General features: G+C 36.5%; 1 protein-coding gene across 1 annotated transcript; it reads right to left on the reverse strand.

The window, feature by feature from the left end:
* Positions 1-4,362: 4,362 nt before the first annotated feature.
* On the reverse strand, positions 4,363-48,001 carry LOC131049410 (heat shock factor-binding protein). Its single transcript, XM_057983461.2, has 5 exons — positions 47,693-48,001; positions 47,527-47,598; positions 31,758-31,781; positions 31,404-31,446; positions 4,363-4,872 (listed from the first exon to the last, which is right to left on the reverse strand). Exons 1-5 carry the CDS (start codon positions 47,693-47,695, stop codon positions 4,748-4,750), a joined length of 267 nt encoding a protein of 88 aa, XP_057839444.2. The 5' UTR covers positions 47,696-48,001; the 3' UTR covers positions 4,363-4,747.
* Between the last annotated feature and the right edge of the window lie 24,088 nt (positions 48,002-72,089).

The raw sequence follows: 72,089 nt of genomic DNA on the forward strand, positions 1-72,089 counted from the left end.
GAGAAAAATATTTACTCAAGAGGAAGAATGGGGTTATGATGAACGGTTTACGGGCTCAATACTTTCTTAGATTAATCAATCATTGTCAACTTCCTTGACCTACTCTAAACATAAATAAAGGATTTAAAATGGATGGAAGTTTATAGAAAAAAAGGCAGTTTCAAATAAGTAAGCTATGGTATGAATGAATCATAAATTTCATTAAGGGTTTAGCTTGAACTTTTTTTGGGTTGGTAGTTGGTGTTATGTTCTTAATGTAGAATTTGACTTATGTTGTTTGGGTTGGGTTCCAATTTATAGCCCTCCATTATTTTACCAAAACAAAATTAATCATTTATTTTGAAACATGTAAGGCTCAATGATGCTCTAAATTCCTTTTCCAAACAATCTATGAAGATTTATGAGATCCCTGATAGGATAATAAAAGCCTTTTTAATAACTGTCAAATGTACCAAGAGACAATGGAAGGATTTATATTGAATTGAAGTCATGGATTCAATATTGTAACTAGCCAAAGAACAAAACTAAAGCATGCAACAAAGTTATTGCAGTGATCTTTGGGTTTGAAATGAGTGACTTTTAGGATGATCATGTACCAAATAGCCTGAGATTGAATTTATTTTGTCTTTTCTTTGTGGTGTTATCTCATTTCCTTTAAGTTCATTGTTAATTTTTTTTGCTTAAAAAGTGTTGTTCATTAAATTCTTCATTCACATTTACATGATTACTAGTTTAAAGAATAGCTTTCTCTAAATTACAAATTAACTGTCAATGAAGTATAATGTTTGTTAGATTATATTTGTATTGTCCAAAAGACCACCATTAGCTAATAGGTTTTTTTTCGTTGATTGAATCCTATATAAAGGAACTCCAAAATGTTGTTTTATTTGGGTTACTATTATGATCTAACAATCCATCATAGAAGATTTATTCTTTATGTATTTTAACTTTTTAACATAAAAAAAAATCCACAACCATTAAATTTTTTGTTCGCATAATTTGTATCATGTGGTATCCTAGGACATAGGTTAATCAAAAAAGACAGAAGAATAAAATGGTTGTAAAAGCATGGGAACTATTGTATAATAATAAAAAAAAAATTAGAACATTTTAATAATGCAATTTATTTATTTTCGAAAATACTTTTATCTTAAGTTATCTAAGGTTGGAGGTCTTGGCCAACAAAAAAAAAATGAGTAAAATTTAAGTCAATACTCATTAAAAGTACTAATAATGGTGCATTAACACATTAACAAAAAATGAAGAGAAATTGAATACATCATGTTAACAACCCTTTTTCAACTACTTCCTTTCTTTCCTCCTGCAATTGTTTGTTAGCTCCATTAGCTAAATTAGATATTCTCCATTCCTTCCATTTTTTCTTCTTTTGATATCTTCCAATGGAAAATCTAAAATGTCTATACACAAAATTCATTCATACTTATAACAAACCACAATTTATATCATGAAAGAAGAAATAGAAAGAGTAACATGAATAACAAGTTTCATGATTACACAGATTAAAAAATTATTAAATAATTAATTAGGATTTTAACATCCTTGTACATTTTTGTGACTAACATGACATAAGCCAACTAAATTGATCATATTGAAAATGCATATGTGAAAAAGCATAACATATTTTTTAAATCTTGCGTTTCTTTCTTGAGCATTGGCTGCTATTTGCCATTTCACTTAGATAGTAAGAGCTCGACTTAGATCTTGGCAAGAGGGAAAAATGAGTAGCCTAGACAAGTAGTGAATGTTAGGATGGTTCAAGAAGATTTTCATTGAATTTACTGAGCAACATTGTTGACAAATGCCAAACACAAGTATGAAAAATTGTTTGTAGGGTTTCCTATGCAATTGTATGAGTTGTTGAATGCTGATGTAGATGCAAAGGGATATTGATTTTAATGACCTATGGAGTGCAATAAATTGATCATAAAACTAGCTGTAGCAAATGAGGTATAGACGAAGAACCATAGTTTTTCAAAGGAGCATTCAATGGATACATCAAGTAGTTTGCAATGCCAACATAACCTTGTCTTAAAGAAGTGGAGGCATGGACCCTATATGGCAGAAAAGGACAATTCATTGAACAAATTTCATTCTAGACCAACGAGCTAATGGCTGATGAAGGGATGGAGATAATAGTGATGGCAAATTCAAGAGATTGTGGCATGGGATATCTCACAAAAGAAAGAGTTAGGCAGATTGATGAGCAAAGAAAAGTTGGTCATCGAAGTAAAAGAATGGAAAGAATACAAATTGGTAAGCAATGGACATGTGAGATAGTGAGATTGAGAAATTTAATTAGGCGTGTACATTGGCAAAGGGAGATATCCTGACTGGGCAAGAACAAGAGTTGTAGACCGGAGATTGCAAGCCAACCCCTTGCCAGTAGCGTTGCCTAACATGCATTCGTTTGAAAAGAGATTTTGTGTTTGGGGAAGCGATACAATCTGAAGACATGAATTTCAGAGGAAGAAGCATCTTGACAGAATCCAAAAGTAAAATAAGTCAACAAAGGAATTTCAACAAGGATGACTGGACAAAATATGGAACAAATTGTGAACCAAAAACCAACATCCACAATGATGGCATCCGTGATACCAAGAACTGCTCACAGTTGGGCAAGGCCACAGCTATCGGACTTTATGACTTCATATCCTGAAGTAATTTAAAATTTTCTAAAAATTTTTATATCAATAATAGTTTTTTCCGTGATCCTCCCTTACATTCCTTCTTGGACTAATAACCATGTGACTAATACTTTAAATATATATATATCAAACATATGTACAACCTGTTGTATTTGGGGACTGTATACCTTACCATGTGTACCAGCAAACATGGCACGAAATGCAATCATATAATCTCACATCATTTGTTCTCAACCTCTAGTCTCAATTGCCCCAAAAATTTATATTTATCATCATAATATTACACCTGGTAGTATTCTTCTTCAATGGCATCTACATATTTTTCCCATGTTCTCACCAAGGCATCCTTATAATACATCCTTATTCATCAAGTCTCTTTTCTTTTTTCGTAGTTGTTTTATTGCATTTGGATATTGAATTGAATATTTTATGAATTATACTTTAGTTCAATCTATAAAATTATACTACAATCTATAGATGGGACAACTCAGCTTTACAGATCAAGTTAGTCCCACGAACATGTCTAGTTCTATGTCTACTTTCATTTCAGTGGTATCTTCCATATTTTTAGGTTTCTAATAATATTCTCTTCTTGATTCTTGCACCCCGGAGCTCATTCAATTTAAAGTTTGAAGTGATTTATTTGACTTTTGTTGGTTTATAGTTGCAAACCCTAACTCTGCAACTATTTTTATTTTTCAACTAAATACAGTAAACCTGGATGCTGGATCCTATGCTTGGTCCCTTTAAAACAGTGAACATATGGTATTTGTGGGACTGGGGCATAAAATACCATCGATGTTATTACAACATTCTTCACGATTGCCATGCAACATAAAGAATACCACCAACCAGGCCTGAAAATTGACAGTCTATGACCTGTTTTAAAGGTTTTATATAGCCCTAAATTTTACAACTAAAATATAAAGTGGACCATAAATTTTAATAGTGTGTACCTCAATTTTTCAAAATATTTTATCTCATTCATTTGTCAAACCTTAAATTTCAAGATCAAAGTTGATTGATGATCTTGTATGTAGAGAAGTTGGACAACATTCAGACACATGCAGTTTTGGGCAAGACAGTCAATGTGTATCTTAATTAGTACATTGAACTGATATCTAAACAAGTTAAAATTTAAATATATATCTTCAGTCAAGTGGCCTTTTGCCATTTCGTGGCTCAAAAAAAACCCACTGGAGATCAAGTCTTGCTGAATGCAAAGGCCCAATGCTCTATATGGATGAGGCTGGGATCCTGCACCAGAAAATTTTTGCAGAATATATTATATATACCCTTCAGTCATTGTCACTAAGCCAGAGGTTGATTATTCGTGTACCTAGAGCATCCAAATCTTTTTGCAGCTCATTGGCATTGAGGGCACAACATATATATATCTTCTTCAATAAGTTAAAATATCTTATTTTATCTTCAAAGTATTTCTTCTCAAAAAATAATTCCCTTATGCAATAATTTGAAATCTTCAAATATGTGTCAATAAAATTTCTTAAACCATATTTATACATTCATATGAATGTAATGCAATGCCTTCGTTTCATATAAAATTTGACACTAACGACTAACGATTTTCCTAGGACAAATTAAAAGCTCAAATAGAAAACAAACTGTCATAAATTTCACACTGACATGCAAGGGTGGCCATTAAGTTCCAGACCTGTCCCTAAAGAAGAGGAGCTTGCATATAAATTCAGATTCAATCCATATTCAAATTCAGTAGATATCTGTTTGTAGAGAATAATACAATACCATGATTTAATAAAGGTGACTACGTAAAAGAAACTTTAGCCACCTGGAAAGTAAACACCATCGCTACATTATTCATTAATACAATCAAATGAAAAATATAAATATCATGAAATAACCAGAATCCTGTGTAAGAGTTCCACGCCTGCTCAGGCAAGGCTTTACAATCCAGAAATACTATTTCAAGTTAACAGTGCTTTTACATAAATGTGGAAACACTATCCAAGTTACCAGAATTAATTTCAAAACTAGAAGAACTGCAAAAATCATTTGGTATCCTTTACATTGGACTCCCATTAACTGCATCAGCCAGTGTCTCAGCTAGTGTCTTTCTGATCAGAAGGTGACAAAGAATCAGAAGGTGGAACCACCTCTGCTGTTTCCTTTGTAAGATCTTCAATACTCTTTTCCAAATCATCAATTCGAGTTCCCATCTCATCAAGTAAAAAATGTCAAGATAAACATGCAAGAAAATCTTTATACTTGAAAACTATTAAAAGTGAAAGGAAAAAAGATAATAATTATTAATAACAGACGATTTGAAGATTCTATCTTGGAACGTGAGGGGCTTAAATAGCCCTGTGAAACAACACATGCCGAAATGTATGCTGCTGGATCAAAAAATGGATATTCTCCTGATACAGGAAACAAAGATGAGATCTGAAAGATGTTTGGTTGAAAGACAAAGCCATCTCTGATATGAACCAATTCAATTCAGTTAAAAAGATCTTAATTCAGTGCTGTGGCACCTTTGTACATGGCTACCTCTCGTGGCGGTGGGATCAGGTTAAATGGAGAAACCTTATGGATCATGTGTCGAATAACAATAATATCTCAGATGCTAACATAAGCCAAATGGTGGAAGAGGCCTAATCTTTAGTCTCCACCCTGGAAGAGGATATGGGTGAAAGGCCTCATTCCAAAAATCAACTGTTTTTGGTGGGTTACTGTTTATGGTAAAATCTTGACTATAAATCTGGCTCTGCCTTTACTGATCAAAAAAAAAAAAAAAACCTTGACTATTGACTATCTAAATAAAAGAGGCTTCTCAATCGTCAACAGGTGTATCCTATGTTGCTGGGATCTTGAGAGTATTGATCATTTGTTTCTACATTGCCAATTTGCAAGGGAGGTTTGGGATGAGCCGCTTGTTGATCTTACGATTATGTGGACCTTCCCGAGGAGATTGAAAGACCTCATGGAGCAATGGAGTCATAGTCCTTTCACACACCCAATTTTTCAGAAATCTTTGGCTCCAAATTCCTGCTTTTATTGCATGGAATATTTGGAAGGAATGTAACAATAGGATATTCAGAGAGGAAGCTTGTAACAGTAAAGTTTTGTTCCACATCATTAAACAGCAGATTAAAGAGAATATAAATGTTGCTTCCTTCAGGACTTCTAAGGTTATGACGAGCTTGCTAGATTTAAGGATAAAACAACAATGGGGAATCACCCATAATTTTCTTAACTTGAACTGGCATAAACTGATCTTAAGAAATGATTGCCTTTGGTCCCCTCCGGATGATGGTTAGCTCAAATGCAACTTTAATGGCTGTTCTAAAGGAAACCCTGGCTTATTTGGAGCGGAAGGCATCATCAGAAACTGAAAGGGTCATTTGGTAGAAGGCTACCGTGTGAATTTGGGAAGAGGATCTAATAAAAGGCAATTGCTGCCTGGCAAGGGCTCAGGCGCCTCTGTAATTTAAACTGTCAAAATGTCATCCTGGAAGGTGACTCCAAACTAATTGTGGATTGTTTGAATGGAAAGATAAACACCCCCTGGGAAATTAAAAATGTTGTGGAAGAAAGTAAAAGGCTGATGGGCCTATTTCACAAAGTTAAGGTCCAACATATTTTTAGGGAACAGAAGAGTGCTCGGGCTAAAAAATATCTTGGCGAAGCTATAATTTAAACTGTCAAAATGTCATCCTGGAAGGTGACTCCAAACTAATTGTGGATTGTTTGAATGGAAAGATAAACACCCCCTGGGAAATTAAAAATGTTGTGGAAGAAAGTAAAAGGCTGATGGGCCTATTTCACAAAGTTAAGGTCCAACATATTTTTAGAGAACAGAACAGTGCTCGGGCTAAAAAATATCTTGGCGAAGGAAAGGACTAAGTCATACTTGAATGACTTTGTCTCTGTAGTTAACTGTTTTATGTGGTTGCTTTTTTTCTTTCCTTTGTCGTTTTAAAAATGGGTGCCAACCTTTTTCAAATTCAAATTAGGGGGATGACTTGGATGATGACCAAGATACTGACTTGGTGGTTATTGTGGGGGTTGTGCTGGACGCCTACTAGGATATATGATGGCACGAAAGATATTAATTCCTTTTTTGAGGTCAGTAGTACAGAGCCTTTTCTCCACCACTTGGCCTTAATTACTAAGGGTGGGGAAATTATTCAATGGAAAGGCGGCAGTTGTATATCACATATTGGCAAGATTTCCCACGATGCGAGATGTCCTTTCACCTGTGGGGACAGCGGTGAAGATCATTTTAAAGATAGCCTTTTTGGTAAGTGTTTTTCATCTAGTGGGGTTAGAATTTCGAGCGGTAGCTTTTCTCTGTGTCACTTTCAGACATCTTGCCAAACTACTGTGCTTCAGTTTCTTGAAATGGGAGGCCCTTTGAAGAGGACGGAGCCAAAAAGTTGGAAGGAGCTTCAAAAAAACGAAGAGATGTGGGACCTTTTCCACAAAGCGGGGATGACGCCCCTTTTCTTATCTATGAAGGGCTATAACAGAGCACTTTCATCGAGGTTCTGCAACTCATGGCAGAATGGTGAAGTCTCAGTTGGCCACATCTCCTTTGTCGTCTCGCCGGAGCTTATTGTGGAGGTGACTGGGTTGAGGAACGAGGGCAAGAAAGTTAAGAAAAGAAGCTCCGCTAATTACAAGCACTACATGAAGAAATTTTTTGAGAAGGGATAGAAACTGATGGTGGTGCAGAATGGGTATGGTCGTTTTGTCCTCCCTAAACCCTATGCTATTGTGAGTTATTTTGTTATGAAGTACTTTACCTTAGAAGGCTACTACACTACTGTGCATGGCTACCATTTTCCTATCCTGAACCATATTAGGCATGGCAATAGTATTAATTTGCCTTATTTTCTCTTTACTTTGCTATCTACTAGTATTTCTAATGGTGCTAACCTGTCGCTCCACCAAGGGCTTATCTATATTATGTACAAGTATGTGTTTGACCATAGTTGAACTACTCACCAAAACCAAAAACTCGCTAAGCCTTGAAAAGAAAACTCAGGAAAAACTCAACCAATACTTGGCAAAAAACTCGGGAACTTAAAAAATTGCTTAAATTTAATTAGAAATGCATTTTTTTTTTGCAAAATTCAATGAGAAGACGCATCCCATGAGTCAATAAATGAGAACACAAAAGAAACAAGCTGAGTCTAGATAAATTTAAACGCAAAGTGGGTACAAAATTGCATCCTCATGAGGAATGTTGATGGCTGGAAGCAAAATAGTAAATAGTTTTTGCAGAACTAAAAGTAAATAAATCAATACAATTACATCTTCCTCTTCCCAACTCTAGTAAAAACTAGGGTGGAGGTAGAACTAGAGGGTCTAGTCCTAGAAGTCTGTTGTGGGCGTGATTGTGCCTCCTCACTCGATATGAATGGCTCAAGTTGTGGCTCATCCTCCATCCTAGATGTAGCTCTGCCTCTAGCTGCACCTGGCACTGGCAATGACTCATCCTCCTCATCCTCCTCAATGTCATCCAGTGTGAAACCAAATCCACCCCCCTCCTTCGTAGCCTGCCTCTCCAAATCATTGATGTCATCCTCTATAAACAATGGAGGCTGCTCCTGCGATGTCCAATCACTGTAAGGATCTATATCATCCAAATCAATTGGACCAACTGATGCTTCCTCTACCTTATGCGCAACCAAAGATTATATTGCACAAAGACAAGGTCATTGAGGCATTTTTGAGTTAACTTGCTCCTCTTCTTCGTGTGGATGGCCTCAAACAATCTCCAATTGCGCTCACAACTAGATGAACTACAAGGTTAGCATAAGATTCTGAGGACAAATTTTTTGAGATTTGGGGTATTTCCACCCCAACTTTGCCACCAAGCATCTGCAAAATAAAACTAGGTTGAGGGTAGCACCCCTCGCCGGGGTCTGAGGGTGAGAAAGAGAGGGGTAGAGAGATAGGTCTAGATCTTGGGGGAGAGAGGAGAGAGTGAGCTGGAGAGTGGTAGAGAGGGCGATAGAGGAAGAGTGATAGGGAGATAGATAGGTCTAAAATTCGGGGCAAATAAAGTGAGTGAGATCGAGAGAGCGAGAGAATGTTGATAGGAGCATACTGATTATTGAAATTTGACTATCTGAAAATTTAAAAGATCTAAAACCTAGAATTTGCATTATAACTCCTAGAGATCGAAAACCACTCTCAAACATCCTGCCAATATATACATGAAATATAACTGAAAGTATAAGTCACATTTCAATACTTAAATGTTATATTTCATCTATATATTTTGATGAAGAGAATGAGACTGACTTGAAAAAAAAAATAGATAATTTTTTGACATGTTTGGACCTCTTTTTTTAATGCAGCCAAGCTTTTTTATAAAAAACTTGCCGAGTTTCGCCAAGAACTCAACGAGTTTTTCCCAAGAACTTGGTGCATTTTTATGGCAAGTAAAAGTCATAAAAACTCGCCCTGAAGAAAAACTCGCAAGTTTTTAACTACTCGCCGAGTTTTCAGCGAGTAGTCCAACTATGCGTTTGACCATTCCCCCCATCGTAGCCGTTTGCTTACCCTTCCTAGGAATTCTAAGCAAAAAAATGAGGCCCAATGCTCTTCTATCATAATCGAGCTTATTGAAACTAACACCCTGCCTTCGAATGAGAACACCCCTATTGCAAAATCTAAAGGCAAAAAACCCTGTCGAGCTAGAACCCAAAGCCCTAGAAGTGGCCCTGCTCAAAACCAACCTTGATAAAAGAAAGTCAAAATCCCCTAAAAACAGACCTGCTAAAGCTAGAAAGTTAGAAAAGGATTCTAGCAAAAAAAACATCACAATTGAGCTTGATTTACATGATTCTGAGGAGCAAGAGGATGACCCACATGAAAAGGAGGAGGGTAGCTCTGGTGAACATAGGTTGACTCGCCTCCTAGCTAAAGATAAGAGAGTCAAAATTGGAACCAAAGATGCCTCCCCTGAACCAGCTGAGTTCACCCCAAATGATGATGATGACTCCTCTAATGAGGATACAGAGGATGAGGAATTTCAAGTGGAAGAGAAGGAACAAGAGGAGAATTGTAAGGAGGATTTGTATGGATTGAGCAATTCTAGAGGATTCGGATGGATTGAGCAATTCTTTGGAGGACAAGGAGGACTCAGAACAAAATTCCCTGCCTCCAAATTTTCTTGAGGATGTGGAAATGGTGCCTTGCTCTCAGGACACTCCTATTGATAAGGAGAATTACAGTGCCAAAAAACAGCAAAATCAGATACTTGATCTGCAAGTTAAGGTCATGAACCTTGAAGCGAAAGTGGAGGAATATAGGCAAGGATATCAGCTAATGGGAAAGACCCTAAATTCCCTATGTGCTATTACTGATGGTATTATGTGGAAAGCGGCCAGGGGGGTTGTCTTGAGACAAAGCAGGATAAAGAAAAAAGCTAAAAAGCTAGGCAAGGATGGCAACCTGTAGGAGGAGGAGCACAAAGAGGACTCAATGTACCCTGAGATATGGGATGAACAGATGTAGCGGCTGGAGCAGGACTAGAATCTCATCAAGGATGACTAGGATGCAGCTATACTGGTGTCCTTTTCAGTCTATGTTTATCTTGGAAGCAGTCCATCTTAGTTTTTCTATAAACTTTTATATGAATAGGCTTGCATGCCGTATGTTAGGGGTTTCTATTAGAATTAAGTTTTCTGATATGATCATGGACTCTTTATACTTATTTGCTAGTACCCATGTTATGGATAGAAGGTGGCTGGACAGGATTATTATGTTTAGTTATGTTGGTATGCTTGTTTTTTATTACTTTTGAGAGCTGTTTTTTGAACTTTCTGGATGTCTAGCTGTCTGAAGTCAGTGGTTGTGTTGTTGCTCTCTAATCTTGTTGTTTTGTGAGGATTCAAGGCCCCCTCCCTACAAAAGTAATCAAAAACAAACGATTTGAAGATGGATATATTTTATATAAAATTTGAGAGGATTGAAATGAACAACAAGGGCGCAAAGGAGCGAAGAAGTGCACAGGAGCAAAGATGAGTGAAATGGCATGAAGAAATGAAATAGAGGGATGCATGGCAGAAAGGTAGATCTGAAGGAGACGGTATCAGAGGAATCAGTAAGGTGGCAACTGGGGCCACGCTATCCCTTTGACCAAATCTAGACTTCCATACCGATTCTCACAAGATATATCCCAAGACTTTTGATATTAGCATCAACTAGTTGCATACGATCGTTGATGATAAAATCCAACCCCCTCAATCCACTAGTCTCAATGCTAACTTCTTCAATTTATGGCTTGCATATGGCACACTAACAGATTGCATTTTGTCAAATTCGGGTGCAGCAATTAATTTCAATTTTCTTTTCTTGCCAAAAGGATTTTTCACCTTATTTTACCCTAACGCAAAAGTCAAGTAAACACTTCTTAATAGAGGCCCATAGCCAAATTGGCAGTCATCCCAGAAAATTGTAGTTTGATGAGAACTTCTTATGGATCCATCTTTATAATTTACCAGCTAAATATTGGGATATTTTGATGTTATCTAAATAAACTCACTGGGTGAGTTCCAAATGGTGGATGATAATGCCTTGAAAAGCAATGCATTAATCCATGCTATGCTCTATCTCAAAATTGACATTTCAAATCCTCTCCCAACTTATATTGTTTTAGAATCTGCCTCTGGACCTTGGTAGCAAAAAACTCAAATTGAAAGCTCTCCCAGATATTTCCATTGACATAAAAATGTCATGCCAAGATATTCTGTCCGCATTTTAGAAAAATGAAATGGTTTTGGCAAAAGAAATAGCCCACAAACAAAGCACCGTCTTCAATGCCAAGAGGTGCTTCTGATCTGAATAATGTTTTTACTTTTACCCTCAACTTGGAAAATGATATCCTAGAGGCAGCAGATATGGAGATATTGCATTTGGATGAAGATATGCAAGGAGAAGACAACAAATTAGCCAACGTAGAATTGATTACTCACCATCTCTCAAAGTGAATCATCACTGACAAAAGCCAACTATGGATTGAAGGGAAAGAGAGGAAATATGTAAAAGAAAAAAATAATGCAAAAATAATTTTGGGGTTCAACAATAATTGAAATTCAAATTAAGATTGAAGAGTACAAAATCCCCTCCTCAAAATCAATGAAGATCCTATTTTGGAATATTAGCTGTGCTTAAACACCTTTAACAAACAATGCTTGGTGAGGTGTCAATTGAAAGACCAAAAGGCAGACTTGATTCTACTTCAAGAAACAAAGCTGAAATGAAATCAAGCTGCCCCTCTAATCAAGACTTAAAAAAGGTGGCAGGGACTTTAAGTGGATACTAATGGAGCCTCTAGCGGCATGGGAATTTTGTGGTCTCCATTGTCAGTTAAAGTGGAAATGTGTAAGATGCCCCTTGCTAGCCATTTTTTATTTGTCTTTCCCACTCTCTGTAATTTTGTCAAACAGTTTGCCTGCAAGCTGATGACTAAGTTTTCTGATTTGGTTTTGTTCTGAACTTGCAATGGTTGTGAATGGATATTGAGTTGATTCAACACAAAATTATTTGTAATACAACTTATTAAATTAACAGCAGCAGTATAAAGAAACCAAATCCAAATATATATTCTCAGTTTCTAAGGACATAAATCTGAAATACATCAACAGCAGATTTCTACTAAGTTTCCCTAGTTAATGATGTCATTACAATGTGATTGCATACCAAAAACGCTGTTCCAGTCACTGTGCCAACCATTAAATGTAAGAACAGCAGTGGTATGGCACTCTCCCAGGTTTGTATGGCATTCTTCAAGTGGTTTCAGACTGATACCGTCCCTTTCCAATGCTTTTCAGACTTGAATGATGTCACCTTGTTTTTTCTCAACCCTGTATGACACCTTCAGCTGACTCGCAGACATTGAGACCCACTTCCAGCTAGTTTCCGGCTTGTACGAAACCCTTGGGTTCAGTTTCAGATCCGTATGTTGCTGCTGAAGTCAATTCTGGGCTGAACAGCACACCTGTAGCAGATTTTGGGAATGTGCAGCCCCCCTAGTTGGATTTCAGACTTGTTTGATCCCTTCCCAAATAGGCTCAGAACTGTACGGTAGACATATGCTTCCAAAAATTGATGGTTTTGTGCAATAAGAAAGGGCAGTGCAGCTAGCAGCAATTTAGTCTCAGTCACAGCCCTTTAAAATGACTTTCAATCTGATCTGGAAATGCTTCAAATATACCAAACTCGACAAAAAATGGCAACTAGAGATACTTACAATCTCAGTTCAATGTGTTCCCTGAAGTAGAAACACCACTAATTCCTCTGACCGTATCTTGCAACAGCAAGAAGAATGTCATTCATGAGGGATTCCGTCCTCACAAACCCTTGAAGATGAGTTCTCCAGTCAATTCACAAATTATCATATCAGCCGAGCATGCCTGAACGTCCCAGCTGAAGGCAAATAAATATCCTCTCTTGGAGGTCGATTTCTCAGCATATGCAATGTGGGATTAAACAATAACAATATTTTATTAATTTTCCCTAAAGTGATTTGAGGCCCATGTATTCACATGAATCGTCCAGCCTAGGAAAGAACACTTTTCAAAACAACTTAAAAATAATAAAGTGACTTTATAATTAACATGTACTTTTAATTTAATAGTCACTTTATAACTAAGTTGCCGGTTCGAGTTTGGGTTCGGGCACCGGTTCGGGTTCGAAGAATCGGTACGCCGGTACGGCAAAATTTTGAAAGGGGTTTGGGTTCGTTTGGGTTCGTTAGTACAAAAACATGTAAATTATATATATATATATATATGCAGCCTATAAAGCATGAATTAAGATTAGCATGTCACATAGCATCATATAAACAACAAAACCAACATAAACTTGTAATCATAGTATCATGATCATACCATAACATCATATACATCAAGTTTAATATCAAAATGATAAAATATTCAAGTATCATTGTTTCAACTTTCAACAATTTGAAGTTTGATCATCAAATGGATTCTCCAATTCATCATCCTCATTCTCCTCCTCATCATTGACATTCACATTAGATGAATCAATGCCAATGCCAATGCCACTTACACTTGCACTTGCACTTTAAGTTTGCTCGCTATCTAAGTCATCAAATTCAACAAGCTGAGAAGTGAAAGCATCCAAATCAGTATGCTCTGGCTCTATATCCCACATCTTCGTTTCCCCTTTGCTTGTAGTCATGTTGCTTGTGTGAAATGAGCCAAGTTAATGTTTTAAAACTCACTTTTAGGGTTATATTTTAATTTTTTATCTGGTGGAATTCAAAAAATATTAAATTTTGCAAAAAAAAAACCATTTTTGGGCTGTCAGACCCTTGGGTTCGACCTGGTCCTAACCAGGCCTGTGAATCACGGACCCCGTCCGGACCATAGGAGGACCGGACTAGTACCAGGGTTCTAGGGGGCCGAACCCAGTAACCTAGCTTTATAAATACAACATCAACTTCGGGCATTAAAATAAAATATCAATCAGTCTCAAAAAGCCCTGTGCAATAGCTCAATGGAAAGATCTCAGCAAATCGCTCCAAATCCAAAACTGAAAAATACAGAATCACTACCTATAGCTGACTTACTATAAATAGTTTGTCCTTCACAAACCCCTTCAAATGAACTCGGTTTGGCCTCAAAATGAAATTGCCTACACCAAAATACCCCTAGATCCCTTATGTCCTAGTTAGCCCTTGGGACCATGGAAAAACGGGCTAACGACATATCTTTAGATGACTGTCTAGAAAGGGGACATTACAAAATGATGGTTACTACACATATTAGTCGTTTTACAAAACTCACAGCTTTTCTTCAAGCCTTGTTTTTTAATTTTCTGCATATATGGGCCAATTGAGTGTCTGGCCGAAAAAGGGGTTTGGGATCAAGTGTCGGCAATTTTTTACTCAATACCAAAAGACGTTTTTCTTTTAGGCGGGGACTTAAAACACTTTTCTTTGCTCTACCAAAAAAGAAGTGGTTTACCCATACCCTTAAATCACAGCTGGATTTTTTGCATTTGAGGATATGGGGAAATTGGTAGACATTAAACCTAAATCTACCTCTTTCACATGGTCAAATTGAAGAAAAGAATTTTGTCAAATAAATAAAGACTACACAGATTACCCCTCTTACATTCCTAGCTCAATCAAGTTTGGTTGAAAGTGTGATCCATACTGTTACATAGTTGAACCATCTCCCCATTTCTCTAGAACAAACTCCCATATTCTCACCTTTCAAATTTGAAATTATGTGGCTCAAAATACCAAATATTCTTCCTCTGATGAAATCCTAGTGGCAGTCATCCTCAAAGATAAACAATATTGTTGTGAGGTATTCACACATCGCCCCATTGCAAATGGGGACCCCCACTTTTTTCTGCTTTCAAGGATAGCGTTAGAATCCTTAGCTATTAGCCTTTACATTGAAGAGGTATAGATGGTCAAGAAGCCAGAGTCCCATACTGTTACACAATTGAACCATCTCCCCATTTCTCTAGAACAAACTCTGATATTCTCACCTTTCAAATTTGAAATTATGTGGCTCAAAATACCAAATATTCTTCCTCTGATGAAATCCTAGTGGTAGTCATCCTCAAAGATAAACGGTATTGTTGTGAGGTATTCACACATCACCCCATTACAAATGGGGACCCCCACTTTTTTCTGCTTTCTAGGATAGCATTAGAATCCTTAGTTATTAGCCTTTGCATTGAAGAGGTATAGATGGTCAAGAAGCCAAGAGTCAGGTGGATATCCTTGTGTGAGGTGTGAAATGAGTGAGTTTGTTAGCCTTCAGTAACGTCTAGATCACATGAGTAAAGCCCATCATGAGTTCAAACGAAGAGTGAAGAGGAATTGCTAGTAAGGGTTACTTCAAGTGCTCCTCTTCTGGAGCAAAATTCTCTCAGAGCGAATTTCACTTCTAGTTCCCTAGGTTGAAGGCGAAGTCACATTCAAGGTGCGTTTTAAAGACTTTTGACATATATAGGCATAAACTAAGGCATTCAACCCAAAGTGTGTTTTCAAGCTACTTCAAGTGCTCCTCTTGAGGAGCGAAATTTACTTCAAGTGCCCTTAGTTGAGAGCGAAATTGTTCCTAGAATGCACCTTGAGCCTAGTTTCAACAAACTTGAATAAATGGAATGAAGGAGAATGAGCAAGACAACACTAAGTGTTAAGTTTCAATCCACTTCAAGTGCATCACTATTAGAGCAAACTTCAAGTGCACCCCTTGTGGAGCGAACTTCATGTGCTCAAGTTTCAGAGCAAGATTCCTCCTAAGACCTCATGTTGAGCATGCTAAGACGTATTGGAGTTGGGAAAGTGAGTGTAAGTGATTGAAGGAGAGTTAAGGTGTTTATTTGAAATTAACTTCAAGTGCTCCTCTTGAGGAGCGAATTTCACTTCATGTGCTCTTTGATAGGAGCGAATTTTCCCTTTAGGCCTTCCATGAGGTAAGTTTGACATGTTTTCATGAATGAATGTTTAAAAAACCTAAGGTTTGAGTCAATAGAGCAAGGTAAAGCGATTAAGAGCAAGTTTGGTTTTGATTTGAATTTCACTTCAAGTGCATGCAAATTGGAGCGAACTTCAAGTACATGCAAATTGGAGCAAACTTCAAGTGCATCCAAGTTGGAGCGAACTTCATGTGCATCCAAGTTGGGGCGAACTTCATGTGCATCAAGATTGGAGCGAAATTGCTTGTAGAGTTTTCTTCCAAGTTAATTTGATGCCTCCACTTGCATGAATGACAAGGTATTCAAATCTGAAGTCATGAAGGGCAGAATTGGATTAGGTTTGAGAGAACTTCCATTGCTCACCCTTAAGAGTGACCTCCTCTTATCAAACCTGCAAATCACATAAAATCAGAAATCATATCAAATTAAGAGATTATATAGAAGGTATATATCATGTGTGTTTGATGCTCATTTGTTTGTTTTGTAGGAGATGAAGAAAGAGATGAAGAAAATCACATTGGAGGAGGATCAAAACAAGTGTCGTAAGGAGGAAATTTCAATGTCAAGGTCAAGAAGATGTCCTCAAGAGGAAAACTTCAACAGCAAATGCAAAACCATCAAGGATGGTGATTGCAAAGCAAAAGGAGGAAGATTGTAAGATCTACACCACTATACAAGGAAGATATCCTCAAGGAGAAAACTTCAATTACAAGCACGAGAATGCCCAAGACGAATCTCAACTCTCACCGCACCATGGAGACATGAAGAGATCAAAGGAGTGCGAAGGAGAAGTCATATAATCACCCCAAGGCAAGCAAGCGAGGATGGAGTAATGACTCAGCTACATCAATACTTCCCATCACCACTACTTTTAGCGAACTTGAAATGTTGAGTATCAAGAGATATCTCTCAACATCCTTTCATGATGACAAATCAAGTCTACAAGAGCAAGTAGAGCTGGGATCCCAATCACTACCTCCACCAATCAAAGAAGTTCCACATCAGTACGTCCGGATACAATGTACCTAACTCGTCCATGATGGCACAAACTCTGAGGCACCTACCCCCGTTATGTCCAAATATTGCAATTATTTCATTGGCCAGAATTGAATTTGTTGTAACAAACCCTAATTAAGGTTTCATTGTAAAATCTCGACCATTGATCTGAGCCATTGAATTGTATTCAGAGCATTATAAAAGGCTCAAGCTCTTCATTTGTAAAGGTTAATAGTAAGAGAATAGTTAATAGAATAGTTAGTGAATAGAGTAGTGAATAGTGAATAGAGCTAAGATGGTAGCTAGATTAGAATAGAAGTTAGATTAGGAGAAGGCAAAGATTGTTGCCAAACCTTGTTGTAAAGAGCAATTGATTTCATTGAAGTTATGGTAAATTTGATTTGTTACTTCAACAACTTGCATGGTCTTTACTTCTCAATTTACTTTCATGTTGATTAGATTGAGTGGAAGAAATTGTTGAGTGCATTTGCGTGGAATCCGTTTAGTCTGTACCACTAGCCTCTTGCTGATTGTAAGTGTGCCTTATGTGGTCAACTAGAATGATATGAGCTTAACTTCAAATTCTTATGCGTCCATTGTTTATGCATTAACTTGAATGGTGATCAATGTTTGATGGTAATGATTTGAACATAATTGAATCATCCCTTAGAAGATTGCACTGAGCTTGTGTCAAATTGTTCAAGTTTGATGGTGAGACCCCGCCCAGTAGGATTCCATCGAATCATTCACCCATTTTCTTGCATTCTTAGGATTAGAATAGACTTCCCAAACCCTATGCCTTTTGCTCTTTCTTTTTTATCCAAGCGAGTAGATAAGATCTAAGTTCCAGCAATTCAAGTATTCAACGTAAGTCCCTTTGTGATTCCAACATAATCACATCAAACAAACGAGTTTATCCACACATCATGACCCGACATATCAGAACCTTGGAGTTGCCTCAAGTGATCCTTCAGCTAATCTTCAGTATTTGAGTAACTTTGTTCAAGAGAGGATAAGATACTTTTGGGTATTTATTTTGTGTTTGCATGTGCCTAAAAAACACATCAACGGGTACCAAGATAATCACTCCCTCCAAAATACTGATCTTCATTAAGGGTTGCTTCAAGGATTGGAGTCACCAAGGCTTTATAAACGTTTTCAAGAAAAAGTGAAGGAGGCCCTTCAATCACTGAACAAAACAGTTATTTTGCATGGCATGGATCAAACCTCCTTCGATAATGAAAAATCATTATGGCAAAGCTTGACAAAATACAAGCAAGAGAACATATCTTTGGAAAAAAAGTCCCAAGAACTTTGGCTCAAAGATGGTAAGACTCAAGAGGAACACAATCTTGGCAATTTGGAGGAATTGATTATGTGTTGCATTGATGTTTAGTCATTGATGGCAACACCAGCTGTTTTGGTTGTTTACCGGTTTCCGGTCGGTTCTGGTAGAGTGGTTGGATTATGCTATTGATCCAGTATGCTCCGGTATGCTTTGGTTTGTGGAAATGATTTGGATTTGTCATTCATGCTATTCAGATGTGTATCACGATCAGTTGGTTTGGGATTTGATGACTCAGGAGCTATCATTTGTTCTAGTAAGCCTTTCGATTATCAGTAAGGATTTTACCGACAGAGATTTGTTGAAGATCTTTTGATGCACATGATAAGTGGTGTTGGTGCGGCTTTTAGATGGCTTTCGGGATGTTGTTGGTTATCTTGTTTGTGTTCCCATTGATCGGTGGTGTTGGATTTGGTTTATGGCAACCTATTTTGGGTCCAGTGCTATTTAGGTTATGGACCAGTTTATGTAATGTGTTGGAGGAAGTTCCTGATGCGTTACCGTCGGGATTTAATGATTGGTTTACATTGTTTTCCGCCTAAGCCGACTTGGTTGATCATTGGATTGTGGGTTTATATTATGAATTTATTGTATTATTTTTTAGGTGGCCAACCTAATTGTTTAGGTCCCGGGTTGGTGTAAATATGATGTAAGATCTCTTTGTATATACAGGTCAAGGTTATGGGATTATCTGTGTGCGAATAATGTTGTAATCATATGCAGAAGGTTTGGTCGATCATAGGTGATCGAATTGGGTTTGTGTAAGAGGTTTAAGACCTCCAGTACTGAGCTTAACCGGAACTGTTCTCAGGCATAGGAGATGCTATCTTTGTAGTTCACTCTTCTTTCTGGATTGTAGTCTGGATTTATTTTGTAGTTTGTGAGGCTCCTTTTGTGATTAGTAGTGCGCTCTAGGCTCTTGGCCTTCCTGCATGTGCAGGCCCCTCATATTGTAATCACATACTTACTGTAGAAGTATTATCTGACTGTGGGTAAGCTTCCCACCGTGGTTTTTCCCTTTACCGGGTTATCCACGTACAAATCTTGGTGGCATGTGTTCTGGATGGATGGTAACTGTTATGTGATTTATATTTATGTTTAATTGCTATATCAGTTATTCCGGTATTTGGTTTATGCATTTCAGTATTAAGTTTATGTGTTCCGATAATAAGGTTTTGAATGCTTAAAGTTCTATAATCCAATGACAACTGATTCACCCCCACCCCCCCTCCCTCTCAGTTGTCCTCTGGTTATTTGAGTTATCTAACAATTGGTATCAGAGCCTAGTCCTCTCTGCAGAAGCTTAACTGCTTGAGGAAGATCCTATGGCATCTAGCAGTTCAAGTTCATCAAATACATTTGCAGTTGTTTTCCAGAGAGAAATTCCTAGGCTTGATGGAACAAATTACAGGGTATGGAAGATTTGGATGGAGACTCATCTGAGATGTCTTGGAAAGGAAATTTGGGAGATCACTGAGAAATGGGTAACATCTTTTAATCTGACATCTGGCAATCCTCCTCCAACAGGCCTGGATAAGGAGCTTGAGAATGATTGTAGAACTAGAGAAGCCCTTTTGTGTGCACTTTCTGATCAACAAATAATGGGACTAGCTAATAAATCAACTACAAAAGCTATATGGGACAAATTGGAGACTCTGAATGAAAGTCACCCTACTGTTAAAATTGTTAAACTTGATGGTTACCGGGTGAGGTATGAGAACCTGAAGATAGAAGATGAAAGGATTACTGCTTTTATGAAGAGAGTTAATGAGATTGTTTTGGGGGGAATTCAATGTTGTGGTGGATCTCTAAGCAAAGATGAAATAGTTTCTAAAGTACTGAGAGCTTTGCCACCAGCTTATAAGATGAAGGCTACTACAATTAATGAGTTGAGAACTATGGCAAACACCTCTGTTAATAGGGATACTTTGGTTGGGAAGTTATCTGCTTTTGAGCTTGAGGAATTTGGACCTTCTGGAGCTGTAAAATCCGAACCTTCTTTTCATGCATCTACATCATCTACTGGCAAGAGTGATTGGAAAGCTTTATATGTGAAAGAACTAGAGGTTATGAAGAAAGAAGATGAAGAGTTTGAGCAACTTGAAGCCTTATTTGCTAGAAGAGTACCTAAAGGACCCGCAGGAAGTAAGTATGAAGGAAAATCACCTTTTAAATGCTTTGCATGTAATAAGATAGGTCATTTTGCATCTAGATGTCCTGAAAGGAATTCAAGATTTGAAGAGAAATCAAAAAGATCTTTTAGGCCTAACCATGATTATTAGAACAAGCATAAGTACAAGAGGAACAAAGACAAATCATGTTACTATGCGGATGAGGAAGGTGTGACTAATTTTGATGATGAACCGGCACAAGGTTCAGCTAGTGGATCTAGCAATGGAAAGGAATGGGTATTTTTGGCTATCAAGGAACATGATCTGGTACCTGAAGAGAAGGCCCTTGCTACTAAAATTGAAGACAAGGATGAATGGGTAATTGACAGTGGATGTTCATATCATATGACTGGAGATAAAAGGAAGTTCTTATCTATGCAAGAATTTGATGGTGGTTTGGTTAGATTTGGAGATGACAAAGCATGCATGATCAAGGGAAGAGGAACAATATCATTGGATGGTAAGCATAACACTGATAATGTTTATTATGTTGAAGGTTTAAGGCATAATCTTTTGAGTGTAGGACAGTTGGTGGATAAGGGATTTCAATTACAGTTCAAGGATGGAAAATGCAAGATTATCAACAGATCTGGATTGGAGATTGCAACCAGTACATAGACTAAAGGTAATATATTTCATTTGAACTCCGATGAGAAGACATGTTTGATTGCACAAATTGATGAGAGTTGGCTATGGCATAAGAGGTTGTGTCATGTGAATTTTGATTGCATTATGAAGATCAATTCTACTAAGGCAGTTAGAGATATACCTAAGATTGTAAAGCCCTATAATCCGGTATGTAAGGAATGTCAAATGGGATAGCAAGTCAGAACTTCTTTTAAGAGTATACAAGACAAATCTAATGATGTTCTTGATCTTATTCATACTGATTTGTGTGGTCCTGCTAGAATCAAAAGTTTTCAGGGTGATAGATATTTCATGTTAATCATTGATGACTATTCAAGAATGACATGGGTTACTTTTCTAAGGGAGAAGTCTGAAGCATTTGAAAAGTTTAAAATCTTTAAAGCTAAAGTTGAGACAGAGACAAGATTGAAGATTAAATGCTTAAGATCAGATCAGGGTGGAGAATTTGCATCTGGTGAATTTAACAGCTATTGTAAGAAGAATGGGATAAGGAGACAATTGTCTGCACCCCGAATACCTCAGCAGAATGGAGTTGTGGAAAGGAAGAACAGAACTATCTTGGATGCAGCTAGAACTATGATGATGGAACCTAATTTGCCTCATGTCTACTGGAGAGAAGTTGTAAGCACGGCAGTATACACATTCAACAGAGTTCATATCAAAGGAGATACCGGTAAGACACCTTATGAGTTATGGTTTGGTCATACACCGACAGTTAAGTATTTTAGAATCTTTGGTAGTAAATGTTATATCAAAAGAGATGATTCCATTGGAAAATTTGATCCTAGATGTGATGAAGGAATATTTCTTGGTTATTCTAATGAAAGTAAAGCATATAGATGTTATAACAAAAGATTGCAAAGAATTGTGGAGAGCACAAATGTCAAGGTGGATGAGCAGAACAGAAGTCAAATCAGAATTTATGAGAGAGAACCGTCAGTGGAAATGATCATAATTGAACCGGTAGCACCTACACCGGAACAAAATGTTGAATCAGTTACTCCGGTAGTATCAGAAAATTCAACAGTAACTGAAGATCAGGACAAAGGAACAGAAAATCAAAAGACACTTAGGTATGTAAGGTTGAATCATTAGGAAGATCAAATCATTGGAGACAAAAACAAAGGAGTGATGACAAGAAGAAGGTTGGCAGCTAATGAGGTATGTTTTATTTCTCAAGTTGAACCGGCATCAGTAATAGAAGCTTGTAAAGATAAATGTTAGATGAAAGCTATGGAAGAAGAATTAGATCAGATAGAAAAGAATAACACATGGACTTTAGTTCCCCGACCTAAAAATAAGAATGTTATTGGAACTAAATGGGTTTTTAGGAATAAATTGAATGAAGATGGACAAGTTGTGACGAATAAAGTTGGATTGGTTTGTAAAGGATATTCTCAAAAGGAAGGAATTGATTATGATGAAACCTTTGCACCGGTAGCTAGGATTGAAGCTGTGAGATTATTTTTTGCTTATGCTGCACATAAGAACTACAAGGTTTATCAGATGGATGTTAAGTGTGCATTTCTGAATGGAGATCTTGAAGAGGAAGTTTATATTGAACAACTTGATGGATTTTCACTTTCGGAAGACAAAAACATGGTTTGCAGGTGTTACCCCTATATTTTTGCTCGTGCCTAAAGCCTCATAATCAGCTAAAAACCAGCTATTGCTAATGTTTTGATTTTGAAAGTGTTGGTCACCTTTGTTCAAAACTTTCAAGGACCCTCATGGACATCCCCTACCTGCCAGTCACAAAGAAATCATTATTTTTCAAATTCTATGAAACTTGACACAAAATCTTTTTGTAGAGATAATTTTCACCTCTTTTTCTCCAAACTGACCAGTTTATATGGCCAAACTCCATGTCCGCTGGGAGATTTTAATGCTTTTATTTTTGGGTTACCCATATGCCCAAACAATTAAATCTCAAGTCTTGTGTGTCCTATGCAAAAATGATTTCTGAGTTATGCTCTACTTGGCTTATTTATTCTACAGTTAAAATTTCACAAGAAACGGAGCCCTCAGTAAAAAGTTATGCAGATTTTTCTATGGCAGCCCAAAGGAACAATTGCCATTGAACTTGAACTATTGAACCTTTTCAAAAAGTTCAAAGTTCGGGTTCAAGTTCAAAGTTCAAGTTCAACCGGAGGGGGTTGTATCGCAGCTTTAGTTTTAAATTTTAATGAGTGTAAAGTCTTTGTATTTTTTTGTCATTGAACTTGAACTTTGAACCTTCTTTGGTTCAAGGTTCAAAGGTTCAATGCGCAGCCAAATATAAAGACAAGGTGATAAATGAAGCATATTGTGGGCAAAGTCTGTAATTTTGAACCTCCTAATTGAACCTCGCAGGTTCAAGGTTCAAGGTTCGCAGGTTCAACGCGCAGGAAAATGGAAAGACAAAGCAAACAATGAAGCATACTGTGGGTGTAGTTTGTGTTTTTGAACCTTCTGATTGAACCTCGCAAGTTCAAGGTTCAAGGTTCAAAGTTCAAGTTCAAGTTTCAAAGTTCAAAGTTCGGGTTCGCAGGTTCAATTTCAAAGGTTCGAATTTAGAATTCAGAAATTCATCAGATGAAAGTTCAGAGTGTGTGGGTTCAAAATTCAGCAAGTTCAATAATCCAATAACATTGGCATGTATATTGTTCATAGTTTTTTAATGCAACCTGTAACCACAAATTTTCCGAGTCTTTATTCTGAGACAAAAAAACAGTCTCGGTGCGGGGAGCATAACTATAAATTGAACCATTAGATCGCGCTGAATTTTTGATATATTTTAGAAAACCTAGTTTTCTAAATCCTCACCAAAGCGATTGGAAAAATATTATCGCATTCAAAAGTTATTAATCTCTGAGTACGGGTCTATTAAAAGTTCTGAGATAAAAGATTTGAAACTAAAAAAAAGTTGTCGGGAAGAAGATAAAAGATAAAAGAAAAGATTAATTAATAATCTTTTCAAGAATCAGTTATTGATAACTGAAAATCTCTTTAGAAAAAAGCGGTTATATATTTGTAATGAAGGAAAAGAGCAGGGGTTCTTTTTTTATCTTTTTGCTGTAAAAAAGAAGGGGCAACATTGTTTTCTGGACTGCACAGTTTTATTTTTCAGAAAAATTGAGTCTGTGAGCTCACATTTTGGCATTTTGATGGAATGAAGAAGATTTTGTTGATCTGTGGATTTGTCAATATTTTCTTTTGATTACAATGAACTGTGTTTCTCTTGTGATTACCTTTCATTGTCTTTTCTGTTACATTAAACTATGTATGCATTTATTTTTGAAACTTTGATTTCAGAAATAATTTGTATGTTGGAAAGAAATGTGTTGTTAGCTCTTTGTTTGGATATTCTGATCCCCCTTGTCCTTTGAGGCATGAGAGAGACTCGATCAGAGTCCAGAGCATTTTGATCTATTGGAAAGGACATTTTCTTGGGTGTGGGTAATTAAACTGTGTTTTACTTATCTTCATTCACTTCATTATAAATCTGCTATTCGCATCTGTGTCATGGCTATGAGCAGATGTTAGTTGCCTTTATTGCTTTCCGGTTAAAAGCATATTCAGAAAATATACATTTTTATCCAACGAAGGGAGTTGTACCTTCATATCAAAATTCAAAGAGCACTTGCACTCACCATTGCAAGTGACTCAACTGTTGGTTCTTGTTTTTGTCTTTCAATTTGGGCATTTGGGAGTCATTTTTAAAAGGTATTTAAAAAGGACAAATCTGTTAACCAACAGCACGTTAAAGAAAGCTTTATATGGATTGAAACAAGCCCCTAGAGCTTGGTATGCAAGACTGGATAAATATCTTTTGAAGCTTGATTTCACTAAAGGTAATGCTGACAATAATTTATATTATAAGATCACTGATGATGACATATTGATTATTGAAGTCTTTGATGATGATATCATTTTTGGAGGTGAAGATAAGTTGTGTATGGAATTCTCTAACAATATGAAGAATGAATTTGAGATGTCTATGATTGGGGAGATGAATTTTTTCTTAGGTTTGCAGATTACTCAAACTAATAAAGGTATTTTCATCTATCAAACTAAGTATGCTAGAGAGTTGTTGAAAAAATTTGGTATGGAAAATTCTAAACCGGTTAGTACTCTGATGGTTACAAGAGAGAAATTGACAAAGAATGATGCATCTACACCGGTAAATCCTACAAGGTAGAAGTCTATGATTGGAGGTTTGTTATATCTGACTCAAACTAGATCGGATATAATGAATGCAGTTTGCATTGCATCAAGATATCAGAGTGATCCTAGAGAAAATCATGTGCAGTGAAAAGGATTTTCAAGTATTTGCACGGAACAACTGAATATGGTTTGTGGTATCCTAAAAATGATGACTTTACATTATGTGCATATACAGATGCAGATTGGGTTGGAGATGTTGATGACCAGAAGAGCACATCCAGTGGAGTTTTCTTTCTTGGAAAGAAACTTATTTCATGGATCAACAAAAAGCAGTCATGCACCTCTTTATCTACTGCTGAAGCCGAGTATGTTGTTGCTACTACTAACTGTACACAAGTTCTATGGATTAAGCAAATGTTGAAGGATATAAAGGTGGATTGTACTGAACCGGTAGTTATTCACTGTAATAACTCTGTTGCTATTGATATATCAAAGAATCCGGTATTTCATTCTAAGACAAAGCATATATCTATCAAGTATAACTTTTTTAAGGAGAAGGTGGAAGCAAATGAAGTCAAACTGGTTTATCTGAACACTAAAGAGCAGATTGCAGACATCTTCACTAAACCTTTGCCTAAAAAATCATTTGAGTACTCCAGAGACAGATTGGGGGTTTCTGCCCCTCCGGTAGAGACCTGAGTGATGCTGATTGGCATCAGTCCGGTATGCATTAGCATAGCTATTACTCATTCGGGATTGATGTGGCGGTGCTACTACTCAGGGGGAGTAGTCAGCCGTAAGAATCAAAGGATTTATGATTTTTCTTTGATATTTATGTTAGATTTCTGGCATTGATGTCAAAGGGGGAGAGTTATTCTTGTGAAAAACATAAGGGAGAGATATATTCATTAGGGGAGTTTGGTTCAGAGCTTCATTGCTATATCATTTTGTGAGAGATTGTTGGTTGTCTTCCATAGGGGGAGACTTGTTTGGCATTTCTTGGCACTTGGATGTTTTTCACATCTAGTGTTGCCATCAATGCCAAAGGGGGAGATTGTTGGCAATTCGGAGGAATTGATTACGTGTTGCATTGATGTTTTGTCATTGATGTTTTGTCATTGATGGCAACACCGGCTGTTTTGGTTGTTTACCAGTTTCCAGTCGGTTCCGATAGAGTGGTTGGATTATGATATTGATCCGGTATACTCCGGTATGCTTTGGTTTGTGGAAATGATTTGATGACTCAGGAGCTATTATTTGTTCTAGTAAGCCTTTTGGTTACCGGTAAGGGTTTTATCGACAGAGATTTGTTGAAGATCTTTCGATGCACGTGATAAGTGGTGTTGGTGCGGCTTCCAGATGGCTTTCGAAATGTTGTTGGTTATCTTGTTCGTGTTCCTGTTGATCGGTGGTGTTGGATTTGGTTTATGGCGACCTATTTTGGGTCTGGTGCTATCTAGGTTATGGACCAGTTTATGTAACGTGTTGGAGGATGTTCCTGATGTGTTACCGACGAGATTTAATGATTGGTTTACATTATTTTTGGCCTAAGCCGTCTTGGTTGATCATTGGATTGTGGGTTTATGTTATGAATTTATTGTATTATCTTTTAGGTGGCCAACCTAATTCTTTAGGTCCCGGGTTGGTATAAATATGATGTAAGATCTCTTTGTAGATACAGGTCAAGGTTATGGGATTATCTGTGTGCGAATAATGTTATAATCATATGCAGAAGGTTTAGTCGATCATAGGTGATCGAATTGGGTTTGTGTACGAGGTTTAAGACCTCTAATACTGAGCTTAACCGGAACTGTTCTTAGGCATAGGAGATGCTATCTTTGCAGTTCACTCTTCTTTCAGGATTGTAGTCTGGATTTATTTTGTAGTCAGTGAGGCTCCTTTTGTGATCAGCAGTGCGCTCTAGGCCTCTCATATTGTAATCACATACTTACTGCAGAAGTATTATCTGACTATGGGTAGGCTTCCCACCGTGGTTTTTCCCTTTATCGGGTTTTCCACGTACAAATCTTGGTGTCGTGTTCTGGATGGATGGTAACTGTTTTGTGATTTATGTTTATGTTTAATTGCTATATCAGTTATTCCGGTATTTGGTTTATGCATTCCGGTATTGAGTTTATGTGTTCTGATAATAATGTTTTGAATACTTAAAGTTTTATAATCCGGTGACAACTGATTCCCCCCCCCCTCTCAGTTGTCCTCCAATTATTTGAGTTGTCTAACACACAATTCTTCCACTTTTCTGCAAATTCCGAAGGAAATTGAATTGCATCTTCCCCTTCACTTTGAGAATATTTGTCTCCCCAACTTTCTTGAAGCCATCAAAGAGGAGGCCATAAACTTTTATGCGGGCCTTTTGGGTTATGATGGGGCCTCAATATTAAATGCGCAAAATGATCTCCCGTAGCACATTCCAAGTTTAATTTCTTAAGCTTTGATAAAACCTTAACGTCTGCCTTCACCTTAGAGGACATCAGAAAGGTGGTCTTTTCTATGCAAGGAGATCAGCCACCTGGATAAGATGGGTCCCTGGTAGCGTTTTTTTCAATAGCGTCCAGATTTTGTTGGAAAGAACGTATGGCTAATGGTGGAAGAATACGAGAAGCTAGAAGAGTTTAAAAAAACTTTAATGGCACCTTCACAGCCTCTCTTGAAGGAGCTGACCCCTCCTTTGTTGAGTTTCATCCCATCTCATTATGCTAGACCATTTATAAGATTATCTCCATGACCAGGGGCTTGTAGACTCGAGAAAGTACTCTCTCTGATCTCCACTGAAAAGGGTGGCTTTGTTCCCAACATAGCAATCTTGAAGGCATCCTAATTACACATGAAGTGATACTCAGTCATCACCTCAAAGAAAAAGAGGAAGCTCTTCAAGCTGGATATGAGCAAGGAATATGTATCAGTTGGTGCTTTCTTTTGAAGATCTTGGAGAAATACGGATTTCTATAAGGAGTGGAAAGAGTGGGTCTTTGACTACATTTTGGGTCCATGTGTTTCCATACTTCTCAATGGCAGCCCCACAAGCTTCTTTGAAGCAACGTGTGGCCCGAGACAAGGGACCCCGTCTCCCTTTTACTTCTCTTTCTCATGGCAATAGCCCTAGGATGCTCTATCCAAACCTCCTATATGCTTCAGGGATCTACAAAGGTATCTCCACTACTGATGGAATTGGAAATTTTGCTCACCAACAGTTTGTTGATGATACTATCCTCTTTGGGAATGCATCCTTAAGAGAAGTCGGAGCCATCAGAGATATTCTAACAAAAAATTGCTCTACACCGTATCAGTATATTAATGATGCTACGTATAAGATATTTTTCTTTAACACCTCTCCTCTTCTACAAAATAGAATTGTCGCTCTTCTTGGTTTCAGAATTGGCAGTGGTCATTAGTCTCTATGGAAGAACTCACTGGACTCTATCCAAATGAGACCTTCTGAAAGTGGCTCTCTCTGATGAACAGAATATTGTTGATCAAATCCATATTTGCAGCATTTTCTATGTATTCAACCTCAGTTATCCAAACTTCAATCAAAAAAGCAAATGCTATCAATAAAATCATGTGCATTTCTTTGTGGCAAGGCCCAAAGGATAAGAGGAAATACCTTTGACAGAATGGGATGCATTCTACACTTCAAAAACGGATGGGGGAGCCAGCCTCAGAAATATCATCAAGCAGAACCAAGGTCTGAGTGCCAAGGTAATATGGGGTCTGTCATCCTGTGCTAATGATAAATGGTGCTCCCTACTCAAAAATAAATCTTGAGATTCAGCTGAGAACAGAATTTTTACTATTGCTAAGCTGTCACCTGGTTCATGTGAAATTTCCTCATCAAATGATATGACCTATCATTGCAAATCACATCACTTCGGAAATCCTAAATAATGAAAAGCCATATTCTAGGAAGAGCCTTGGAATGGTCAACCCCCTTCGGCTCAGAAATTTGAGCTTGCAGTTGCCAGAGAGATATTGTCTAAATAAATTGGTCTTGAAGGTTAAAGATTATTTCTCCCTAATATTGGAAAATGAACTGCCCAAGGTGGTGCTTAAGGATTTGTTACATCAACATTTCTCTATCCAAAGGGATCTACTCAAAGAGGAAATAGAACAAAATAAAGTTTCTCTCATCAAAGAGGATTTACCATCCAGTGGGCTTGTGCTAATTCCAAAGAATATTCTGCTAAGCTTGGCTATTTGGTATCTCAAGAGCTTCAGGACAAAATAGATTGGCCTGCAGCCTTATACTTGCTTTCCAAAAATTGATACCTTTGCTTGGACTGCTCTCCATAGAAAAATCATAACTGGGGACCACCTTAATTAGGTTTTACTGGACCTCTCAGATGCACCTTTTGTGAAAGTCATTTTGAATCAATAAAGCATTTCTCAACTCACTGTCTTTTTGCGGAGAAATGCCGATTTTGGCTTTGTACCCGATGCATTTCCCGCCAACCCTGCTTCAGTTACTCCATTGTTGGTTGTCTCCTTTTCCCAAAGCCACCTTCTCCTGCCTTTGGACAACATACCCTTCACTACTCCATTGGCTTCTGTGGAAGGAGAGGAACTGGAACATCTTCCTCAATAAGCAATTGAAAATTGATGAACTCCTGATCAGATTGGAGCTGACCATCTCGGAAGTAGTTGTGAATAGAATAAAGCAGCAATCTTAGAAAAAGAAACGTTTCACATCTTAAGATAAATACTATTTACATAACAGAAAGCATCTCAGTCTACCTCCAGTTCAAGGAGCTTCGGAGGATAAGCCAATTTCTGTGGATAGATTCAGTTAAATGGATTCCTCCTGATCCTAGACTTTGCAAACTCAACTTCAATGAAGCTTCCTGGTGAAACTCAAGGTTGATGTGTCATCAAGGACTCATATGGAAATTTGGCTGTGGCAGTATCTAAAAAACTTAAGGTTGAGACAAATAATGAAGTTTTTTATAACAAGATTTTGTCGCTAGCGATTGTGGGAGACTCAATGGTCACCATCAACGCCATTTTAAAAAAGAGTGCCATATAGCCAAAAGTTGGATAATATCTTCCAGGAGGCTTGTTTCTTGCTGGATTCTTTATCGTCATTTGAATGTGTGCATTGCTATAGAGAGGGAAATTTGGTGGCAGACCACCATGTCAACTTTGCCATTGATCGCCATGAGATCATCATGCCTAACTTATTGATGAGATTAGGATGGATTAATAGACAAGTGGGACAGCAGCTCTGATTTGACATCCCCCTGCCCTGATCTCCCCATGAAATCTTTTGCTTGTCATGAATGATGTCAAGATGTTTGGCTCATGTGCTGGCAGCAAAGGATCTTTTTAACTATGCAGCTAACTTATTCTGCACTCATCTCTAAGGTTTTAACTATCTCTCTGTTATAGCAAAAATCCCCTTCCATTTCAAACATCAGACTGGGGAAACTGATTGTTCTCAACTCCAACATGATTAGGGAAGCCATGAAAGTCATCCAGGGAGACAAGATCATGGCTCACGATGGCAAATCTAGGGTGGGTTCTGAGATCTTGCCACCTTTGTTTTCAATTTACAAGGCCTTGTACATGATAAAGAAGTTAGGGCACTGGCTATCTTCTACATAAAGCCAGAACTATGAGGTGGACTTAAGCAGGCTCTGAATGAAGCAGGAATAACACATAATTGGCTAATGCATAAAGGTTCCATTGCCATCTTACTATATATAATATAAAGGGAGTGGACCCAATCCTACACTTAAAGAAATTAAAAAAACAAAAAATTACGATTCAAGTATCAAAGAAAATATCCTTTAGACAGATATGTAAGGGTAAAGCTTTCCAAAGCCAACTTTGTGTAGATACATCATAAGAGTATAAGAGCAAAAGAAATTTTGAGACTGAGACCATCAAAACAATACAGACAAATCATATAATAGTCACACGTAGAAGGAATGCAACTGAGGAAAAGGATATTTTTTTGGGTAATGGATTCCGACATAGTCAGAAATCTTGATTGCTGCAAAAAAGTTCAACAATAAAAGCTTATCATTGTCAAGACATTAAATACCTTATCACAGATATTCATTTCTCACTACTTCATTACCTTTTGTACAACATACAATGTAAATTCAGGAAGAAGGGAACACATATTTTTCTTGTGTTGTCAAATCAATACTTACATTCCCAAAAAAACAAGATTTTACATCAGATAACCAGTAAATGCAAGGACATTTAATTTGCTAAGTACTAATGAACCCGCATATTTTGAGGAAGTAAAATAATAGAGACAATAGAAGGTTGTGAACTGCAAAGAGACAATATCCTTACCATTTGGTCGAGAAGATTTTTAACCTGAAAATAACAAGAAATAAAAGTAGATTCAACAATGAGGCAAGTAAATTGCAATTCCTTGGGCTTTAGTTATAAGCCTCCAAACATGTACAATAATATCAAAATAGAAAAACGTTTTCAGACCAAATGCAAACTGTGAAACAATAACCTTAAAAAGAAGTCATTACTGTACAGAAGGATTAACAAATAACATGATCGAGCTAGAAATACAAGGAAAAATATCCATTCAGTAAATGGAAAAAGTTGAATTTGGCCATTGTTACATGCCATTCAACTTACATCTTATGCATAGCATTAATCTATAGTACTTGTATTATAAACCATAGGTTTACACCTAAAATGGCTAATCATTTTCCATCCCTTGGAGCATTAAAAATTTTGCTAAAACACCAGATTGGTGATCTGGTAATCAGAAGGACTAATTAAGTAGCATTCACCCAGCTGCAATCCTTTCATAGCAAATATAGCACTCTTCAGGAATGTTTTTGTGCCACGAGTATCAAAGAAGAAGACATGTTCCAGCTGCAGTAACATTTGAAAAACTAGGCTAGAACAAAATAGTTAACTTTCTAGTTAAATCCTTGAAATTTCATATGCATACATTTTGAGACATCCATCTAGAATCAACTGATTTATATCTTTTATTATTCCCAATATTTCCTAGACCCCTCTTCAGGAAATTAGATCTTATGATGCAAAGGATCTATAAGTTTGACGTGACATGTTAGAAATAAACAATAATTCATTAAATTCCATTACTGCTGAATATTTCATCCTTCCCTGAAAAGACAACAAGGCAAAGCTTTGCTATTAGTCTATTTCCTTAAATACCATGATGTGGGTCTCTTAGTGACTCTTGCAACTAAAGGGAGGTAAAAAGGGAAGGATGCTGTTAGAAGGTTGTCATTGATGTCACACATATTGAGCAAGTCATCAATGTCATGAGATGCGGTAATTTATGTTGTTCTTTATACAGCAATCCATGTATACGGTTGACAACATGACAGATCTTCATTATGAGTGGGTGAGTTTATGAGTTAGTTACAGATCAATGGCATATGAATGAGTTACAGACCCTCATATGGTGTGTGGTGATTAAGAAACAAAGCCGTGTGTATAAAGCAAAGATGCATTTATAATATGCAGAAATTAAGATTAAAAATGCAGTAACTAATGTTTAAGGAGCAATCATTTAATACAAGAGATAATAAGTAAAAATGTCATAAGAGACGAATTGCAGATAAGACAAAAATCAAATAATACAAAAGAGGCAGCGATTCATTTAGAATCTCCAAAGACAACGATTAATATGTATAAGACAAGAACTCCCCACATAAGACAAAAATGTCTTATATAAGACAAGTCGTAGCATGTGAAAAAGAAAAAACAGAAAAAGATTAACACAAGGTAGCGGTTCAAATATATGACTGGTGGGTGCGATTCATATAAGACAAATAAAAGGCAATGTTTATGTTTATAATTATTAAGACGGCTACGATTTCATTAAAGAGATTCATGTCTATAAAAATTATGGTAATATTTAATTGTTATGAAAAGGTATGATATATTTAAGAATTGTGTTTATTTTGAAAGGACACATTTGTTCATAGACACATCTCATTTGAAGATGATATAAATGCATAGTGAAGGAGTGTTTTGAATGCTAGTAATGATTTATTTTTGAGTTTAGAGCAGATATAAAGGAAGAGGAGGGGCAAAATTATGAAGAGTGTTTCAGACTTGTATTGAAGAATATATGCAGTTCATGTATGAGGAATAACTGCAGAATATCTGAAAAGATATATGCAGATGTGCTAAGGAATACATGCAGATCTAAAAGGAGAAGTGTGTTGTGTAGTGTGTGAAGTCAATCAAATAGATATACACACCAGATTTAGAGAGGGCTATTTATGAGGAAATTATTTCAGAGTTAAGGAGAAGAGTTTAAGGAGTTTAAGCAGACTTCAAGAGGATATAGTGATGAGATTGTGGCAGTTGTATGATCATCATTATTGCAGAATTTTTGGGTGAAGTTGGTGCTTCATCCTTGCGAAGTTGGTGCTTCATATTTAGAAGGTTGGTGCCTCATTTCAAAAGTGGGAGTTGGTGCTTCAAGTGAGTTGGTGCTCACAAACAAAATTAGGGGTTGGTGCTTACAAACATTGTAAAAGGAGTTATATATACATATATAAGCATTTATTAACATGGTTTATCCCATTAGGGTTTCTACATAAATTTTGTGTCTTGGTGTTCTTATCTTGCATATGTATTGAATAATTTTTATAAAGTATTATATTCAATCAAATTTTAAGGAGTAAAAATTATTTAAATTACTAATTCACACCCCCATCAGTATACTTGAGTGCTCTTCAGATACAAGTAGAACTATGGGCATTCCAAATAAATATACAATATTGTAAACTTAATTCCTATATATTTGCTCATACCCAACAACTATATCCATGCCTATACACAAATGCAGAAATACAATATGGTACTTCAAACTACATTTTATTTCCTAGTCCTTTGGATCATTTCAATAATTTGTCATGCTACCTTAACATCCAAAATTTCAAAAAATAAACTATATGATAGACACAGTGCAGTACTTGGTTATTTCTGAAAAAGTAACTAAGTTATGATATAGTTTTTGTGATGACTGTGAGTTATTGGATGCTGATATCTCTAATGCTTGGCCAACTTGAGTTTCTTTTCGTCCTGGTTGGTTTCATTGACAAAGTTTACCTTTTACTTCTCCTTCTAAGTATTCTATTATAAACTAAACCTGCATAACAAGCAAAACACTACAGAGGTAGATTTCTCCAAGATTGATCTCTATTTTATGGCTTCTATGGGACTCAAATACAGATCATCCTCTTTTTTACTAATCTACAAATAAAATATGTATGCTGTTATTAACCTCTTGCTGGTGGGGATAAATTCAATTGAAGTGACACTCCCGTGCATTCTTACCCTCTCAGTGAAACAGAAAGTGATTGACATGGATGAAGAAATTATCAAATAGCCTGATTTAAGTAAAGTGATTGAAATTGAAGACATTACACAGCCAACTGCAAACACAAGTTTAGCACCCTGCACAACCCTGAAGATTGAGCTAAGAAAATAAGATAAACAGACAGAATCAAAGAGGTCCAAAAATTCTAAAATTGTTAATTTATCTAACAAAGACGTAATTGTCTTTGATTCAGATTAAGAACCAAATTTTGGTCACTTGTATTTAATTATTCCAAATAAATCTTAATACATGTTAGCAAGTTGATGTTGTTCGATCAGATAAAATGATTAAGCAAACCTAGAAACAAAGGTCACAAGCTCTCATTATTAGTTGGTAATATGTTGGTTGAAACAGGTTTTTCAAGAAAACCATAAAATTTGTCTGTTCAATGTAATCCTCCAAAGGTGTAGCCAATGTAGATAAAATATATTAGAGTATATTCTTCAAATGTTGAATCAGCTGAGGTTCTCCTTGTCATGGTGTCTGACAGATTGATAGCTCAGCCTAGTTATGGAGTATCTTTCAAAATATGTTCAAGAAAAGTTGAAGAACTATGGCTTGAGTACTGTTGTGACGTATTCACATATCACCCCATTGCAAATGGGGACCCCTGCTTTTTGCTTTCTAGGGTTGATTTTCTTGGCTTTGTCGTTTGGGTTTTCTCTATTAATCTTTGCATTAGGGAGTTGCCAGAGGGCTCATTAGGATAGCAGGGTCTGCTTGAATTGAAGTGGGTCAGTAGGTGGTCCAGGTCAAGGTCTCTTTGAAAGCCTTCTCTAGGTCAGGCCTTGCTCTAGTCTTGGGGTTATGCCTTGATTGAGTTTGGGAGAGTCTTTGCATTATGTCTATAGCCTTGTTTGATACCAATTCCACTCATTTACCCTTCGAGGAGCAAAGAACATGATGATTGAGCATGAAAACTTGAGGGTTGAATGAGGAATTTGAGTGATAGTGTCAAATTCGCTCCTGACCCTTCCAAAGGGACAGGAGCAAAATCTTCCTTAGCTCTCTTTGCCCTCCTATTTTGGATAAAAACTTCACTTTAAGGCATGGATTGGGAGGAAATTAGCTTGAATTCACCCTTGGAGACGCCTTGGACAAACTTAGACTTGGAAATTTGGAGAAAAGGTCAAGAATTTGAGCATTATTGCAAAATTCGCTCCTGACCCTTCCAAAGGGTCCAAAGCGAATTTCCTTAGACTCTTCTCTTGCTCCCTATTTAGACCTCAAAGCTTGCTCCCACGCCTTGACTGAGTGAGGAATGACCTATCTACGCCTTGTGAGCAAGTTGGAACAAGATGGGATGAGGAAATTGAGCCTAAAACATCAATTTCACTCCTGACCCTTCCAAAGAGTCCAGAGCGAAATCCTTCAAGGGACCTCTTATCTCACTCAAACAGTTGAATGAATCCTATTTCAAGTAGATTTGAGGGCGAACAGACTTGATTGAGATGGAGGGAGGACCCAAAAGCCAAGTCTAAGGGCAAAGTTGATGGGAAAATTTGGAATTTGAGCTTAAAGAAGAATTTCGCTCCTGACCCTTCCAAAGGGTCCAAAGCGAATTTCTCTAAAAACCTTTCTTGCTTCTAACATAGGTTAAAATCCTTGATTCCACGCCTTGAGTGAATGAAAAATGATCTATCCATGCCTTTGGAGGTGAGTTGCAACCAAGTGAGATGAGAAAAATTGGAGAATTTGAGCTAAGAAGCAAATTTCGCTCCTGACCCTTCCAAAGGGTCCAGAGCGAAATTCCTCTTTAGGTCCTGTCCTTCCAAAGGTACCTAAGCGAAATGGTCAAGATGTACTTTTGATCCAACATTTTGAACTAGGCGCCTCCTTAAGGTGATTTGTTAGCATGTCCTAAGGTGAGAACAATATAAGGTGAGGGTGAAGTTTTAGTGTTTGGATGATATCTAAGACTAATTCCTCAAATTCGCTCATGATCCTTCCGAAGGGTCCAGAGCGAATTTCCTTATCTCCCTTCTTGGTTCTAATTTGCATCACAAACATTGCTCCCATGGCATCTTTGAAGAAGATAAATACACTTATACATGAAGAAATGGAGAATTTGGGCAAAAACACCAAATTCGCTCCTGACCCTTCCAAAGGGACAAGAGCGAATTTTCTTAAAACACCTATTTGCTCCTTGTTTGGGTCGAACCCTTTGTTCCTATGGTGTGATTAAGGCAAGATTAATGACTTAAAATGATTTGGGACCTAGAAGAATGCCCTTGGATCTTGAAAGAGTTAGGAATTTGAGCATAATTGCAAATTTCGCTCCTGACCCTTCCAAAGGGTCCAGAGCGAAATTCCCCAAATGACCTAATTCCTCACGAGAAGCATTGAATGGTGGTCATGCATGGCAAGAAAAGGATTCAAAAAGACAAGTTTAAAGCAAGATGAGTGAAAAGAAGGAAGAATTGGGCCTAGAGGAACAAATTCGCTCCTGTACCCTTCCAAAGGTACAGGAGCGAATTTCTCAAAAACATGTACTTTCCTCCCAATTTTAAAGCAAATTGCCCTCAAGGTCTTTTCTTAAGATGGCTTGAAGTTAAATAGCATGAACAAGCAAGCTAAGAGGAAATTTTATCAATGCCTAAGCCCTATTTACCAAATTTCGCTCCTGACCCTTCCAAAGGGTCCAGAGCGAAATCCTCCAAAAGACTTATTTCCTCACCAAAAGCATTGAGTAGACATCACTTTGAGAGCAAATTGGCTTGAGTATGATAAGGTAAGGGTGGAAAAGACAAGTACAAGGCAAATTGAATGTGAATTGAGCCTAAAAATACCAATTTCGCTCCTGACCCTTCCAAAGGGTCTAGAGCGAAATTCCTAGAAGGACTCCCTATTTCGCCTAATGCACCCAAAAGATCTTGTTTTAAGCTAAATTGAGGGCAAATTGACTTGATGGTGATAGGAGGAGGTTTGAAAAGTTAGGTTCAAGGCAAAAGATATGATGAATGGAAGATGAATGGCATCAAAGGAAGAATTTCGCTCCTAGCCCTTCCAAAGGGTCCAGAGCGAAATTTCCTAAACCTCTATTTTGCTCCTTGTTTGGGGTTGAAATCTTGGTTCCTAAGGCATGCTTGAGAGAGGATTGATGTATACTTGCCTTGAGAAGTGGATTGGAGCAAAGGAAATGATGGAATTGAGACTAAATGACAAATTTCGCTCCTGACCCTTCCAAAGGGTCAAGAGCAAATCCTCTTGAAACCTCCTTTTGCTCCCAGTTTTGTATCAAGCCTAGCGTTGATTGAGGTTGATTAAACTTAGAGGCATTCTTAGGCATTCATTTAAGTGAGTTGTGGTCACAAAGTGTGAAGAATTTGTCCAAAAATGCCAATTTCACTCCTGACCCTTCCAAAGGGTCCAGAGCGAAATTCCTAGGAGGTCTAGTGTTTTGCCTAGGCCCTTGAGCGAAACCTATTCTTAAGTATTTTTGGAGGCGAATGATTTGATCTTGGTAAGGTAAGGTTGAAAATGAAGTCTATGTGTCTATGTAAAGTAAATTGAGCAACTTTGTCAAATTTCGCTCCTGACCCTTCTAGAGGGTCCAGAGCGAATTTCTTTATAGGTCCTGTCCTTGGAGAGGGTCCACAACAAAATTAATTCTAATACCTTCTTGTTGATGATTTAAGGTAAGAAATGCCATGTTAGAATCAATGTATATATCATGTATTCTTAATCACCTTTTGTTTGTTTTACAGGTCAATCAAATCAAGTTGGAGGAAGATCGGGCTAGGACAAGGGCGACCTCTTCAAGTTTCATCATCATCAGGGGCATTTAGATGCATGAGAAGGCACCCGGGGTGTTGCTAAAATCAAAGGACTTCAAGTATTAGAACTATCCTCAAAGATATCACAAGATATCAGAAGAAAAAAATTTCAAGGCAAGATGAGCTACTAGAGAAGGTGACTTGACCATGACTTCCTATCACCATTATGCAAAATCAAGAGGAGGCTTCATCAAACACGAGAGAGTCAAGGGGAGGTACATCATTCATCAGGTACATCAAGGACGAAGGAGGATCAACCAAAGTCAGTGCAAGGGTATGTTGAAGAGACAGATAGTTTCAGAAGAGTTAATCAAAGTTAAGCTTCTCATCGAATATCAAGAGATACAAAGTTCCCTGACCAAGCACAAACGCAAGACAAGGCGGCATCCCAATCACTGTTCCTCCAATCAGATAGGTCCACATCAGCATGTCCAAATTCAATGTACCTGACTCACCAGTGATAGCACAAACTTTGAGGCACCTACCCCAGTTTCCTATTGGTCCACGCTCATGAAATGTAATTTTCTCATTGGCTAAGAGAGTTTGTTATAACAAACCCTAATTAGGGTTTTCATCTAGTAATCCTAGCCATTGATGGTAAATCAATCGGAGCCATTGAAATGTAAAGAGCTCTCTATAAAGCTCTGGCTCTTCATTTGTAAAGGGGAATAGTGGGTTAATAGTTGATAAATAGTCAGTAGAATAGTTAGTAGCAAAGAAATAGTGAATAGATAGCATTTAGAGTAGATTAGGAAGAGAAGGCAAGAAATTGTTGCCTTGATTGTAAATGAACTCCATTTTCATTGAAGTTATGGTGAAGTGTGTTGTTTCTTTGCAATATGCATGGTTTCTTGTTGAATCTTCATTTTAGATGGTAAATGATTAGATTGAATGAAGGAAGTTACTGATTGCACTCGTGTGGAATCCGCAACATCCCTTAGAAGATTGCACTAAGTTGGTGTCGGATTGTTCAACCTGATGGTGAGGCCCAACCCAGTAGGACTCCACGTAGTTGTTCATCTACCTTCTTACATTCTAGGATTTAGAGTAGACTTTCTAAACCCTTCACCTTCTGCTATTTCTTTATTCTTCCCAATGAGTAGATAGGACTCGAGTTCCAGCAGATCAAACGCTCAGGCATTCGAATGTAAGTCCCCTTGTGATTCCAGCATAATCACATCATACCACAAGAGCTTATCCACACGTAGAGACCCTACATATATGAACCTTGGAGTTATTTTGATTGATCCTTAGGCAAATCTTCAGTATTCGAATAACTTTGTTGAAGAGAGGATACGATACCTTGGTATTTTATTCTGCGTTCACATGTGCATAAAAAACACATCAACAAGTACCCATCTGAATGAGATTTCATCCGCATCCCATGGATTTGGTTGTTCCAAGGATGAGTCTTAATGGAAAGACTTTACCAGATATGATTTTGCATTTGCAGTTTTCAACCACAAATTCAAGGGTTGCCTCATAAGAAAAATTTACTACTAAGTTAGTTGTTTCAAGAATGAGAAATTCAAGATACAGAACCAGTTTGCTTCCACACTAGAGTCTTATTGAAGCGTAGGTGCTAATGGGTAGTTTTGACAAGATATAATTTAAAATTTAGAATTGCCCCCATAAATTCAAGGAATATCTGATAAGGAAAACAGAACCAATTAGAAAAAGAAAGGGAAACTTAGCTTAAGGTTAAACCAGATATATCAACAGGTGATGCTGATAGGCTGGTAGGTTTGTGGGGGAAAGGATGACTAAAAAGCCAAAGAATCTCAAAAAGAATGGATGACATTTTTACAAAGAGAAAAGTGTGTTTGTATCTTTATATGAAATTTTTATATCAAACTCCATGTAGTGATAGAAGGACTAGGTGGAGAGCGATAAGAGTGGGTTTACAATCAAATAATATTTTTAACTCACTGTTCTGTTAAACACAATTGCAGAAAAGGAAAACATTTTGCCACCCCATTGTTCAGGATGCATGGATAAAGGTAAATAGAAAGATGTAGAAAGCAAGTGAAGTGAGGAATAAAAAGGAGAAGATTAACAATTTAGGGTTTAAAATGAAAAAGTTTGTGAGTCATGGAAGTGTCTTGGATGATAGGCGAAAAGAAAGAAGGGTTGACAGTGGTGGAGAGAGGGAAAATGGGACTCAATAGGTTCATAGAGAAGTGATAAAAATGAAGTCAAGTCAAGTCAAAAAGGAAGTAGGATGTTTAATAATGTTGACATCATCACATGAATGAATGAGGTAGAAAAGATAAAGAGATATAGGAGAACAAAATTGTAACGAAATAATGTTGATAAACCAATAAAAGAGAAGCAATGAGGACAGAATCCTGAATGCCATAGCAAGGAGATAATGGAACACACAAATATACATGATTATTTATCCTGGGAAAGCCTTTCACAAAAAAACCCAGAAAAAACAGCACTCTCTTACTGTAATTACTATAAATATAATAATATATTTATCAATTTGTCTTTACCCTAATCCACGTGCAACTATAGGAAACTGCTAAGCAATATTATTAAACAATGGGTATTATGGGCTGGAGCAATGCCTAGGGAAGGAGGTTTTAGGAGAATGGTAGAGGGGGATTGGGATCCAATTTGCAGCTCAATTGAAGCTTAATTTACAACATCCGTGTAGGGGTGGGATCTGCTTGCAATACCCCTCAATAGAGAAGTTGTTTATTTATGATAATTAGAAGATTCTTGTTCTTTCCCCTTTCGAGTTCTGTATGCTTTTTAAGTCAAGAATGGCTGTTCAATTTTTTGAGTAGGTAGGCAGTCATCTCGATCTGGATTTTGATGGCATGCATAAGCTGTTATCTTCAAATATTCTCCTAATATGTTCATTCCACGCGTTACAAAATATGAAGCATGTAGCTATGTTCCATGTTAGGTTGATGGCAGCTCATGTATGTAGTAACAGGACAAATTAATTTTAAAAGCTTTTTCTACATTGCAATTGTTTTGCCAGATTATCCCATAGCTCATGTGATGATTGCTAGGAGAATTATCTCCAGCAATTTACAGATCACCAGACATAAGCCAAGAACAATGGGCTGCTCACAAATTGTCTGTACAAGGTAGCATCAACCCACAATATAGGATACTGCGCTCACAACTTCAATCTAAAGAGATGAGATAGATGCAATTTTGCACTTCTCCATTTTGAATTTCTTCACCAAGTCAAGTGCATACTTAGGCTAAAAAATGAGGATCTATTATTCCAACTACAAAACTTGAGTCCCAAAAAAAAAATACAGAAAACAACTCTTTAATCACAAATGTCTTTTTTTATTCAACCTTAAAAATGAGATTAAATAAATGTTGTCACCTGCAATAATCAAATCATCAACATATAAGAACACAATGAAAGTATGCATGCCTACATCTCAAACATTGTTAACTGCCTCAGATCTGTTGAAGCTGCTTGAAAGAAAGAATCTATAATGTTTTCATAAAAGCTCAGAAGGCCAGTTTCAACACATATGGTGACTTCCAAAGGCTACATATTAGCTTGGAAACACCATATTGGACAAACATCTGTGGTTCTGAAATGCAAATGTCCTCCTAAAGATCACCATTAAGAAATGCACACTTCACATCCATTTAGTGCACTTCCCATCAAACTTTCTTGCAAGAGCAAGAACTCTACACACAAAGTGTATCCTGGGCACTGGATAATATGTCTCCTAATTATAAGAATATCCTTTTGCCAAACATCATTCCCTACCCTTTCAATGGACCCATCGAAGTGAACTAAGTCTTGTAGACCCACTTAAACTTCACCATGTTCTTTCACTTTGGATAAGATAGCAATTCCAAAGTATTAATCTTCATCAAAGAGTTATACTTCTATGGCATATCAGCGTTGGCTTTTGCATACAACTCCAGACCATGAGTGTCAATCACCCTAGTCATAAGAAAAAGAATGGCAAGTTGGGACCTAAATATTCACTCCTCATCCCATATGTAATGTACCTTCTTGGGATATCCCTGATTTTTTTCCCTAAAACAACAATTCCAACTTACAATGAGAATTGCAATTTATTTATAAATATAATTTTATCAAAACTTAAGACATTTCATTATAATATTCAACTTAAAATTCTAAGAATAATTCAGAAGATAGAAGTTATCTTGATTTTCTGCAATAACTTTCCCTTCAGACTGTCTTCTCGAAGATCAATAAATCATAGCATCTTTATTATTATTTTCAATTAGTCAAAGCATATTCCTTATAGTCAACCATATTAGGAATTCATTGGAAATTTTTGCAAACTGCAATCTCAAGAATGGTCATTCTTGTATTACGAGAGCATGGAAGGATTTCAGATCCATTCCATCCCTCATTCCACCTTGGAGGCTGGCCATCCTCCTTGATCAAACCCAGGAGCACTCATTCGCCTCCCAACACACAAGCCTGGCAGGACCTCCAATCCATCCATCTCCGGGTGGTGTGCTCGATAGGACATATAAAGACTACCTTCCTCAACAAGCCCAAGAGCACTCATTCTCCTCCCAACCCACGAGCATGGCAGGACCTCCAATCCATCCATCTCGAGGTGGCATACTTGATGAAAGGTCAATACTTCAACTCTCGTTTAGGATACTCTGACTATGGGAATAAGCTATGAAACAGATATGAATGATTTTAGGATACTTTGATTTTAATAAAGATTATTTGTATAAGATCATTATTAGCCATTACATGTTCTACAAGAATACTAGCCTTTGTTGCCTAACTAGGATAGGAACCTGTCTACATAAGCTGAGTATTCTCCATCAACTAAACACATAAAAAACAAACTAAGCATTACAATTATTTAAGCGTTCATATCCATATCCAAACAACATGTGGCCCAAGATTGACACCCTTTGTATCACACACAAATCCTCTGCTGTGCACCATCTCAAGTTACTTTTGTGGAACACCAATATTAAGGTGTTTTGAGGCCACTAAAAGTCTGACTAAATAGTGCTGCACAAATTATGAACAAATGCATCATCGTTTAAAAACATAGCTTGTTAACATGAATTAGCCTGTTAACTCATGCACACAACAAAACCCAATAAGATTATGAATTCAAGCAGCTTCAAAGCTATATGGAGTATGATAACTAAAATTTCAATAACTATTGGATGTCTATAAGTAAATGGCGGATGGCTTCAATGGCATTAACAAGAAACTCCACGGAAGTCTGTAGTCATTGTCGAGGCTGTCCAAGTGAACACATCCAAGAACCTAGCAGTAAAGATCAGGAAATATTGCATGATGTCATCCTTGCGGAATTTCAATTGGATGATATGAGTCGATGCTTAAATAATCACTCTCAGAAATATGATGGTTAGCGAAATTGCATTGGAGAAGAGCATTTAAAACGAGATGAAGCCCAATGATCTGATCACCAAAGTATCCTCTGCAAATAATACCCTTTATTGCAACCACATCAATCATAGATGGAAGACTCGCAGAGTGCTTGCCGAGTCTTAAAAAATTCGTTATTTTTTTTGCTCGACGAGTATTTACACCATTAACTTGCATAAAAACTCGCCAAGTTTTTGGTGAGTTTTTTAGAAAAACTCGGGGAGTCTCTAGCAAAAACTTGGCTGCATAAAAAAAAGCAGCTCAAACACGTCAAAAAATTATCTAAATTTTTTTTTCCAAGTCAATCTCATTCTCTTCATAAGAATATATACATGAAATATAACATTTAAGTACATTTCATGTATATATTGGCAGGATGTTTGAGAGTGGTTTCAGACCTCTAGGACTTCTAATGCAAATTCTAGGTTTTAGAAAATCTTTTAAATTTTCAAACTTAATCAAATTTCAGTAATCAGAAGGCTCCTATCAGCATTCTCTCATTCTATCTATCTCACTCACTTTATCTGCCCCAAATTGTAGACTTATGTATCTCCCTGTCACTCTTCCTCTATCCCCTCTCTCTACCACTCTATCTCACTCTCTCCTCTCTCCCCCATGATTTAGACCTATCTCTCTACCCCTCTCTCTCTCACCCTCAGACCCCCATGAAGGGTGCTACTCTCAACCTCAATTTGGCGAGGTGGAGGAGCCACATCGAACTCCTAGGACTAGACCCTCTAGTTCTACCTCTCCCCTAGTTTTCACTAGAGCTGGGAAGAGGAAGATGTAAAATATTTTGATGTAGTATTTACTTTTAGTTTTACAAAAACAATTTGCTATTTCATTTTGTGTGCTCATTCATTGACTCATTGGATGCATCTCCTCATTGAATTTTGCAAAAAAATGCATTTCTAATTAAATTTAAGCAAATTTTTAAGTTACCGAGTTTTTTGCCGAGTTCTTTTTTTTGGGCCTTGGCAAGTTTTTGCTTTTCGTGAGTAGTTCATGTTGTTATAAGTAGCTAGGTCGGAGCCCTTTCTAGGGCCGACCTAGCACACCTGGAGTGTGTATGGCCTTGTCGGCCTTTAGAAGGCTTAAACATCTTGTGTTTGTCGTGCCCTAAGTGAGGCGGTATATGAACTTGTGGATTAACCCTGCCCTATCTTAACATGTGGGGTTATTTGGTTTTGGCGCCACTTTATGTTTTGCATTATAATTAGACTCCTAGCCGACCTAAGGCAAATTGATGGCTAGTGTCTCCTATATATATGTAATGCTAATGTCATTGTTAACACACACATTCAGAAAATACATTCTTAACTGCTATAAGCGAATTACTTCAGAAGCAGCGAATTATCTCTAGATGACAGCAATCATCATTGAGTGCACAACAAACACCAATTGGAAGACAGCGAACATTATTAGAAGACAGAGAACCTTATCTAGAAGTCAGTGAACATCACTGTGTGACAGCGAACTGGTTTCAGGTGGCAGCAGTCATCATTTGAAGATCAGAGAACTGTTCTTGAAGGCTGTAATCACCATCCTAGGACCAGCATAACTCATCCTTGTGACAGCAACATTGTATTGCAGATAAGTTCATCATCTCTGTGTGCCCTAGGTTGTAGATGTTGCTGTGCATAGTTGCTGATAGCTTCAAGTGTTGAAGCTCATTGTAAAGATTCAATTGGTTATTGCCTAATCAAGATCTTTGGTTGCTGGGTTTTTCCTCCAAGAGGGAGGTTTTCCCAGGGTACATGTGTGTTATGTGTGTGATTTACTTTGCATTCTGACTTTCTATTCTATACTGCTAATCTGATCACTAAAAATCAACAGTTCAACTATGTCATCAATAACAAAAACAGCAACATTCCCATGCTAACCTAGATCGCCTCAAGAACACAGTTTTTAACGAATAAAATTTATCAACAATATAAGATAGTTGGTGAATCTTTCAAGTTAAAAATATTAGATGAATATATATTGTAGTCAAGGCCCAACATACAGTTTACTTCTGAGCTTGGTCATGTCCTTGGAACCAAACGATACCAAATTGACTTGCTGGCTTGCCAATCACATTAAAAATTATCTTAAGATAAAAATTTATATATATATATGCTAATCTCTTTAACTTTATATACATTTATATACTGTGTATTTTGAATTTTTTTAATTTTACAAGAAGTATTGGTTTCTTGCACGGGATTGAGATTACATCAGCTGAAAATAGTTTATAATAGAGTATATATGCCTGGCATCCAGTTCTAGTTGGAAGAGTACATCTTAATACAATATAGACCCTTGATTTTCTATCCAAAAAACAAATTGAAATGGAAAGGAACTAATTTTCATCCTTCTAAGAGCTTCTCTGTAAATATTAGTGCTGCATATCATTCAAACAAAGAAATTTATTTGTCATTAAAGGCATGGTCCATTGGTTAAGGATTGGTTTTGTTATTGTCACCACCCAGATTCAAACCCCAATTGGACCGTTGAACTCGAGGGCTCATGCCCCTGCACGGCCACTACACTTTCAGGTTTGGACCCTATGTGTTAAAGCTGGCAATTGCATGCCCATTTGTGGCCCAGCAGGCTCAGCCCCATTAACATCCAGATTCACAAATCAAGAAAATAAAGAAAATTACTTTAAAAGTCTGTCTAAATGATTTGAAGATAAGCTGTGGAGAATGATGAGTTTTGCATCAAAAGCCCAGATTCCATTCCCACAAGATTTTGCATACCTTTTAGTGACAACGTGGAGACCTAGAGATCAAACTTATGATAATGCATGGAACTAAGCCCACCCCTATGTTTCAAGGCACTTAAAAAGTAAAAGTTGGAGGTAGCCATCTAAAAGAACCAAGCCAACCTCAACTTCTCTATAAGCCCTACACAAATGTTTTATCTTAACAATTTCTGCAAGTTTTCCTATGATTCAGGTTCAAATCATCCCACCCCAATAAGAAGGATCCTAACTCCAGCAGTTACGCGTGAAGGCAATGGTCTAACATTCATAGGAAGCAATCGAACATGGCCTCTTATTTTATAAATCTTAAGAATGTACTTCAACAAGAGTTGCTTATGGTAAGAATGTTGTTCAAGGATAATCCATATTATGTAAAAGTGACCCATGACCTCACCGAAGATACCACTTGAAAAGTTAATGATCATAAACCAGCCTAGCAGATATTGCTAGGTCGGTGAATCTAATTCCGCAACCTTCGAGGACCTACTTTGAAGGCACTGTTCAGATCAAAATAATAAATTAGGAAAAAAAAAAATTGATAGTGACAAAAATGATTTAAACCTTATTCTTAAAGTAAGTCTTGAGATGCTTTCAGAACCATACAATTACGAGAAAAAAAATCCCCACTATGCTGTTCCCTCTTGAAAGATATCACCCAATAGAATGAAATCTTAGGTTTTAATCATTTCTTTCCAACATACAAAAGTAAGTGCATTTGTTCTTTTATTCTTTGGATTTTACGAAACTTATCACAGAGATTTCTAACATTATTTATTATGGCTTTCAAAACTAATTACTTTTAAATTCAAAAAACTTACAAAAGCGGTTAGGTCATCGCTGATCTGCACTGGTTCCCTTTGATCCTCACTTTCGCTACGCCCCTGCCGATCCTGTTTTATGAAACGTTAAACCAACAATGTGTAAAACAAGGATAAAATTGAGGATTAAGAAGATTGCTGATTTTCAGGATGTATAACAGATTACCATGATCACGAATATCCTGGTCTGAGCACAGCAGAGAAGTAGGTCGTGTGCAGGTTTCAGAATATGGCAGAATAAAATCCGATCCTCCGAATGATTGAAATTCAGTTTTGTAATAATGTTGTAAACTTTGCAATTTAAAAACTCCGGTCGCCTATGTCTTGAAATTCTTCCCTCGCGATGCTTTTTGAAGTACAATTTAAAAATAGAGACCAGCTCTTAAAGACGTTTGAGCAAAGGATAAATTTTACGCCTAGCACCTCCACCGTTGAGAAGTTTTCGGATGAGGAAATGAATGAATGAATGTATGTTTTTAATCACGTTCATGAGGTCAAGCAATCTATCCAAAATACAACACTTATATTTGCTTTTCTTTTTGCATGAGGTCAAGCAATCTATCTAAAACACAACACTTATATTTGCTTTTCTTTCTGCATCTTAGATCTTCTACTCTGTATCTTGACCAAAAAATCTGTAACTTTTATTAGCTTCTCTTTTTCGAACAAATCACTCAAGTTGTTCCCTTTTAATATCTCAATATAATTGATCTAGATGTCCTTGTAAGCTGAACATTCCATGATGTAATGTCATTTTGTCTCAACCACTTCTTGAGTACAGTATCTACACCGTTTGTCTGTCCACTCCTCTTTGGGTATCGTCCATCTTCTGGTCTCACATCTAAGCAACTTGTTCTTATATGAGCGATTAGCATTTTTGCTTTCCATTTTATTTTCATTCTTATGTAGATCTTTTGTGTATGGTCATATGTAGGGTTAAAATGTTTGACATAGTAATCATTTTTCATTCCAAGTGGCCCTTTCCACATGCTTTCTTTGAACTTTCCTTCCACGTATTTTTTTATTTCCCCATTGTGATTTGGACATTCACTTATGCTAATACCCCACTTGCTCATCCATTTGACGTTTTGCTTCATCCACGTGCTCTTTCTCCTATCTAATTTTTTGCTAGCTGCCATTTTTGGCCAGCGATGAGTCTCCATGTTATCTAATCTTCTTAGCTAGCTTAACAACCAAAACATAGTTGACGCTTCAATGGGGTTTAGCCTCAGCCTCAACTAGAACAATCTCATATGGAACACTAGATTTATTCTTGAGGCTATATGTGATTAAATATTTTTGTAATCTCTCTATTTGTCTCCACTTTCTTGCTAAGGTGTTGTTGCCCCAAACTTCACACCCATATAGCACCACTAGAACAACTAAAAGCCCAAAAAGAGTTTTCTTTGTCTTCCAATCCCATAGCTCCACTATTTTGCATCTATTTTGCAATGAGTATAGAGCTTTCCATCCCCCTTGTATCATTTTTGCTCTACATGTTTCACAGGTGAGTTTGTTGTGGAAATCAAGGCCAAGCTACTTATATTCATTGACCACCTATAAAGGGTTGTCTTTGAAAACAAATTCCCTATGAACCTTCTTTCTCTTCAAGGTGAAAATCATGAGCTTAGTTTTGGTAGTGTTCCCCTGCATCCCCACTTGGTGACAAAAGAGCTTTAGAGCTTTTAAGTGTTCCTTCAAATCTTGTGTTGTGTTTGCTATTAAAATAAGATCATTAGCATATAAAAGCAACTTTAAAACATAATTGGTCAAGTAAACACCTCCACCACCAAGCTTATCAATCCACTCCTCTAATTTGTCATTGTATATCCCAAATAAAGTAGGGCATAATGGGCATCCTTGATTGACCTCGACATCACTTCCAAAACATTCTGAAAATCCATGTTTGGTTTCTATTTTGGCCCAGACTTGTTCATACAGCCTATGAACAACAGCTCTATACTAGTTTGGAATTTTCAATTCTTCCATCCTACTCCACAATTTGCTTCTAGGTACTATATCAAAAGCTTTCTTGAAGTCAACAAAGCAGCAAAATACCTCCTCTCCCTGTTTATCCTAGGCCTTCTCGATCAAGTGTCTAAGTGCTATGCAATGATCTATAGTAGAATATTTTGGTCTGAAGCTCGCTTGCCCTTTTGCCCTCTTTCCCTCCTCTTCAGCCCAAACACTGATCCTTTTTTCTATCATGCTCCCAAAAAGTTTACCAAAAAGAGGATTGATCATTATACTGCGGTAGTTTGAAGGGTTGTTGATGTCGCACTTTTGAGCAAGGGGATGACAACATTGGTCGTCCAATTTGTCGGAAACCCATACTGAAGGACCTCATTGAATATTTTTTTTAATATGAGGCATGAGAGCCTCCAAACCCCATTTTAAGTGTTATGCTTGTAAACCATCTATGTCTTGAGCCTTACACATTGCCAACTTCTTTATTCTTTTCTTTAATGTTTTCCGAAGAGAGAAGTTTAGTTCTTGAATTAATTATAGGAGGGTTGTCTTTATCTTACCCCCTCTCATAAAGTTGCTTTGCATGCTCTAACCATTCAAGATCTGTAATATTATTCTCTTTATTCCTGTCTTGCTGTTGTAATTCTCTCCAAAAGCCTCTTGGGTTGTGCCTCCCAAGTGATATTAACTCATTTCTTCTAATTTGCATGTAAACTTCTTTTTTCAATCTAGCCAGCTTTACATATTCCCTATTATTACCCCATATTTTAGCCATTTTCTTTGTTGTCTTACAATCCTCATTGTACCATGGGTTTGCTGGAAAGCTATTTTTATTGCCTCTTTTAGGCCTAGACCTTTTGCAAGAATTAAGGGCCTTGAGAGTAATATAAGTCAACGTGATGTTGTCCATAGTTTTCTTATTTGAATTGATCATCCCATTGGTTCCCACTTCGTGCAACTGTTTTTCATAAGGATTGTATTGTGTTTCTGTTTTCAATCTTCTCTCGTGACAGGTATTTTGCTTGCAGGTGCTCTTGGGATCTCAAAAGTTGCACATTCTAAACTTCTTTAGGTTTCTTGGTTTTCATGCATCAAAAGGATTGTGCCTTGAGTAGCCTCTTTCTTTTCATTATGTTGCATCATCTCTTAACGTTGAGTATCATTTTGTATGTTGATCTTTACCTGTATTGGATTGTGATCTGAGTTCATTTCTAGAGGACACTCCTTTACCTCTATGTCTATTAAACTTGTCATGAGTTTCTTTGACCTTATGACATAATCCACCACACTTTGACCATTGTATGTGTCACATGTAATGTTCCCAAAACTTGGCCACATTTTTAAACCATTGCATATAATTAAATCATACAAGTTGCACATTCCCGACAATTCTACCCCATATTGTGTGATAGCCCCTTTTTTCATCTTGAGATAATCTTTTCCACTTTGCATATAATGGACATACACATGGCAAACGTCTCATCGGATAGTACTTTGTTTTATTTTAATATATGTCAAGGAAGGAATTTTAATAACAATCATGAGATCAAGTTGTCTAAGAAATCAAGAGTTCTAGAAACAATATTATTTCATATTTCTTTCTATGTCAACTTCTTTGTTATGAGTCTTGATAAGAAAGTTGTAGTCTTATTTTCTTTGAATGAACATGAAGGAAGGAATTTTAATAACAATCATGGGATCAAGCAATCTAAGGGACTAAGAGTTTCAGATTTATCTCTATATCAACTCCTTTGTTGTGAATCTTAACTAAGAAAGTCACAATCTTGTGTAGCCTTGTTTCCTCAAATTGTCCACCTTCAAAAAAATTTCAAACTACTTATGGATATCCTCACAAGTCACGCACTCCATGATGAAGTGTCATTCGATTTCAACTGCCCCTTTACTACAAAAGATGCAAGTTCTTTCTTCCCGCTCTTCCTTGGGAGTTATTCATCTACCCATTTCACATCTAGGAACAATTGTTAGTTATGCTATTAAGATTTTAGCCTTTCACTTGGTTTTAGCCCTCGAATAAACCTTTGCATCATGCGTCCACATGGGGTTGAATTCTTTGACACAGTGTGTTTTCTCCCAACCATTATGATTTGTCCACATGACAACCTAGAATTTTTCTAGCACCAAATTTTTATCTCCTCATTAGAGTTAGAGCAATCTTGCCATTTATTTTGCATTCGTCCATCCCCTTGTCACTTTGCTTTCTCCAAGTCTTCTTCTTGTGTTTTAACTCCTCCATAGTAACCATTTTGGGACATCAGTGTCCATCCATGTTTTCAACTTTTTTAAGTAACTTAACAAACGAATTATTGTTGAAGCCTCCATCGGGAACATACTAGCCTCAACTAAAAGGATCTCATAAGGGACTATTAATTTGACTTTGAGGCTACTAGTGATTAATTATTTTTGAATTAGTTCTTATTGTCTCCACTTGTTGTTTGACATGCTACTCCCTCAAACATCACAATCATAAAGGACAACCAGAATGACCAATAAACCACAAAGCATTTTCTTGGTCTTCTAATCTCATAGTTCTGCTTTCATGCACTAGTTCTGAAGAAGACAAGAAGCTCTACATCCCCCTTGGATCCTCTTTATTCTACATGTCTACCAACTTCAATCTTGTTGTGAAAATCAATTCATAGGTTCTTGTACTCTTCCACTATCTCCAAAGAATTTCCTTCAAAGAAAAAAGTTAACTTGTTGCATTTTTTGCTTCAAATAAAAGATCATGATTTTGATTTTGTTGGTGTTTACCTGCATCTCAACCTCCTAGCAAAAGAGCACTAAAGCCTTCAAGTGTTCTCTCAAACCATGGACAGATTTTGCAATTAGAATAAGATCATTTGCGTATAAAAGAAGCTTCACCACAAAGCCCACTAATTGAATACCCTCTCCCATGGTGTTGCTTAACCACTCTTCCAACTTATCGATATAAAGAGGACACCCCTGTTTGACCCTAATGTTACTTTCAAAGCATTCAAAAATCCTTCCTTAGTCCTGATTTTTTCTCTAAGTTACTCAAAGCCTATGAACAACCGCTCTATACACATTTGGAATCTCAAAATTTTACTCCAAATCTTGTCCCTAGTAATAGTGTCAAAATCCTTTTTGAAATCAATGAAGCAACAAAATGCCTCTCCAGCTTGTATGTTCCAAACCTTTTTGATGAAGTGCCTAGGAGTGATGCAATGATAAATGGGAGAGTGCCTTGGCCTAAAACCAACCCACCCTTTTGCTCTTTTACCCTCTTTTTCATCCCAACTATTGATTCTACACTCCACCATGCTCCCAAATAATTTTCCAAAAAGAGCATTTACCATGATAGTGCAGTAGTTGGAACGACTACTGGTGTCCCCACTTTTAAAAAGAGGAATAATGACACTAGTTGTCCATTCTAAAGGAAAACTGCTTTGAGTGACATTGTTAAAGATTCTTTTGATGTGTGAAGCCAATGTCTCAACGCCCCATTTTAAAAAATTGGCCTACAACCCATCAATGTCTTGAGCTTTACCACTTGCTATTTTTTTTATACCATGATTGATATCCTCCACCAAAAATTACTCAATTGTAGTGCTAATTATGGGAGGATACATTTTCTCTTGTGTTCGCTCGTATAGACACTTCACATTGTCTAACCAATGAGTATTTATGACATTATTTTATATTTATTTTCTCTTTTGTTGCACTTCCCACCAAAATCCTTTGGGATTGTGCTTCCCCAAGGAGATTAATTCCCTCCTTGCTATTACATAGCTTTCCTTTTTAGTTTTTATCATTGTTTATACTTTTTCTTTTTTCCAGTGTTTGTCTCAATCTCTTTATAGTATGTTAGTGTGAATAATGTCTTGTACATAGTAAATTGCTAGTGAGGACTTATTCACACGTTAACTTAGGTCTCTAGTGTTTTTTCTTGAAGTCTTAGTTGTCTAGACAAGATCTTATCCATATCTTATCTTTTTTACTTTTATTTACTTCTTGTCCCGGGTCATTTAATATTTGTCCCATGTTAGTTGATCATACTACATCACACCTTGTCTATATAAACAAAATAATTGTACATTTGTGTAGTGTTGTAAATTGTATCCCTATACAATTTTCGTCCTCGCTTAGGCCTCACTCTGGCATTTAGGTCTTTTGTGCCTTGCACCTATTTGATTCTGCTCACACTGTCTTCTATTACCAAACTTCATCTTGCACTCTATGAGGACCCTTTTTTAACCCTAATTAGTTGGACAAGGGTGCCCCAGGCACCATTCTCCTAGGACAGTGATACCTCAGGCACCATTGTCGCAACAAAAGGGGCCCAATTTTTGTCTTGATAACGGTCATGAAATGTGGGCAAAAAATTTCCTCTTGTGTGGACCTATCTTGAAATTTCAAACACGTTTGATGTAGCGAGGTATAAAAGCAAGCCTTACCCCCTCATTTGAACCTCTCTCTTTTAGCTCTCTACATGATTCAAGTTTGTATTCAATTCAATTCAAGTGAGCAAGCAATAAATCATCTTCGAGACATTGAAGGAGAGGTCAAGCATTCAAATTCATGCATTCAAGATGTCATCCATGATCAAGGTTCTACGAAGACATCCTACATCCTACAGGACATCATCAACCTTGCATGAAGACTTTAAAGCAAGACTTATCAAGGTGAAACATTTCAATTTCAGTATTTTATTTCAAATCTAGCCTCTGTCGTCAAAAGGCCCACTTTACATTTCAAATTCAATTTTAATTATAGGGTTAATTCCAAACCCAGTATTTGACTTAGGCAAACCCCTTGAAAGCTATGAAAATAAAGACTTAACTAATGGTTTGATCATCAAAACCAAATGCAAACTATAATCTTATACCTTCAATGCTCCTTGGATAGAGCCAAAGTGGTTGCACCCATGACCACTTGATTTGTTATTGTTGTTGTGGAATGCAAATTGCTCTCCAATTTGCACAACAAGTGATGATCTAATGATGGAATTTGGACTCAAAATGAGAGCATAATCTTAGCATGAAAGTGTGTTTATAGAATATTGGAAGGAAAGGGACAACTAGGATTGAAATTTGATGAAGGACTGGGATTGAAGGAGAGGATATAAGTTGGATTGAATTCGTAGCCTTGTGACAAGTGTCACATGGTGGAGGCATTGGGAAAAACACTTGTCATGGGGAAGAGGGCGAGGTGTAAACACACATGTGTGAGCACATCTTCAGAAGAACACGAGAATGACAAGTAGCCACAAAAATGGCAAAGTGGAAGAGGTGTAAGAGGATGGAGATGACAAATGGATGAAATGAGAAAGTATGTTGGGAAGAACACTCCTCACACGTGTGAGCACCAAATAAAATATTTGGTCAAAACGTGATGTGGAAGTGAGAAAGTGACTTGTGCATGCAAGTCATTTGAGAGGGGTGTCACATGTGGACTTCGGTAGGTGTGACATATTTAAAATTAGAAGGAATGTTAATGAGTGTAGGAATCAAGGGGGTTAGGAATTAATTAACTAATCAAGATTAAAGGAATATTGGGATATTTGGCTAAAGTGGGATTTAATTTATTAAAATAAATCAAACCTTAGAAAAAATAATTGGATATATAATTAATTAGTAAATTAATTATATAGAAGAGAGAATAGTTAGTTAAATACAATTTAATTAATTATTTAGAAGAATAAGGGGCAAACATAATTAATAGGATTAACTATGTTACAAGGGATAATTAATTATATAAATTTTATTTTATTTTAAGTGTCTACACGCTTATTCCCAATATCTTTCTTCTCTTTCTATGTGTAGGTGATAGGTTGAAGAGTTGTGAATTTGGAATCATACACCATAGACAAAGGCAATCAAATCCAGCTTTTGCAGGCCATAAAAGTGAAAGATACATTCACTCCAAGCTACTTTGTCTGATGAATTTTCCACAAAAAATATAGGGTATATTTTGAGTAGCATTCTAGTATCAAAACAATTCTTTTCGTCAACATCCAACATTCCCAAGACAGACTCGCTCGGAGCTACTTTGTCCTGAGTTTTCTGGGCCAATTTTTAGTCACAAATTCCATTCATCTTCCCCTTCTTAGATATGTGATCACATCTTCATATCTGATCTATAATTGGCTATTCATATGCATTTAGGTCAATTTTCCATCTTTAGCCCTAGATCTAGCATCATTTTCTTATCTTCAATATCCATTTCAATCCCTAACAAAGAGGAGTGAAATTTAATCATAATTCAACACTTTCACACAAAAGAGGTTGAATCTACTAATCTCACTCGTCTCCCCAATGTAATGTTGGAAAATAGGTCTAGTTTGTATGTCTAAACATATAAACCCTATTATTCCTACAACACATTTTGATGAACTCGACATAGTACTTGCATTAATTTTATTTTTTTCATTTCAAATATAACTTGTATGCATCTTATTCAATTACATTTGCAAGCATTTCTAAATCACATCATTTATGCACTTAAATTACCTAAATTTAGAGGTTTAATTCACAAAAACCCTAAATTTTTTGATAAAAAAGATTCATGGGTTGCATAATTTCTTATTTATATGCTCAAATTTGATTGTTGTTGCATGTTATTTTTAGATTTAGATGTACTTTTTTATAACATCTATCATTTATCTAGTGCATTTCATTGATTAATCAATCATTTTAGTGAAAAAAGTTGCATTGTTTAATCACTTGTTTAGCTTGCATTTTCAATTACATAAGAGGTATTACGAGTAAAAATCCATTCACTTAGCCTTTCCCTCTTCGTGCATGAGTTTCACTACCCTTTCACCTACATCCGATATCTCGATGAGAATACATTATAGATTTATGGCTTCCCAAAGTTTAAATACTTAGGGGTGTGAGCTAGAGTTGAATAACCTATTCCATGGGAACTTGGGTGAATCCCCAATCCCTACACAAGACATACCTAACATTATGGAGAACCATTCCCCTCACACTTCTCATGACGAGGATGAATCCTTAACTTGAGTAACTATAGACCAATTATGGAAGCTTGACCATGAGTTGTATAAGCTTCAATAATGGATGGGTCAAGAACACTCAAATAGTGAGCCAATCCCCTTGATTGAAGGCTTGAGGAGAATGATTCAAAGTGATGAAAATGGTGTGGAAGTGTAGTATGGAATTTATCATTTTGTTTACCCTAATGTCATTCCAATGAAAAGTTGTGGCGAAGGCCTTGGTTTCTCCAAACCTTCAACTCAAGTTGAGCATTCCATTCCTATGCCTACATCTTTTTCCTAATGTGCCTAATTATGCATCTTCCATCATGGCTACCTCTACACAAAATGCTAATACTACACATGTTAGTAACGGGGGCAATCCTATCAATAAATACTCATACATACCTCCTTCCACTAACCTTCCATTTGTGTCACAATAATCTCCTATACCTACCTACCATAATGTTTCACTTCCCTATTCTCAATCTCCACCCATTTATCCTCATGTTACACCTCCACACATGGGCTTCATTGGCTAGGCAATATTATATCACATGCATTCATATTGGGGGGTTCAATATCCAAAAAAATGAGCTCAATATATTACCTATTTGGTTAAAAAGGGGGGTTTTAAATTTGGGCTATGAAAAAATGCAATATCTAGTGAAAATAGGGGAGTTTTTAATTTGGGCTATGAAAAAATGCAATATCTGGTGAAAATAGGGGGTTTTTAATTTGGGTTTTGTATTGGGTGGGGGTAAAAAAAAAGAATTTTAGGGAAATATTTTTTCAAAATAGGGGGATTCTTTAGTATGCCATAAATTCACATGATATTAACCAGGTTCACTAAGCAAAACTCCCATGCACCTTCATCACAATCCAACATGTCCAATTCCAATTCACCCACTTAAGCCATTATAAACAATCTAGCTCAAAGTGTCTCATCCTTGCAACAACAATTGGCTTCTTTAACCTAATTCAAATTCAATGTTTCTATTGTCAATGAGATTTACACCCTGATAAAATTAGAGTTCAATAGTATATTGAAACATGGAAACACTCCTGGGCCTATGGGTTGCCCAAAACTTGGAGTGAATCGCCAGAGAAAGCTGGTTCTTTTTGGAACTATCACCTAAAACTACTTCCTGATTGAGAAAAGGGAAGAAATTATTGGAAATGAAACCTACTCTAGTGGGTGATGCACCAAATTAGTTTCCAGACTCTATACTTGTTGTTTTAACACATAATCTATCATAAAAATAAGATTTATCTCACACAACTCAAGCTCCAAATGTTTATACATCATCGTTTCATAGCAAGGTTAATATTTCGAACATCATACAAGGAAAATAGGGAGTTTTCACAATTAAAAAATGATGAAAGCCATAACACAAACTACAACCTGTATAAAACATGATATTTCTGCATGAAGGTACTGTAGGAAGAAAGACATATTAAAGGATTGGCATATGAATCACTAGAGAAACATCATTCATCCATGTTGCACACAAAATATAGATTAGAGAAGCTAAATACTTTCTTTATTAATAAATAAAGGTGCCTACGATAGTTTTACATATCTGAATATGAGTTAAAATACACAATAGGCAAGAGAGAACCTGTTTCAAGTTACAATACAAGTCTAGAGCAGCAAGAACTAACTTAAAAATGAAGCCTAAGGTTGGTCTTTATAGCTACAACAACTTCCTACTACAAAGGAACATATGTTGTGAAATAAATGACAAGAAGGACATGTGTTATATTGATTTTGCTTGGTCAATCCTCCTTGGGCATCTAAGTTGTTTGTTGCTATTTTTTAGACTTCAAATCGGCTCAAAAAAGTGTTTTTTATGAAGAAAAGTCCTTCCCAAATGTTATCACATTGATTAGACTCTTTAACCAGCTCCTAGATGCTTGAAAATGCCTTGGAAAAAGTCTCAAACTACCCCCTAAATTTTCTCAACTGTTTGAAGAAGTCTTCAACCTCCTCCTATATGCTCTCAACCACTTGAAACAGTCTTGAAACTATCCTAGATTCTCTCCTTGATTGTTGCAACCTCCATCCATGGTAATGGGGTATGTGATTTGTTTATTTTGAAGTTGAAAAAGTGTTGGGGTCGAATTGAACTGAAATAGGCCATTAAAAAACCCCAAAACTACTTCAAACTATGTCATTATAGCTCCAAACTGCTCCTTGAATGCATTCATATCCACAAAAGACATTATCACATGTCAAAATGACACCCAAGAGTCCTAAAATTGTTCTTTTTCTCTACATTTTATACATTTTTAGTTGTCTTCAAAGGACCCCTTTTGACAAGACTATAGCATTTCAAAGTTTTATTTATATGTTGAGGCTTCCTTTTAGGAGATGAATAACATGATTTATGGCCTTGAACATAAACCAAACACCTTATTAACGTTTACACTTCATGACATTTAATCTTTTGCAAATGCTAGGACCAAACTCAAGACTTATTGAACCTTGAGAACACAATGTTAAAGGTTATTTTGGCTGCAAGAAAAAATAGACTAACACTTTCCGCAATGCAACATAGCTAGCTTACTTTTTTATGACATTCTTTGTGTTATTAATCCTTAATACATAGATATTCCCCATTTGGAGTTATATAATGGAAAAGGTGACCCCCAACTTGTGTGAAAACATTCCAAACATTGGGTAGTGACTTCTCCCATGATCATAGGCTCATGGCAAAACTATTAACTCATACTTTTAGAGATAAGTCTTTGCAATGGTCTTGTTCCTTGCCTCCTCAATCAATTCATTATTTTCAACAATTAGCTGATGCATTTTTCCAATATTTCCAAAATAATATTGGTACTTTAATTACTCTGATTGATTTGATGCATTCTAAGAAAGGAGTTAAATAAAAAGTTTGATTTCATTGGTAGATATAAACATTTGTATGAACAAATTGCTTATCTTGTGTCTAATGGTGACATTCGAAGAATTTTCATTAATAATTTGCAAAAGTAAATTAGAGATAAACTTCTATTTTCTATTTTTCAATCTTTCACACATTTATGCGCAGTGCTTCATAATTATCAACATGAAGTGAGTCAATTTGAATCTTCTTCAACCATGGCTCTAGTTTTGGAAGGTTGGTGTCTTCGTCCCCTTGGTTGTTCATCATTGCCCTCGGGGATTTGCGACATGGCTAAACTTCCTTTTGTGGTTTGTTTATCTTTGGTGTTTGTATCAAACATTAATAAGTCAAAAATTGGTGCAACGAAAAACCTTAGGCCAACAAATGGTATTAGAGCTCAGGTCATGGATTTGAATCCCTTAGTCGCACTGGGGGATTGTTGGAAAGTTGGCACCTTCATCCCCTTGGTTGTTCGGTGTCACCCTTGGAGATTCACGACATGGCTTAAGTGCCTCTTGTGGTTTTTTTACCTATGGTGTTTTTATTAGGCGTTAATAGGTCAATCTTTTGGTGCAATGGAAAACCTTGGGCTAACATTTGATTGATAAGAATGAGGGTACTCAACAAAAATCATTTCAAAAGTTTCAAAAATAACCCAAGAATTTCATCAAGATCAACAATATTGTTTCTAATCACATTGATACACAAGCGGTAGCCACAATTCTAGGTGTGGCCCCTTAGCATCAATCTTCACGCGTCATAATTATACCCCTCTTTCTTATTCATTGCATAGTATAATACTTTGATTAATTAATGCTAATGTGATGAAGCTTCCTCCCATGAAACCCATAGAAAACTCTAAGCCTTTACTAGCTTCCTTTGATCCTAAAGCCTTTTTCCTTTACCATCGTCAACAGGACCATGATACTATAAAGTGTTTTAGATTGGATAATGTTATCCAAGGCCTAATTGATTCCAATACTATAACTATGGAGGGTGTGAATGATAAAGGAAACAAATTCATGGTACCTCCTAATCAAAATTTGTGAATATTTACCAATCCTTTGCCTTCTCATTCTACCAACCTTGGTAGAGCATAAAATTTCAACTAATATAGTAGAGGCTAACAACTTTGTGAACCTTATTGAACAATCCAAGGCTGCATCTGAGCCTCACATTACCTTTAACTCAAGAGAAACTATTGATGCACTTGATGAAACAATATACATTAGTGCAAAAATCAACATAAAGCTCTCATGAGAAGTGCTCATTGATCCAGTATGTATGGTGAATGTTATTACCAAAGAACATCTTTATAATCAACAATTTTATTAAGACACCTATGATAAATCTATATGCTAGAAATGTTTGTCAATCAATAAAAGAATCCAACACACATCAATGAGACATTAAATTGAGGAAATCAACTAATAAACACAACAAAGGAATGCTCCCCAAATGCATCCCATTGTCCTCTATCTCCAAAGACCTTGAGGGTCTGTCAATTTGGCTCTCAATAGCATAGACCTCTAAGATGGCAACCTGAAGAATGAATATCTATGCAATTAAACCTATGATCTACATGATTTATAGGATATGAGCAATTAAACTATGATGAATACAAATGAAAATTGCTATGCTAAATGCTAAGGATGCAAGATAAGATATGCAAGATAAAAGATGTAGGAGTAAAAAATGTAGGAGAGATCTTGAATGCAGATTGAGGGAATTTATAGCCTTTCCAAGACATGAGTTGAGGTGGCATGAATCAATGGCCTAGATTTAGCCTGAAGAGATGAACGGTGAGAGATGGAGAAGTTATAAAGGGTTAGGAAGATATGACACTTGTCATTCTTGGAAAGACAAGTGGCAAAAGAATCTCCAACAAATGCCACACATGTCATACGAGAGGGCAAGTGGCATGGAGGGAAGGGACATGTGACAAGGATGCAATGTGTCCTCGTGAGGGGATGGACACTCTAAAGGAAGTTAGGATAGATGAAGTTAGAAGAGATAGGGTTGGTTCAACCCAAGGTTAGGTGGTAATGTTAGGTTATAAAGGGGGGTTAGGTTGGGTAGTTAGAATTAGGAAGCATGTGACTAATTTGAATTTAAAAATTCAAATTAATTGGGAGGAATAATTAAATAATACAAATTATTCAAATTTTCTAATTTAATTAGGAGAAATGGAGAAATTATTTATGGTAGGAAGAATTTAGGAAAATGAACTATATAAACAAAATTTTCATTTTATTTATAAGTAGAAGAATCAAGAATTTATTAATTAAATAACTTGTATTTAATTAATTCTCTCCAGACCAAATTTTAGCGTATACATTTTTAGAAATATGTATGATGTAAATGTTAGTCAATCAATAGAAACATCCAACACACATCAATGAGACATCAAATTGAGGAAATCAACTAATAAACACAACAAAGAAATACTCCCTAAATGTGTCACATTGTCCTCTATCTCCAAGGACCTTGAGGATGTGTCGATTTGACTCTCAGTAGAATAGACCTCCAAGATGACAACCTGAAGAATGAGTAGCTATGCAATTAAGCCTATGATCTACATGATTGCTAGGATATGAGAAATTAAACTATGATAAATGCAAATGAAAATTACTATGCTAAATGCTAAGTATGCAAGATAAGATGTGCAAGCTAAAAGATGCAGGAGTAAAAATTGCAAGAGAGCCCATGAATGAAAATTGAAACTAGGTGGACATTGTAATTTGAGTCTATAATTCATTTCACTATTTATATTATTGATGAAAATGTCCATTTTTTCTTGTTATGGTATCTCATGAGGATATCTAGCAAACAATTGCCTCCATCTTTGCAAGAATGCAATGAAAGATTCTCCATTTTTTTGTTTCAGGTTATATAGATCGAGCGTGGTTACTTCATGTTCAATTTTGTATGAATACTAAGATATGAATTTGCCTACCAATTCCTCAAATGATCTGATACCAGGTGGAAGTTTCGAAAACCACTCCATGGCTTGCCCACCCAAGATTATTGGAAACAATCTCATTAGATATGTGCCATTATGTGCAAATTTCATACTCATTGTACAAAATTCTCTCACACGATCTTGTGGATCTGTTTTACCATTGTATTTATCATATTTAGGAATTTCACAATTTGGTGGGAAAGGTGCCATGTTTAAACTTTTGTCGAATGGACAGGGGCAAATATCTTCCAATGAGTATATCTTTGTTGTTCCCCTTTGCATGTCTTGGATTTGTTGTTGAAGTGTTTGTATTTATTGTTTGAGTGCTAAGAGGGGATTATCTACTTTATTCCTTGTTTCATTGTTTCTATTATCCTTGATCCTATCATCATGAGTTCAAGAGTTATTGGTTTGATTTGTATTGTTTCGAGCTTCACCGGTCCCTGCGGTTTGTCTCATTGGTGTCACATCAAAGTCATGAGGTAATTTGATCCCCAAGTTGGCCAACATTAGAAAGTATTTCTCTTTATCAGTTTCCAACACCTTTTCCATGAATTTACCAAATCTAGGATCTTGTTATGCTTCCTTGATTGTTTCCTTAGATATTTCCTCCTCCTCATCATCATGTGATCTAGATCAATGAAGGATAGGATTTTCTTCTTCCATTGTGTATTTTTGTTTTTGTTTTTGTTGTTTTAATCTTCTCCTCTGATTTTTGGTCAAAACTAGCATATATGTGATTGAGATTTTTAAGCTTTGATCCTTGTTTGAAGTGCAAGTTTAATGCGAGTTAACCGAGTCAAATAGAAAAGATCCTATTGATAAGACTAGTTTGACCTAATTTAAAATCCTTTGTTCTGCAATAAAGGATGATAGATCCTGATAAATGAAACTGTGCTGAAAAAACAAAGATTGGATTGATAACTGTGCACTTAAAATGTTTGATCTAAGCTTTGTTAAAGGTTTCACTTACATAAATCAGATTTTCTTAATTCTGAAACTGATCTTGTGACGATGAAAATGAATCTAACTCTGAAAAGGGTATGTAAATCTGATTTTTGTTTTTTGTCAAATGTTGTATTTTGCTCTTTGTCTGAGGTGTGAATAGGTATATGCACTAAATTGTGCTTCCAATGTGCTAGACTGTTATTTGTATACATTAAATTGTACTTTGAATGTGCTAATTTGTTCAGTCTGTGCACTATTTTGTGACTTTGATGCGCTAATATTGCCAAAATATTTTGTCTATGTGCTACAAAGTTTAGTCTATGCGTTGTTATGTGAGTTCTATATGCCGATGTTTTTAATTTATGCATAAATATTTTTAGTTGTTGTGCTATTATGTTTGGTTAATGCGCTAAATTGCTCTGATTGTTCAATATTTTGACAGTTTGATATCGTTTTAGATTTTAAGTTATGTGTGTTTTAATGGATGTTTTCGTATTAATGATGTAAACACAGAAGCAGGTATCCAAACAATTATTTTTCCCCCATGTTCTAAACATTGAGTTTATGTTTGAGGCTCAGAGAAAGCCCAAATTTCTACAGGTATAACACATAGAAGATAATTCAGATAGTTCTAATCTAAGGAATTAGATTCAATGAGATAACTCAGCCCATAGCTTGGAATCTCCACGATGCAAGTGTAAGCACCCTAAGAGTGGATACCCACTATTGTCGTTGTCGAGAGGCGAAAGGTAGGGGCCTTCAAGTTTGGAAGGATGATTCAATCAACCTCTCCCCAGAAGGATACAAGTAGCCTATGCAAAGCCGATGATTTTTGCCTTTTCTCCAAGAACCCTGATGGTGAGTGTATTGGGGGGAAAACCTTCTATCCACTTGCATTGATGATTATCACACAAAGGCTTAAAAGGTGGCTTCTATTATAATGGTTATAGTAAGGGCATCCATTCAGAGTGTTGGGATATAAACTTCGTTAAGAGGTCTCCTAGTCTCGAGAACCAAGGTTTGATATACCTAAAGGTACGAAGGAGATCTATTCTCGAGCACTTCCGTTGATCTTAATTTTCATCAAGACCACATTTATTTTATAGCGGGTTGGATGAACTTGGCTTTAGCCATTCTTGCTTAGGTCATTCCCCTCGCACCCGACCTTATGGGCTACTTGGGAGGGCAAGCCTTCAAAAGGTATTGCACCATTGAAAATAAAACAACGAGTCTAGTTTTTTGATCACCCAATGAAGGGGAGAGTATATTCACCTATCATCTCAAATATAGAAGACATGGTGTTCTTTTAACCACCTAATTAAAACTAGGTGCCTAATTTACCAAAAAGAAATATCTCCAAGCCTTGCAGACATAATTAGTAGTTTTAGATTTTAGTCTTTGACAACATATAATGTACCTGCAAAACAAAAAGATATAGATCAAACTCGAAATTCTAAAAATTTGCAAAAAGGAACCAGTGTGTAAAACAAAGAGTCTATGAGCTAAAATTTGCATTCTATGCGCTAATAAAACTAATAGATGCACTAAAAGAAACTATCCATGCGCAATTCTATCATTTCAATACACCAAAATAAAAATAACCAAATATGCAATAATCATGTGGATGCGTAGAAATGCTAAGAAGATGCACTACTCTAGGAAGTCTATGTGCTAAAACAAAGGTTTGATGCGCTAATATTTACGTCCAATGCACTAATATTTATAGCAGATGCGCTAAATTGCCTCTCTAAGCTAACCTGTCAACAAACTTGCAAGAAGATATTAAAATATGTATGCTAGAAATTTTAGTCAATCAATAAAAGCATTTAACACACATCAATGAAACATTAAACTTAGGAAAAAAACTAATAAACACAACAAAGGAATACTCCCTAAATGTGTCTCATTGTCCTCTATCTCCAGGGACCTCGAGGGTTTGTCAATTTGGCTCTCAGTAGCATAGACCTCCAAGATGACAACCTGAAGAATGAGTAACTATACAATTAAACCTATGATCTACATGATTTCTAGGATATGAGCAATTAAATTATGATAAATGTAAATGAAAATTACTATGCTAAATGCTAAGGATGCAAGATAAAAGATGCAGGAGTAAAAATTGCAATAGAGATCATGAATGCAGATTGAGGAAATTTATAGCCTTTCCAAGACATAAGCTGAGGTGGCGTGAATCAATGGTCTAGATTTATCCTGAAGAGATGAACAATGAGAGATGGAGAAGTTGGAAAGGGGTTAGGAAGATATGAAACTTTTCATTATTGGAAAGACAAGTGGCAAAATAATCTCCAACAAATGCCACACATATCCTACAAGAGGGAAAGTGGCATGGAGAGAAGGGACATATGACAAGGATGCCTTGTGTCCTCATGAGGGGATGGACACTCCAATGGAAGTTAGAATAGAGGAAGTTAGAAGGGATAGGGTGTTTCAAGGTGTGAACCCTTGGTCTCCTTGTGTCGTGCAGCGCAATGCTCGGGTTTGTCACATGGCTTAACCGCCTCCTGTGGATTCTACAAGTCTAGTGGTTTTATTAGGCATTAAAAGGTCAATCTTTTGGTGCAACAACAACCACACTTGTAACAAGTGGTATTAGAGCTTGGTCACAGGTTCAAACCCCTCACTTGCGCTAGGGGGGATTGTTGCAAGGTGTGCGCCCTTGGTTTCCTTGTGTTGTGCAATGCAACACTTAGGTTTGTGACATGACTTAACCGCCTCCTGTGGATTCTATAAGTCTAGTGGTTGTATCGAGCATTAATAGGTCAATCTTTTGGTGTAACGACAACCACACTTGTAACATAGGGTTGGTTCAACTCGAGGTTAGGTTAGAAAGGGGGGTTAGGTTGGGTAGTTAGAATTAGGAAGCCTGTGACTAATTTGAATTTAAAAATTCAAATTTATTGGGAGGAATAATTAATAATGCAAATTATTCAAATCTACTCATTTAATTAGGAGAAATGGAGAAATGATTTATGGTAGGAAGAATTTAGGAAAATGAATCATATAAATAAATTTTTTAATTTATTTATAAGTAGAAGAATTAAGAATTTATTAATTAAATAACTTGTATTTAATTAATTCTCTCCAGACCAAATTTCAGTGTATACAAAATCCAATTTTATGATTACCGTGCATGATGTATTTACTTGTCCCACTATAGGTTCCATCACTTTTCCTGTTGAGGTTTGCAATAAGTTCTTAGATGTCACCTTTGATATTATCCCCACCTTTGATCAATTTCGTGTGAAGTTGGGACATCCTTGGATCTCTTCCATGGAATATATCCCTTCTACCATCCACAAATGTTTGAATTTCCCTCATGAAGGGCATATTATCATGATCAACCATAGTCTTTACAAGCCCTTGGCAAGTTTTGGCAACTTCACCTTACATTTCTTTTGGCCTAAAAAACCTAAACCTTTGCCACTGTGTAAGGATATCCTATTCCTATCTTATAAAAAATTTAAACATGAAAGGATATCGCCCTTGAGTAAACCTAAGGATCCTTCACCCATGGATATTCCTCATCCTTATTTTGGACTTGGACTTATTTCTACTCCTTCCATTCCTCCCATATATATTGTGGTCCCACTTCCTACATTGTATAGAGTAAAATATTCAACATCCTGCATCTCTCAACCTAGTGAGGTTTCTTCTATCCCCCCCCCTACAAAGGGAAGAAAAGAAGCCTATGTTGGTTGATCCCAAAACCTTGCAAGTTTCGAGTGAAACTAAGAGAAATCGTAGTGCAAGAGAATGCCAACAAAGATATTGTGTAAAGGCTCATGAGCTTGCTTCCCAAACTATTTCCTCCCCTAAGATTTTAAACATTGACTTGATCCCATTTGTCCAACCTTTCTCTAGCCCAATGGAGGAAGTTTATCTTAATCAACCACATCAAAAGTTAAAATTGTCTAAAAAAAATGATGATTCATTTCATCTGTACATTAAAGATCCTATTTGGATTAATTTGGATAATGATGATATTAATGCTAATACTATTGTTGATGCTAACAATGTGGATGCTAATAATTATGATGATATGTATGAGATTATTGATATCAATTATGATTTATCTTCATGATTTTAAAAAGCATTAATCCTAGCTCCTAGTGGAAAACAAAGTGACTCATCATTCTAGCATGGTCCTTGTTTGAAACTTATCGTATCTGCATCTATCATGTGCTCATTGTGGCTCCTCTTGCATCTTGTCAACCATCCCTAAATGTTCTTAAGCAATATTGGGAGGCAAATGATTTGCTAGACTAGTCTCACTTGTGCAGTAGATTCTCTTTCATTGGTTTGGTTACATGTAATGCGCTTCCCCCATGATGTGTTGATTGTTATTGTCTTCATGATATGTTAAGTTCTCTTTGGATGACCCTTGTTTCTCCATTGGAGCAAGATAATAAAGAGGCTAATTTTTTTGTGGCATTCCTTTATTTGTATCTCAATTCTTCTATATGTTGTATTCATGTTATGTTGCACATGCGCTATTGTCATAAATGTGCCTTTGTGTTGTCTATTGAGGGATGATGCAAAGCATTGAGATCTCTCTTTTTGGTGTCTATTATGCTGACCCAAAATGATTATTGTTATCCATCATATCACTTTTCTTCCATTGTGCTCGTAATTCCAATACCTTTTGGGGACGAGGTCAATTCAATGCAATTATACTTGATATACATGGTTTATCAAAAGCTCACATTGACCCCAATTAGTGGATCCCTTATGCGCTTCATTCCCTTGATTTATCCTTGCTTGGGGGCATATCATTGTGGCAACGTGCTTGTCTTTTAGATGCATGTATGTTGCCTTAAAGCAATTGCTCTTGATAAAGCATATGCAATTGATTTAATGTGGGCACATACACTCTACTCTATGTTACACTTTGTGCACACACCATGGAGTTTGGTTTGTACACTTTGATCACACACTAGGACATTTCAATTCAATATTCAGATTACTTTGCAAACTGAGCCTTTTACTTTGTAATGTTTTGTACCAATTTTTTAATTTAAATTTTTCTCTCTCAACATGACTCATAGTAAGAATAAGCCTTAATAGGCCAACATAGTTGTGATCTCTCTTCCCTTCATGTATTGCTTCTTTGATCTTGATATTAGATAGATAAGATCCCACGTCCCTGGGGGCTTGGTGTGTCTTGCCTCTTTAACATCTTGATGAAAGTTTTTTAATGCTATTTTGTATTGTACTGAGAGTATGAGTCCAGGCTCACGATCTTGCTAAAGTGGGGGATAAATATAGCATCATAAATTGTTTCCCAATATAATTTTCATCCTCACTTAGGCCTCACTTTGGTGTTTGGACCTTTCATGCTTTGAACCTGTTTGATTCTACCCACACTGTCTTATATTCCCAAATTTCATCTCGTATTATGGTCTCAGGACCCTTGTGCAACCCTAATTGGGTGGAGAAGGGTGCCCCAAACCATTGTCCTAGGTTAGTGGTGCATTGGGCTCCATTATCCCAACAAAAGGGGCCCAATTTTGGTCCCGACAATGGTCATGAAATGTGGGCAAGAATTTTCATCTCCTGTCAGCCAGTCTCAAAATTTCAAACACGTTTGATGTACTGGGGTATGAAAGAAAGCCTTATCCCCTCGTTTGAACATCTTTATTTTATCTCTCTACATAATTCAAGTTCAAATTCAATTGAATTCAAGTGAGTAAGCAATCAATAATCTTAAAGAAATTGAAGGAGAGGTAAAGCATTCAGATTCAAGCATTTAAGATGACAACCATGATCAAGATTCTATGAAGACATCCTAGAAGACATCCTCAACCTTGCATGAAGACTTGAAAGCAAGACTTATCAAGGTGAAACATTTCTATTTTGACATTTTATTTCAGATCTAGCCATTGCCCTCAAAAGTCATACTTTACTTTTTCAATTACATTTCAATTTGATTACAATTATAGGGTCAATTCCAAACTTGGGGTTTTACATAGGAAAAGTCATATTCCCAACATCTTTCTTCTCTTTTTGTGTGCAGGCAACATGTTGAAGAGCTATAAATATGGAATCAAACATTATAGACATAGACAATCAAATCCAAGTTTTGTAAAGCAAAAGACATATTCACTCCCAGCTACTTTGTCTAATGAATTTCTCATGAAACTTCTGGGGTAGATTCCAAGTAACATTTTAAGTTCCAAAAACAATTTATTTTCTCAGCATCTGACATTCCTAGGATATATTCACTCGAAGCTACTTTATCCCAAGTTTTTAGGCCCAAATTCTAGTCACAGGTTCTATTCATCTTCCCCTTCTCAAATTTGTGATTACAACTTCATATCTGATATGTAATTGCCTATTCATATGCATTTAGGTCAATTTTCCATTTTTAGCCCTAGATCTCACATTCATTTTCTTATTTTCAGTATCCAATTCAACACTCAACAAAGATGAGTGAAATTTAATCAAAATTCAACATTTTTCACACAAAAGAGGTTGAATCTATTGATCTCACTCCTCTCCCCAATGTAATGTTTTAAAATAGGTCTATTTTATATGGCTAAGCATGTAAACCCTACCTTTCCTACATCACAATTTCTAACATATCCCCATTGGTCACCATTTGATATCTCATATCTCAATATTCAAGCAAGCTCATTTCTTCATACTCTCTTGTGGAAGGCATCTTTATTTTTGTAGGTGCTCTTCGAGTCTACAACTCCTATATGCTATCAGAGTCGTGGTCGTACAAAACCCTTCTTAGATATGAGAGTAGGGCTATTACCAAGTGAAATATCTTAGTAGTTCTAGTAAAGTTGAGTATGCTCTTTTCTTGCATCGTATGATGACATGGAGAACCAAATTTTTTGAAAAAAAAACACTAGATTTGGAATTTTTCTCTTTGTGGGCTTCTATTGCAAGTTATATTGGTGTGTTTTGGGGGAAATATAAGTTTATCAATGAGTTTATGGTTTGGCTTTCATTTTGTCAAAAATTTGATATTTTTTTTATCAAAATTATGAGGGTTTCAAGTTGGAGGAGGTTACTTGATATGAGAGATAGCCATATTTTTAAAGCACTTTGGGCCAAATCAAACCCTACCATTATGTTTGGAATGCCCAGAAAACCTAGAAATGCTTGTCAAATCATCAAAATATGTTATTGTCACCTGAGGCATCAAAGGTTTTTTCACCATTTTGTTGTCAATATGAAATTGTATTGTAATTCTAAATTAATACTCTATAGATTCATATGAATCCTTGCAGGTATAAGCCATTTGGCAGAAACATTGAGCATAAAATTGACATATTTTGTAGTTGATTTTGTCACTATGTCAACCAACACATTTTTTACAAATTACGCGACCACAAGTACAATTTCCTTTTTAATTTTTTGTATTTAAAAATATTAATATTTTATTATTTCACTATTATTATTTTTGGTTAGGTTTAATGTGTTCTTTGTTGTTGGTCATATAATAAATTGGGGTTACGATTATGAGTGACGCATGGAGCTTCCATCATACCTCCACCCATCAACTACCACTTGCGGCGAAGTATCTTTTAAATACCTTTTTTTGTAAAGCAAAAGATAGATTCACTCTCATCTACTTTGTCCAACGAAATTCCCATTAAACTTCTGGGGTAGATTCTGAGCAACATTTCGGTTCCAAAATAATTTATTTTGTCAGCATTTGATATTCCCAAGATAAATTCACTCGGGAGCTACTGATAACTTAATGATGAGCGAATAGTACCAAACCGGTATTGAAAGGGGGGGGTGAGATAGTACAGACAAAAAATTAGTCCAAAATCGGTTTGACAGCAAACACTTCAACCGACTGGCAGACAGTGACACCAGTTTGAAACAAAGTACAACCGGTAAAGCTAAGAATGTCTGAGACAAGCATTAACCAATTACTCACTTAGCTTTTCACTCAACTTGAGACTACACTACCATTTCACCCTTATGCATAAACAGGTAATCTATCATCAGATCATAATAATAGCTAGTTCAACATGTTTTATTGACAGGCATAAAACACAGAACCATCATATGCTCGATAGACAATAGCAAAGCATCACAAGATAAAAGCATCACACATGACACGCATATTTTTCACGTGGAAACCCAATTGGGAAAAACCAAGGTGGGGATGAATACCCACAAGCTATTTTTGAACTCTTTAGAAGTTCATTCTATTAGGAGCCTTGTCCGGTTAGAGACATTACAAAAGGTTCTGCTAGGAACCGATCCTGTTAGAGATCACCCGGCTAAGGGATGGCTACAATACCCGGTTAAGGGTTAAACCCTGTTAAAGGTTACCTTGTTAGAGGGTTTCAATAACTCAATAGCTAAAGGATTCCGAACTTAGTAGCTTAGAGTTACCCTGTTAAAGGATTTACAACAAGCCGGTTAAGGCTACCCTGTTAAGGGATTTTCCAACTATTGAGGTGGTTAGAGATCAACAGGTATTACAATGACCTGGTAACAACACTCAATGCCAATGCAGATCCACTTAAGCTCCTCTTCACCTTCTGCACTTACACTCTGCAAGTATCACTTCTCTCCTTTTGGTCTAGCAAGAATCACGTATCCCTTCTCTTGGATACACACACACAACTTTTACCAACAACCTCAGAAAGAGACATAACATTGACCTTATAGGAAAACAGATAGGTCGGTAGAATAAACCCTAAACCCTAAACCTGTTAGGTTAAGGAATTCAAACGGTTCAATCCTGATCGTTGAGCACACTGCATTAAATGCATCAAATCTTGATCCAAACTCAAGACATTCTCCATCATCCATTTCCACCGAT

The sequence above is a fragment of the Cryptomeria japonica genome, chromosome 1 (genome assembly GCF_030272615.1).
Source record: "Cryptomeria japonica chromosome 1, Sugi_1.0, whole genome shotgun sequence".
Taxonomy (NCBI): domain Eukaryota; kingdom Viridiplantae; phylum Streptophyta; class Pinopsida; order Cupressales; family Cupressaceae; genus Cryptomeria; species Cryptomeria japonica.

Excerpts from the sequence above, each read along its gene's own strand:
- LOC131049410 (XM_057983461.2), bottom strand. Across the intron at positions 31,782-47,526 it reads GCGATGACCTAACCGCTTTT|GTTAAAAATCTTCTCGACCA; the intron begins GTAAGTTTTTTG and ends TGTTATTTTCAG. Across the intron at positions 31,447-31,757 it reads AAAATCTTCTCGACCAAATG|CAATCAAGATTTCTGACTAT; the intron begins GTAAGGATATTG and ends ACTTTTTTGCAG.